Here is a 72,089-nt window from a genome sequence, read left to right on the forward strand (position 1 = left end):
AAAGGGGCAGTCATCTTTATTCATCATCTTCATCAACTTCATCATCTTCATCAGCTGTGTCAGCTTGTGAGAGTCCATAACAGCAGGGCTTGTTGACGGTTGACATTCCTTCACAGAAGAAGGGGTTGGAGCGGGTCACCGGCCCCTCACCTGATATACCCAGGGCTTCTCTCAGATGTTTATATGAAATTCTGCCTTAACTCCATGTGGTCTTAGGTCTGCAAGATTCTAGAGTATATGGGCTGGAAGAGGTTAATTGAAGAAGGCCTTCCATTGAGCATCTCGGGGAAGTTATCAGAGTTTGAGGAAGTTGTGCTGCATCTACTTTTGATTCACCCACATTCCGGCCAGAAGCCCTTCTCCTTCCCTCTATAAACAAGTCCCATCAATTCATTGGTTTCCCAGGGTAAAATCTGACAGAATTTGTACTTTAGTTTGTTGTTGGTACCATGTAATGAGAGAGCAGATGCTGTTTATGTCTCCCCAGTGAATAAATTCTTGAAACAGCAGGGATCGCTGAAGGCAATGGTCTTTTCCTATTATATCAGGGGATGCTATAAGAAAGGCAAATGGATAGTACTAATGACTGTCCCACTCAGACTGAGACATTCAAGAAGAGCATGAAACCTAACCAAGAGCATGGCTGTGGGCTTCTCACAGAAGAGCTGCATAAAGTAAGATATACCCCAGTATAGATATAGGGTCATCAAGAGAGTCACAAGTATCTTAGCAGTTACCATGTATTCTAGTTTGGTGACTCCCAACTTACTAAGAAACTTATTTTCCTTTTCTTTCTTTCTATTTTATTATTAGTGAGATTATAATTTGACTCCAGGGAGCCTTGAATGGGATCACAAATTCTGCTGAGAATCCTAGAAATTGCCAGTTGACAGCTGGGAGGGGAGAAGGGCCTTAAACAGCTGTTAGCTGTGCTGGAATTCTCATTTCTCAGCTCACAAGAGGCTTCTGCCAGGCTGCTGGGGAGAGTGGCTCCTTTGTGTGCCCGTGTCTCTGAAAAAGACTTTCTGTCCTACACCGATCTCGTAAGGGGCACAAAGGGCAATATCTGATGTGTATGCAAGAGTTGTGCTCATTTATCTACCACACTGCTGGTCACCTGTTGGGAGCATAGCAGATCCTTGAACCAGCAGATGGCCAGAGAAACCAGGAATGTAAAGCATACAGGACTGTCTTTCCAGTGGAAAAAGAGAAAAACATGTTCTTCCATCCAGAAAGTCGAGAATTGGAAATGACTGACTGTCCAGTGGTCTGTGTTATCTGTTGGGCCAGGCCATAACAAGCTCTTACAACTAAGACTGAAGGTGGCTAGTAATCTAAATGACCTTCATAGCCCATAAGCTCCCCAGGTTCCCACAATCAGGGTCAGAGGTAGTTAATAGCCCAAATGACCTCTATTCTATCTGTATAGTCGGTACTAAGACAGACCCGTAGGTCCTTAAGCTAGTATAACTAGCCTATCTCTAGAACCCACCTTCTTGGGAGAAATGCCATGTCCCCTAAGTTGAATTTCAATATAATTATGCTTTTGTATTACACCAGAAAACCTTGTTTAAAATTGAACTGGGCCAAATACATTGGGAATAAACTACCTGTTGTTAGACTATCTCGAAAAAGCCTGATCCAGGTTGACGAAGTCAATCTGCAGTGGGTTTTCATTCTTATCTCTTTGCAGGGTTTGCTTCTTTGTAGGACACCTGCAGGGACCCCCTCCATCACCATCCACTGCACTTTCCTGTCTATCCCTGAGCTTCTTTATGAGCATATGGGTGCCCGGAGAACAAAAGAACTCGGGCAGCTGCAGCCAAGCTCTGGGCTGCTTTTTAGATGGATTGCTGTGCTTAATGCTAAGTGCGTCTGTGAACTGGAGCCAGCATAGAAACGCTTTTTATTTCTTGTGCACTTTACAGTAGGAGCGTCACCTACCACCTTTGTTTGCAACCTGTTTGCGTTTCGTTCACCTTGCTGTAGGAAAACAGACCAGAGACCTTGTCAGAAATGGAAACATATTGATAAGTTTCCTCCCATTTTTTTCATGCTGACTTTGCATTTTGACTTAACTGCCTCAAATATAAATTGCATGCCTCAAAGTGACTCATATTGTCCCATAATTTATTGATTACACAATTGGCATATAGATTAATTGAACAAACCCGTGTTCCTAGGCAATTTCATCAACATAAAACTTACCTATGGTAAAAATTCATTCTTTAGTGTGTAGATGTCTATGACAAATAGACAATTAAAATATAGAAAATGTCTTTCTATACCAAATATAACATATATATATACAAATATATATATATAAAACAAATATTCTCCTATATTGCTTTATGTCTATTTTCTATTACCTGCGAGATTTAAAGCTGTTTTAAGTCCATATACAGTTGGCTTTTCCAGAAAGCCGACACAGAATATGCACCTTTTTAAGTTGCTAATTCCCCTTAACTTTCATTTGTTGCTTGGTCTGAGAAATACATCAGCAGTCTGTTTTTATCATTGTATAATATTTTTGTATGAGGTTATACCTACATTGTTTGCAAAGCCATCAGCTGAAGGACATTTTTCTGTTTTTTTCTTTTTTTGTTTATGGATAAAAACTTCTTTATGCATATTTGTGAAAATGAGGTATATTCATTTGTCTGTTGCAAACATCTAGGAGTTGGATTGGTGGGCCACATTGGTGAGATGTCTTTATCTCCGTTAGCAGTGCTAAGGTGGGAATTCAATTTTTCCTTCTTGCACACACAATCTGAGGTTATAGCAACCCCAGATCCTTGAGTAGTGGGTATGGCTGACTCTGGGGTTCCTTTTGTTACCTACATTTTTGTTGTTGTCTGTGGTATTTTTCTGCTGTTCTAACAGATGTGTAACTTCCAAGGTTGGAAGTGTTTTGATCCCCCATGGTTGATGTGCCAGAAGCTTGGTCCCCAATGTGGCAATATAAAGGGAATCCCAAGAGAGAAGAGCCCTGGAAGGTACAAGGTCTCCGGCCATAGCCTCACAGGAGATTCAGCTAACATACAGTGAGTTATTTCACAAGAGAACAAGTTGGCATAAAAAGAACAAAGCTGGAGGCTCCTTGCTCTGGGGCTTCACACTCTCCTGTTCTCACACAGTGTTGTCATGAATGATATCCTCTGCCACACAGTGACACAGCAAGGGAGGGGCTTCCACAAATGGGTGGCCTCATGTGGATTATCATCTTGACCATTCAGTCTTAAAACCTGTAAGCTAAATAAAACCTTACTTTCTTTAGTAAATGCACATATTCAAGTATATTGCTCTAACAACAGAAATTGGATTGACAGATTAGTAAGAATTAACCCACAGGTTAATATGCCTGTGGGTAGTAATTCATTGACTCTGGCTCACTTCCAATTGCTTGTATCTCTTTACTCATACTCCCTTCCATTAGACCCTGAGGTCAGAAGCCATCATGCTGCAATGGTGGAACCAAACAAAAGTGACTATATGTTGTTATGTTTAGGTTTTCATAGGATCTGCGGTTTAGCATTCGCCAGCAATCTCCATCCTCTGCCCTTGCCAAGCAGATGTTCTAGAAACCCATGGTGTCTGCAGTAAGGGGAAATGTGAATGTCTTACAGAACATGCAAGAAGTACTTCACCTTTTACAATGCAGCAGGTGTACAATGTAGAAGGGGAAAGTGTGAGGGACCCCCCCAGACATGGATGCTCAGTGGATTCCCAGCATGAAGTAGAAACCTGGACCAAGAAGCTGGAGAATGCACTCAATGGGAAGAGAGGAAGCCAAAGTAATGGCTTGGATAACAATTGGACACATTGGCTAACAAAAAGATCTAGGCTTATACATGTAGAGAGATGGTGAGAAGAAGGACAAAGGCTGTACATGGAGGGGAAAGTTCTTTGGCTATAAATATGTCAGAGCCTTAGTAAGAGTTTGAACTCAGGCTTAGTCAGTCAAGTGTTTGCTATATAAGCATGATGTTATATAAGTTTCAGCCTTCAGAAAGCATCTTTAAAAAAACCTGGGTGTTCCGGTACATATATATGATGCAAGTGATCCTGCTGCTGGGGATATAGAGACAGGCAGCCCTGGGGATCCCTAGCCAGTCAACATAGCCTACTGGGTGAGCTCCAGGCCAAAGAGAGACTCTGACACAAAATATAAGTGGTCAGAGATTGAGGAAAGAGAGAAGAAATTGTCCTCTAGCCTCCATACATATGAGTACACATGTATGTATGTACTCACATGTTTGCACACACAAGAGAGCATGGATTCTATTCTTAGTATTCCTGGGGACCATGAAGAGGTCAAAAGCTTTGAGTGAAATGGTAATGCATTTAAAAACCAAATCCTAACAATAATGAGAAAGTATTGGTTACAGAAACACTTCAGAAAGGGACTCTCATGCAGAAGGGTTAGCAGTGTGTTGCTTAGAAGGCTTTGGAACATCTTTCTGCAAACCTTAAGCTTCAAGAGGATGGATACTGAGAGTCTGTCATTGTAGTTCAGCATACTGAGTACCTTTGATAACAGACAGGTGACTTCATTGTTACTGTCCCAACCTGGCTATGCATGATAAAATACTCCATTAAGAATATTCAACATCACCAAACAAATGTAGGCTATTTGACACCCTTCAAAAGTATATTTTATAACTCAGCACGACTTGGAGAGAAATAAATAAATGCACAAATATTTCCTTTCTGGCAGTAACTTCAAGAACTGCATACACTGCTCTCTTAGGAGTTTAGTGAATGTGCATGAGTCCCCTGGTAACTTAGTCTGGCAGAATTTTATGGTATTCAAATACTAAAGCCCAGAGGACTTGTTCCCTCCAGGGAAAGGCTCCCTGATATGAACTTTCCCAAGGTGACCTGTCTATGTAACCCATAATGTGAGATGTCACATTATCTGTGACAAGTGAGGTCAGTATCATTTAGCTATTTGGATTGTTGATAATTATAAAAGCAAAGCTTCTTCAAGTAGTTACTTAGATATGGGGAAAAAATGGAACTTTCCATTTCTGTTTCTCTGTCTCCATGAAACTTTGAATAAATGAATGAAAAAACTCTTGACTATTAATTATTTAACAAAAGAGATGAGCAAACTGCCCTATGAAAGCACACCTAGCAGACTAGTTGGCCCATTGGAGAACTAAGAGAAATGCTACTTTGTACCAAATGTGTGCTTAATGCATATGTGTGCCAGAACATGCTTGTGCACATGTATATAGTTTCAAACTGGAATGAAAATGCTACACTATATTGTGCCCCTTCCTTTTCTGAAACAGTGCCTCACTTTATAGCCCAGGCTAGCCTGGAACTCGAGGTGATCCTCCTGCCTTTTCCTCTCAAGGACTTGGACTGCAGATGTGAGCCAAGAAGCCCAGCCCAAACAGTGTATTTTTAAAAAGGAAAATATTTATAGAAGAAGGAAATGAGCTAATTATCATTCTCTGGCTTATTATGAATTAGGAGTTAAAGATAAAAGACTCAGTACTCCAAGGGAAAAATATTTATTAGAATTAAATTGTTTTCTCCTCAATAATTGAGAAAATATAAATGTTCTGTTTTTCTCATTGGATACAGCATGAGTTTAGAATGCTTAAAAAGTAGAACTAGCCACTTTGGGTTGTCAAGGAACCAAAACAAAGAAAAGAGTTCACAGTGTCCTTGAATTAAACATGGCTAATGGATAAAGTTTGTTGTTTCCATTTTAAGCCTAAAGGATCTCCCTCTTGCACCATGGTCCTAGTTTTAGTTTTCTTTGGGCTGGGATTTAAGTCATGGTCTCCTCCCTCTTATATGAAGGTCTACTCAAAAGAATACTCAGATTGATGTTTGTGAGTGGTCGTCCTAACTATGTGAAGGGCTCTTTGCTGTACTCTCTACTGTAGAAGAGATAGAGAGTGGGCGACATATATGCAACTCTTTCTGCTTTCCACAGCCAGCTTTAATCACAACATGAATTAAGGATAAAAAGTCTCTTCCAGCAATAGACACCAAAAGCTTCCTCATGTTCCCATGTGAGAATGAGCCTACAATGAACACAGAAGTGGCAGCATCCAAGACACTCTTAGTTCTTAGGGAATAGTCTTGGCGCCCCATATGCTTTAACCTACCAAACAGCAGCAACACCACTGAAATGCTTCTGTAAGCCGTGACTGAAAGGTCAGCAGTGGTGGAGGGCATCTCCTATTTCACATTGTGCACCTGAAGAAAGATGACATTATTTCTTGGTTGTTCTATGCTTCTGGCACAGACTCAGGCCATTCAACCCTGTCCTGGTCTCCATGGAATCCCACACCTGCAATTTGGGTGCTGTGTTTTGGGTTCATTGTTCCTTTCAAAATGAGGATCTGGCTTTCTCTAGTCAGGGATCATCATATGATTTTAGAGTACAAATTTCTCATTTCTGTAACTGACTTCCTCCTTTCTCCTGCTAGAATGCCTTTTTTTTCTCTAGTTCACATTGTTATATTTCTGTCTACTTAATTAGAACCTGTAGTACCATTAGGAAGGGTCCCTCATCTGTCCTCCTCCCCATTCTCCTCCTCCTCTCCTTCCCCTTTTCATACTCCCTCCTCTATCGCCCTCCCCTCAAGTGATTGTAAACACATTTACACAGGAAATACTTTTAATTCAAGATTCCTCGTGGAACTTCACATACACTTAACTCAACGCACCTGTAATCTGTCATGTCAAATCCTTTCTGACTGCACACAGAAGGAGGCTGAGTTGAGATGGTCAGTAAGTTCCTTAGACCATGTTTTACGCATTTTCAAAGAAATTGGTTAAAGGTGTTTCTCTTTGTCTTTTCTCCTGTATCCACTCTCATACACACTAATGCTAAAAATTAGCATTTGTGTATGAAAGAAACAGTGTAATTTTTGCTTTCACATCACTTAATCTTATCTTTCAGATCCATTCTTTTTCCTTGCAAATTCACAATTTTGTTTTTATTTATAGCTTAACAAATATCACCATCTGCACTAGCCATCCTTTAGTTGATGGGCATTCCAATTCCTCACTAATGTGGGCAATTCAACAACAAGCACAGATGTAAAGGTATCTCTATGACTTTGCGAGGTTTAAATGAGGCCAAACATGTCAACTAATGCTATTCCCACTATACAATGTTATATATTACTAGCAAGTTGGTAGCTGTCAGCAACTGAAGGATGAATATTTTGAATGATTCTTAGATATTCTACAAGGTAAACTTTGTGCTTTTATCCCCCTCATGTGCTTAACTCAACTTATATTGCAGTAATTTAGATAATGATATAAGGGAAAAAAAACTTTCTTGCTGTTACAGAGTCAAGCAGTGTAAGGTAAAACTTGAATGCGATCCCTATAGCTTACAATGGTATGTGGTTTGGATCTTAATTTTTACCAATGGACAAATATGTTCAAGGTTAAATCCCTGGTTAGGCACTGCTAGGAGGTGGGGTGTTCTGGACATTCACTCAGACTGTGAGAGTTTCTTGATTTGTTTAACCGAGGGAGGAAGACCCACCATAAATACAGGTAGTATCATTCCTTGTGCTGAGGTCCTGCACTAGAGATCCAGAATTCACTTCTCTTTGCTTCCTGACTGTGGATGCAATGTGAGCACCTGCCTCATGCTCCTGCTGTCATGCTCTCCCCTTCATGACAAACTGTGCCCTCAATCTGTGCACCGGAATAAGCCCTTCCTTCCTTATCCTTAATGGGCTTTTGTCAGTAAGTTCTCACACTGATGGGGCAGTAACCAAGACTGTCCTATATCCTTCAGAGCACACAGTCCCTAGGCTTCACTGATTTCAGCACCCAGATTTTTTCCAGTCTACTTGTATAGAGTCCACTGATTGAAGGTATACATGATATAAAGGAGATGTCACGAAGGGTTAGAAGTAGGCAATTTCAGTAGAATTGTTGGCTAAATGTATGTTACATACATTTCCACAGTGGGAAAAAGGAGCAAGAATCTGAACTGTTCGTGAAACAAAAATGTTTTTGAGGGTTCTGAATGGAACTGCAGATGAGATTATCCAGTCTGCTGCTATTTATACCTAGGAACAATTGTGTTCACAATTCAGTCTTTCTGAACGAACGACTGCTGACTTCCATAAATGAGACAGCTACTGTGCACTGGTCCATGAGACAGTGGATACAGAGAAGGCAGACAGTGTTAGAACAATTGAGACAATTAAAGAGAGCTTAAAGACACACGTTCAAAAGAAAAAGGAAGCAACACACATGTTCCCAAAAGTAGTGGGAATCTCTGATTAGTATCCATGCCTACCATATAATTTCTAGAAAATACCCTATAATCAAAGTCAACAGAGAATTCAGAACTTGGAATAATCAAAGACAGAGACAGCCAAGACAATAAGAAAGAAATGGCAGGGTCTAGAGAGATGGCTCAGCAGTTATGTGTGCATACTACTCTTCCAGAGAACCTGAGTTTGGTTACCAGCACCCAAGTTGTGTGACTCAAAGTCATGTCTAACTCCAGCTATGAACATCTTCTGTATTCTGTGAGCATTGAGCTCACATGAGCTAGCTTTCTCTCCAGATACTGTTTATGTGTATGCATGTGTATCTCAGAAGACTAAGGGAGGGTGACAACTGAGAGGTCATGCTGGTGCTGGGATTTAAATCTGTGTCCTCTGAAAGACAACCAGTGCTTTCAACTCTGAGCAATTTCTTCAGCAACTTGATGCTTTTTCTGGTTGAAGTAACAATCTCAGTCACCAACTTCTGCCACTCTTATGACACTTTAGGCACTGTTCAAAGGGTTTTATCTTTAACATCTAGTGTTCGTAACAGCCAGAAGAGAAAAATATTTTGATGAAAAATGTATTTTATTATTTGTTGATGAAAAATAAAGACATGAAAAGGTTAAGAGACTTAAGTCACACAACTATCAAAAGATAGCTGTCATATTAGCATACCTCAAATGCATTCTGGATATGCTTCGCTTACCCCCCCCCCCCTTAACCCTTCCCCTATAGATAGCTGTAGGTACAGAGTAGGTAAACTAGAAGGACATCAGGGCACACTATTTCCCTGTGTGAGGTCAGCCATCATGAAGTTAAAGGAGAAGTTATGGTTTGTAGTAAAGATAAGACAGTCTTGAATTCAGTGGTAAATTAAACACAACTGAAAGACTCACTTTCCATATAACATTCAATTTTGGGTTTGTCCTGTGTAAAAAATGTAGAAAAGGAAAAATAAAGAAAGAAAGAAAACAAGCAAGCAAACAAAACAATGAAAGTCCTAAAAATCAGTCCATCACATGCTGATGTTGGATTTCCCTCTACATGCTGTGAATATGTTTTATTATCATTGGTTAATAAAGAAGATGCTTCAGCCTATAGCAGGGCATAACATAGGTTAGAAGAGATATAGAGAGTAGGCAGAGTCAGGGAGACACCATGTAGCCACTGGAGGAGAAAGATACCTGCGTGCTGGTACTGGAAAACCACAAGCCTTGTGGTAAAATATAAAATAATAGAAATGGGTTAATTTAAAATATAAGAGCTAGCTAGCAATATGCCTAAATGATTGGCCAAGCAGTTTTAATTAATACAGTTTCTGTGTGATTATTTTGAGCCTGGGTTGCTGGGAATAAACAAGAGACCTCTGCCAACAATACATGCCATAAATACCACTCCTGGCTATTGATGACTATTTACTGAATTGGCTGTATCTAAGCTGATCTGTCAGAGACATTTTGCACATCAACATGTGTCTAAGTGCTACTCAAAAAGCTAAGAACATGACCAGCCCTGGTGTTTGTCCACAGAAGGTTAAATGAGTAAAGTGTGCTGTGTGCACAATGCAAACTTCTTCATTCACAAAGAAGAACCCAGTTAAGCTTTCAGGAAAATGGAGGTGACTGGAGATAACCAGACTAAATGAATTAAGACAAAACTGCATATTTTCTTTCATTTATGCTTCCTAAATTTCATATAAATACATGAAATCATGCCTGTATTTATGACATGAAATCAGAATCAATCTGGTGTGGGACAATTCTGTAATCTGTCAATTATGTTTTAAATAAACACTGATTGGCCAATAGCCAGACAGGAAGTATAGGCGGGACAACTAGACAGGAAGTAGAGGCAGGAAATGAGAACAGGAGAATTCTGGGAAGAGGGAAGCTCCCTCTGCAGTCCTGCCCAGACCACAGAAGAAGCAAGATGTGACCTTCCCCACTAAAAAAGATACAGAGCCATGTGGCTAACATAGATAAGAATAACTGGTTAATATAAGTTATAAAAGCTAATACAAAGCCTGAGCTAACAGGCCAATTGGTTTTATAACTTATGTAGACCTTCTGTGTGATTTTCTTTGGAGCTTACCAGCTGTGGGAACTGGGCAAGACAGAAACCCCAACAAGCAGGCCCTCATGCTACATCAATCTGTCTTGTGGAGTAAAGGGGAATAATGAAAAGGGGGAGGGTCAAGGGGGGAAGGGAAGCATGTCCAGAATGCATTTGAGGCATGCTAATATGACAATGTTCTTATGTAACTCATTACCACAGAAATTCAATGTACGCACAAAAAAATTGAAAGCATAAAAATAGTATTTTACAAATTCAGAAAGAAAAGGGTTTAAAAGTAAAAAGCTAACTACTTTATACTTTACAATCACGATCTTTCCCATCACTTTTATTCTTAGAAAGATGCTTACCTTTTATCTTAATTTAGACCCGCTTTCATTGATGAATTTTGACTGTCATGGCTGAAACCCAAGGAGCCTACTCTATTTCTGAACTGAGCCTCCTTTGTTGGTATGTGCCTTAATGGTGGCACCTTGCTTTCTGACTCCTCCACAAATAGACAAGACTTGTCTCTGCTCCTTTCTTTTCTCATTACTATAACAAAATACCTGCAAGCTATGTCAGGGAGTGTCCTAGTTTTCTGCCCAGTTGCTGTGATAAAATACCTTCACAAAATCAACTTGTCCTGCTTTGAATTGGAAATGTCCCCTACAGGACAGGGCATTTCAAGATTTGATCCCCAGAGAGTTGTGTTGTTTGGGAGGTTTGGTGTGGAGCATATTAGTAGGAGCAGGCTGTGAGATTAAAAGCCTCCTACTGCTGTCTGTTTTCTCTCTCTGCTTCATGCTTATGATTGAGGATGTGAGCTCTCAGCTTCCTGTTCTCACTGCCATATCTGTCTGCTGCCATCCCTCCCAACAATGATGGACTTTTATCTATTTTGAACCATAAGTCCAAATAAACCCTTCTTTCTACAAGATGCCTTTGGGTAGGTAACTAATAAACAGCTTGAAGGGAAAAGGGGTTTATTTGGTTTACATTTCCAAATTACAATCCATCATTTTGGAAAAATTAACTGAAGCAACTCATTATGTCCACAGCCAAGAAAGAGGAGAAAATAAATGTATGTATGCCTACTTCCCAGCTCTGTCATTATATACACCAAATTAGGAAATGATGCTACCCACTTTCTGGTCTCCCCTGACCTGACTGTAAGTCTCCACATATTAATATAGTCAAGAAGTAGATATGGATGATGTGGGATTCTCCTCTGTATGCTGTGAATATGTTTCATTACCATTAGTTAATAAAGAATCTGCTTTGGCCTATGGCAGCATAGAATATAGCAAGGTGGGAAATCCAAGCAGATAGAGAGTTAGAAATATGCCATGGAACTGCCCAAGAAGCAAGAGGTAACAAACCATGAGTCTCGTGGTAAAATATAAAATAATACAAATGGGTTAATTTAAGATGTAAGAGTTAGTTAATAAGAACCCTGAGCTAATAGACCAAATAATGTTGTAACTCATATAGTTTTGTGTGAATATTCAGGTCTGGGTGGCTGAGAAATCAAAGTAGAATCTCAATTTACAAATATTTACATGTGAACCTTGTCTAGACAATTTTTATTGATACCCTATCACCAGGAAGGATTTACTTTGGCCTGTAAACGTCCAGGTAACATGACTTGCCATGGTGGCCAAAGTATGACTGGTCACATCCATGATAATTAGGAATCAGAGAGGAGACAGAAAGTTGGACTCAGGGATAAAACTTAAAGGGCCTAGCAACTCTCTTTCCCCTGTAAGAATCCACCTCCTAATTGTTCCAAAACTTTCCCTTTAGCACTACCTCCTGGGAATCAAATGTCAAACACATGAGCCTGTGGGCAACAATTTACAAATGACCACAGAGATTTTCACCATTTGTGCATTTCACAATAACCCAAGTCTCATACCCCAATGGCCCAGAAGATGTTGAATCAGGACAGCAACTCATATTGAGCCTGCATATGGGACTGGTTTACAACATAATTTTTTAGTCTCATTCTGCACAGTTCCCAGATCAACAGTTCTTAGAAAAGCAGACATGGTAGCTACATCTCTATCTCTTAATAGAGCCATGACATAGAGCTGGCTCTTTCGCATTCCTGGGGGTTGTGGGTTTTTTTCAAGCACCACAGAAAATGTGTGCATGGCTCTTTATTTATTCATGTTTGGGTTTAGAAACCAACAGCAATTCTGACTTCATTAATATCTGTAAATATAGAGCCAAGAGGTAAGTGTGTTATAATAATGATAACAGAGAAAAACTGTTAATTAGCATTTTGGCAACTCATAAAGTGATGTTAGAAGAATAATATTTGTGTAATTCTAGTGAAAAAATAAAAGAAATAGCAAAAGAAAAATTATGAATTAAAAAAAATATATAATATGTATATGTAGCTCAGATTAGCCAGGCATTCATGCCCCTCATGTTCTAACCTTCCAAGTGTTGGATTTATAGTCATGTATCACCATACCCCAAGGAAGAGACCCGGTCACTCTTCCTCATCAACTTAGCCCATAAAATCCAAATTCAACAGAACTACCATATACTGAATGCCCATGCATGCTTCGGCATTGCCAGAGCATAAATTTCATTTTTATTCAAAAAATTTCATCACCACACTCCACTGAAAAGTAAAATCATTCTTACACTCTGTGTATCACCAAAGGTTACTCTATGCAACTTATCTTTAGTAATAGAATTATGAGATCCATCTAGCCACTGGTGCATGATTTGGTTCAATATCTCGCCCTGATTATTAATTAATAATTATTACACAGCACGTTATCACCAAACTACTGATTTTGAAGTCATGGTATCTGTACAAAGTTAAGTATTTGACGTATATCACATCTTAGTTAACTATGTTATATTAGAAATAACACTAACAAAGTCCCAAAAGTAGGACAATTTCTCTGAGATCCTCCTACTATGATAGTTTTTATTGATGTCAACTTGACAGAATCTAGAATCACCTAGGAGACAGATGTCTGGGCATGTCTGTGAGGGAGTTTCTTGATTGTATCAACTGTGGATGAATCACCCTAAATGTGGGCAGCATCATTTCATGGACTTGGGTCTTGGATTAAATGGAAGAAGTGAACTGAGTACCAGCCCTTATCTCAGGTAGGTTCCTGATGGTAGTTAAAAAATGACTAGCCACCTCATACTACTGCTGCTGTGACTTCATAATGATGCTGGATTGTCAAAGTAAGTCCTTCCTTCCTTCCTTAAGCTGCTGTGGTCCTGTCCCCCCACAAACACACATTTGCTAGTATGTCTGAACACTCAGTCCCTAGTTGCTCCAGTTGCAGGTGGCATGCATGGGAAGGTTGTGGAACCTTGATGACATGGAGCCTGGCTTGATTAAGTATGTCACTGTGGGTGCACTTGGAGAGATTATATCCTTGCCCTACTTTCGATTGCTCTACCTGCCTTCTGTGTATGGTTGAGAAATGATCTCCATGCTTCCTGCTCTCCTTTCTTGAAGCCATGCCTTCCCTACTCCATGGACTCTAACAGGCTAGAAACATAATCCAGATTAAACTTGTTTCTTCAAGTTACTTCTGGTCATTATATCCCATCACAGCAACAGAAAAGCAACTGATACATCTGCTGCTGTCAGACACTAATCACAGCCATGAGGAAATCAATGAGGAAATCACCACACCTAACAAACAGCATAGTGATCAAAGAGGAAATCCAGCTGCGGCTCTACTGTGCTCTGCTGCCTCAAACAATCTCCATTATGTTCCCGGACCTCCATTCTAAGATCTAAAACTGGGTATCAATTTGTTCCCACTACATAGACTTGTGCGAATCAAGTGAGGTAAGGTACTGCTTGCTCAGAGGGATGACTGAGAACTGGTTGTTGTTTCAGTCAATGTTGCTTTTTTTTTTTTTTGTCTATCTTGCTGTCTGACTATGCTTCCCACCACCTGCCTGCTTCTCAGATGCTTGCTGACTACAAATCCTGTAATGGAGGCACCTGCCACCTCTGCATCACGCACATTGACTTTTGTTCCATTTAGTGAATGATGAGGAAGACAAAGCTAGTATGTAGCATCACCAGTGCCCTGCATGATGCCCCAGGAAGCTCTGAGGTGGCAATGGTCTTAAGACACAAGAAAGCCAAGACATCATATCCCTGAAATAGCATCTGTCATGGATGGGAGAGGCAAGCAGGGATGATGAGCTATATCACTGAGGACAAGTCCTGTTGCAGCTCACCATCAGCAAACAGGGGAATGTATTAGCTGTGAATGAAATTTAAAGATCCACAACAGAGCAGCTGCTCTACCTGTCAATAATCCACTTTTCCTCAAACTTGTCTCTCTGGTTATTAACCTGTCTATGTCAGTTTGATGGAGCCACAGGGCTCCCAGATAAACAGTGATTTAGGGTAAGTCAATAGAGGTTATTACTGGATAAAGTTTGCACAAGAATCGATGGGTTTAGCCCATTATCCCCTAGACAACTAGGCATCACCGATACCTTGAGGGTCTGAGTAGAGCAAAGTATGCGTGAAGGAAGTGTGTTCATTTTTCTCCACTTCAGTGGTATTCTTCCCCTTTATTCTGCTTCACTTTCTGAGCTGTGACATCATTCCCTGCTTCCCCTGCCTTCATATTGAGACAGATACTCTTGGTTCCTGATTCTCAGGCCATCAGACTTGGACTGAATTAAACTAACAGCTTTACTAGGTCTCCACTTGGCAAATAGTGATTCATAAGATGCCTCAATAATCATAAACCTCTATTCAATCTCTAATGGTAAGACAGATATAGAGGGACAATGAGTAATAGACTGGTAGATGACAAAAACTATATATATAATAGATTATTGTGAATGATAAATAATTGACAAATACTAGATGTATGTTGGAAGATGGATGATTGATAAAGACAAATAATAGATGATAGGTGACTGACAGATTAATAGACTATTGGCAAGTGATTGAGTGGTTAGATGGATAGATGAATGAACAGACCAATAATAAATATGAGAGACAGAGAGAGAGAAAAAGAGAGAGGGGGAAATAGGGGGATAGTTTTTTTCTGCTATTGTTTCTCTTATCACACTGACAAACACAAAATCTAAGCTTTGCGTATGGGAACCCAAAGTAAGACCCAAAGCAGTCACCTCACCACTGTGGGAGGAAGAGCAGACGTGGGCATCTAATTTACCTCCACTTCAAAGACGGCTGCCATTTGGACTCTTAGGTAGTGGGAAGCATCCTCTGCTGGTCTCCATTCCTAAAGAACACCATCAGCCCTAAGTCTTAATACTCACATAAACCCTTAGTACCAATCTGCCTGTGGTCCTCAAGATTGCTGCTTCTCTCTCCCTTTCATTTGCCTTTGGCATATGGCCAGGAAGTTTCTTGCTTTCTTATCTGATTTTTGATGTTTCCAAAGAAGTTTGGTCTGAATATCCAATTCTGACATTTTTGGAAAGGGAAACACTAACAAATATTATGAAGATGCTGGAGAAATAGCTCATTGGGTAAAAAAGAACTTGACCCACAAACTTACTATCTGAATTTGGATCCCTAGAACCTAGGTAAAAAGTCAGTTGAAGCACACCGCTGTACCCCAACATTCTTATTGAGAGATAAGAAGAGGAGACAAAAGGACAACCCCAGAAGCTCATGGGTCAGCTAGCTGGGAATAAACAGAGCATCTGAAACAAGAGAGGCCCTGCCTCAAAATAAAAGCAAAGAGCAAGAACAGACTTGACTCCTAAAATCCTCTGTATTCCACATACATGCAAAATGCTGCATGCACACACCCTCACTCAAATGAATATCATACGTACAAACTACACACACACACACACACACACACACACACACACATAAATTAAAAGTTGCTCAGTCTTCAGGAACAATAAAATTGGAATTAAAAACTCTGCATATCATACTATCCCCTCCTTTGCAAAGCAGATCTCCATCAGCTCAATGACAGCAGCTGTACCCTCTTGATCCAGGCTCAGGAAAATGAATTGCTCTGGCATCTGCTTAGACAGGCAGAGAAGAGTGAGCAGATGATGAAAGACAGAATGTCAGGACCACGGAAATCCAAGTGCAGGTTAATAACTGGATACATCTTTGTAGAGATGACTGTGAAGATTTGTGTCACATTTGTGTTTTTCAGCAGCAGATTTTTGGAAATAAGTATTGCCTGTGCTTGAAACTGTATAAGTTTAACTCCAAATAGACACCTTATATAGCTGTATTAAAAACTTAATAGGAAACAGTAAAAGTCAAATTGCAATTATATTACTGGTTTTAAATGATGATTTAAGATAGCAGTGGCTGGTTTAAAATGATGCTTTTTGTGTGTTATCAAGGTTAGCGTTCGTCAAGGACAGCCTCACTCGATAGTCACCATCTGAAAAATGTGTGCAAGGTTCTGTTCCCATCTCTGTTCTGTCTGTCTGTGTTTATCCCCACTCTGCCCATGCTGCAGAATTTACAGCCAGTTCTACACTACCAACTAAAAAACAGAACCACTGCCGGGCGGTGGTGGCGCACGCCTTTAATCCCAGCACTTGGGAGGCAGAGGCAGGCGGATCTCTGTGAGTTCGAGACCAGCCTGGTCTACAAGAGCTAGTTCCAGGACAGGCTCCAAAACCACAGAGAAACCCTGTCTCGAAAAACCAAAAAAAAAAAAAAAAAAAAAAAAACAGAACCACTCATCAATATACGAATAAATAAAATAAAATATAGGTAGAAATATTCTTAAATTCTTAAATTATATTCAAAATGTAGAAATGGTAGAAATCAAGGTTAAACTAACCATGGTGGTACAAGCTTTGAATCTCAGCACTCAAGAGGCTGAGTCAAGAGGATCAGGAGTTTGAGGCCAGCATGAGCTATAGCTATACCCTGTTCCAAGAGATGGAGGATGTTAAGAAGAAATTATTTTTCTATTGATAATCTTTTAGACTGAAAAACTTCACTTTCTGCTCAAGAATTTAATGTGAATTGCTGAAAACTTGATATATTTTAAAACCATAAAATTGGACAGTGAGATGTTTCAGTGGCTGGAGGTTTTAGTGGTTGGAGGCACTTGCTGCCAACCCTGATATCCTGAGTTCAATGTCTGGAATCCTCATGATGGCACGAAAGAGACAATTCCTATGTTATCCACTGCCATGTGTCATACACATGCTATGGAACACACACACACACACACACACACACACACACTGAATTCTGTATAGAAGTTTGGTTTTTTTTTTTGTTTTTTTTTTTTTAAGTTCAGTAGATGCTGCTGACCTCTGTGAGTTCTTTTATCTCAAGCTGTTGCTTTCCAGGCAACACTCCTGATTGCTAAGACCACAGTGTTCTAATTCTGACCTCATTTAATATCTCCTGTGGTTGGTCCAACAGAAACTGTGCATTCTTTCCAAATAGAGGAAACAAACACCTGACTTTGACTTGGCCTTATTTGTCCTCTCTCATTCTCCCATGCAGCATCTCTCCTTGAGAGAACATGGGTTTTGTTTCCAAAGGACTATTCCAGATCTTTTCCACCAAATACTCTCATCTTGCCACACATTGTGTCTGTGGAGAACTCATGTCCCTTCCAGACTGGTATCTGAGTAACTTTCTGAGGGCTCTCCTGACTCATGTGCCCTGACATGTAGATAATACATGTCAAAAAAACAGAAGGGGAAATACCCATATATTTTCCAAGGAACATTTGCCAATTCTCCAGTCTGCTCTCATGTGATGAAGGGTGAAAACAGCAGTTAAGCATGTGACAATGAACTCTCCTAGAGCCCTAAGCCTTTTGCCCAGCTTGATCTTCAGAACAAGTAGATATTTATCTGCTCCTATTATGCTTCTCTTAGTAACTTTTCCTGAAAGTAATGCAATCGAAATCTTCATTTAACAACCAAATAAGGTGAGATGAATGATCTCATGTTATCCTCAAGAAAAAATGACACGGAAAAAGAAAAGATTAGAGCTAGGGAGATGATTTAGTATGAAAGAAACCTTACATACCAATGCAAGCATAGAATTTAAGGTTAGATTCCCAGTCACCTGCATAAAATCTGAGGGTGGTCATTTGTACCTATAACTAGCCTATCACTGAGGGATCTGAAATAGGTGGGTCCCTGGAGCTTGCTAATCACTCAGTATAGAAAAACAGCAGGTTCTAGGTTCAGTGAGAGACCCTGCCTCACAGGTATAAAGTGAAGAGTGATAGAGAAGACCACATTCTGTCCTTCTCTGGCCTCTACATATATGTACATGGGGATGTGCACCCAGATACATAGGTGCATATACTATGCACTTATTTGTGCATGCATACACACACACACACAAATGTGAGATTATATCTAATAACATTCAATTATTAATAACATACAACTTCTCCCCTACAAAATAATTTCCAGTAAGATCAAGACCATATATCCAAGCATGCATGAATAAAGAGCTGTTGAGAGCTAGCATGACTATTGCACTAGGCAGGCACTAACATCATACTGTCATATTGACTACTTACAATTTGTTTCTCTGCAAGGGTTTACTCAGTCTGTATTTTGATAGCATTTTTCAGTGGTTGTTTAAAATACAATCTTTCCTTGGCGTATTTGAGTATGGAAAGTTGCCTTCTATCAATCTCTAATAAGAATTCCCCACCAATCTCCTGCTTCCTTCGTCTCTGACGTTTATTACTAATGTCAAGTAGCCTGGCACAGCCTTTTTTTCACAGAACTAATTCTAACGTAGAAAAACTCCCTCCGATTGAAATCTTGAGCTTGTCTGACCTATCCACTGATTGTTCTCTCCTACAGCCCCTGAGCCTGCAACAGCACAGCCCCATCTGAGAGACTCCCCTGCATTTCCATGAATTCTATTTAAGAGAAAGTGGCAGGACAAAGCCCTCAGAAAATGAGGCTCAGGATTGCCATCAGTTTCTGAGACTAAAGGCCACGTTTATTAGTCTCTGTCTCTAGACTAAAAGGAAGAAATGTGATGAGCCTTAATACAAAAACAGCCACCTGGATGAATTGAATAAGGTTAATAGGACAGAAGTCAGGAAGATGAAATAAGAAAGTAAGGAACACATCATAGCACAGCCAGGAAAGTAAGGAAGGCATCATAGCATGAGGCAGGGGAGGGCAACATAATATCAGAAAGAGGAAATGGTAGGGCAGCCTTTCCAGCTCTTGACGCCATGAGGACTCAGCTAACTCCTGAGAGACCAGCTCTAGCAGAGTCCTTAGCAGTGATCGAAGGCCAAGAAAGTGAAAGGAGTGTGAGAAACTATGGCTGAGTCACAGATACACAGGCAGATGAATTTTCTAGGGGAAATTTAGCATTTGCCCCATTTCCCTCACAAATGCAAGGTTATTTGTAAGGCTATTATGTATAGAAAGGTGAGTGTCCATCACGAGAGAATCAAAAACAAACCTGTTTCCTGAACTCAAGTCATCAAACTGTGGAGGAGATGAAGAAATGATAATACTGTAATTTGTGCTTCTGTGTGTGTGTGTGTGTGTGTGTGTGTGTGTGTGTGTGTATGGTGTCTGTGTATGCACTTGTGTATACTAGTGTATGTATTGGTATATATTTATGCATAGGTCTATGTGTGTATGTAGTGTATGTGTGTGCACAGGTGTATGTATGTATATGTGCTATATTGTTGTGTGCTCAGGTGTATATCTGTGTGCGTGGGGGTAAATGTGTGTCAAATGTCTGCCTCTGTTGCTCTCTATGCTATTTTTGAGGCAGCATCTCTCACTGATCCTTGCGTCATGTCATTTCATCTGGACTGGCTAGCCAGAAGGCTGGACCTATCTCTGCCTTCCCAGTGCGTAGGCTCCAACTGTGCACCTCCTCACCCGGGCTTTATATGTGTGGTAGGGATCTTGAGCCTCAGGTCCTCCCTGATCCACCTCCCCAGCTGTGTCTCCAGTTCTACAGCTATTAGATTATTGTTCTGTGGACATGTGGACACACTGGCTTCAGATGATAATTAACTTTTTTACATACCATGTTGTTAATTTTGTTACCATGAAAAAAAACCTATGATATGAAGAATTTAAAGAGAAAAGATTCATGCTTTCAGAGGGCTCAGTCTATCCAAATGGGAGTGGTGGGTGTAGAGATTAGGCACCATAGACAGGAAGCAGAGAGTAATACAGGATCTCAGGGCCAGACATAACCTCGAGAGGCCCTTCCTTCCCCAGTGACCTACTTCCTCCCAAGAGCTACTACTTCTCAGAGTTTCCACAGCCAAAACTACTCTTGAGTTTCTAAACATGGGATTCTGTGTGGTATTATGTTTTACATTCTAGAAATATACATTCTAGAAATATCTGGAACCCAAGATACTCTCTACTGCTCACAGTGATCTTTCCCACTAGTCCCATTAGAGTATCATCATTCCCTAGGATTTATGATGCTTCAGTCAAAAGTCACAAAGTTTTATAGAAAAATGTTAAACCCAGTAAAGATAATGGTCAGTGATCTCACAGATTTGAGATTGATATGTATCACACACCTTTGGTTGGTTTATGGGCAGATATAGTTCATGTTTTCAACCTATTGCTTACCTCACTTCATTTGTCTCTGAGGTAGGAGATTCCTGGGACAGGGAGAGATGTAAGAAAATCTATCCTTTTTTGTTTGCTTGTTTGTTTGTTTGTTTGTTTGGACCCAGAACCATTTATCTTCCTTGCTCTTCCAGAACATTCAGGCCTCACTGAGTCACCCCCAGAAAAGGCCTTCCTGTGTTATCTACTCATGGTGTCAGAGAAGCACTTTGAGTGCTGCCTTTAGAACCTGGCATCATTTTGTGTGTGTGTGTGTGTGTGTGTGTGTGTGTGTGTGAGAGAGAGAGAGAGAGAGAGAGAGAGAGAGAGAGAGAGAGAGACTTTACTGATGAAATTACAAGCCAAAGAAGTAAACCAACCACGCTTGTGCATGTCTCAAATCTCAGTACTCAGGAGGCAGAGTAAAGAGGATCTTGAGTTTCAAGGGGTAAAAATGGCTTACATAGTAACACCTTGTCTTATTTGATTTGTTTTATTTTGTTTTCTTTTAATAAAAAAATAAAGTGAGGAATCATATCTACTCATGGGGTGAATAATTAATGACAGATAAACTGATAACTCACTGATATGAATATTATATTATGCTGTAGGAAAAATTAAGACAGTGACCCCCTGACCTGACCAAAACCCTTGGTGATGAAGCCTTCATGGGAAAATGATAGCCATGAAAGAAAGACAGAAATTTAATCAAAGGAATTTGAATACCGCATGGAATAGAACAGATGATGTACTCTAGTTCTGTCCTGAAAACCAGTCCTCAGAGTCTATTAGCTAGTTTCTAAGTCAAAATGGAATAGGAAAGAGAGATGTGTTTCCAATGGGAAACTTTGGATTGATGATTTATGTATCAAAGTGTTATGCCAACTGCTGTTGGAGTCAGACTTCTTCTTAGACACGAAGCTGGAGTCAAGAGGGCAGGAATGTGCTGCTCTGACCCCCCAGCCCCCCCAAGGGGCTTATTTGTAGTGCTGGCAGTGGTAACAGAAGAAACAATGACGGAGAACAAGTTAAGGATTAATCTAAGAATTTAGATGTTCTCACAAGCATTCTTGGAATATGCCCTCAGGAGTCACAAAAGTAGTTATAAATATTTCACAAAGTCTTGGACATTTGCAGCTGCTGCCAGCGGTAAACATCAATGAATAAATGGTGGTACTAACAATGTGGTCCCTATGATTAAACAGTCCTAAACATGAATTATAAAAGTGCTCTAAGAATTGTGAGAATACATATTCAGAAAACAAACATCTTATCAGCATTGTCATCTTCTTCATCATTATCAGCAGCAGCAACCACCAGCAACATTTCATCATCATTACCACCAGTCATCACTATAATCATCTGCCTTATAGAAAACACAATCATCTTGTCACCATTTTCAACATAACTACCAACATCAGAAATATCAATCACCATCATCATCACCATCACTATTAATCATCACTACCACCATCATCATTGCCACCATCACCACCAATCACTGCCACCATCATTAATCACCATCACTGTCACCACCATCATCACCATTACCACCATCATCCCAAAACTACCAGGCACAGAACACATTTCAAGTGAGAGGATGAGTATGATGATAACTAAACACTTTTATCTATAAATGAGAGAATAAAAGTGAAGTATGCATTTAGAGTGGTAAGTCAATATTGTCCTTGGTTCTCCTTTCCTTTGTGTCTGCTCATCCCCACCTAGAGCACTTACTTTAGCTGAATGCCCCCACACAGCAAAGGGCACGTGTGCTTGCAGATTGAAATTCTTTGTAGTTTTGCTCTGGATATGACCTCCACAAATTGATAAACTCTGAGTGCCGTCCAGAAGAATAAGCTCGATGTGGTTGCAAAGCATGCGACTTTCCCTTGAACAGACTTCAAAGGGAAGCCGCGTACACCTGCAGCATGCTAAATGATCCTGCTTGGTGTGGGCTGGTCCCCACATCAATTTCCACACAATGTCTGGCTTTTAGAATTCAGCCAGAAATGAGAAAATCAAAGGTGCTCTCTTCAAAGTGTGAGCTTGGTAGACCGTATCCTGATCATAATGGGGAAGAAATGCTCACCTGTAAAGCCCTCCAGAAAGAAACCATCCTTATCTAATTAAACAGAATGGCTGTAGTTAATGGGCTAAGGGTGCCTTCATCTGGGTAACCACTGCTGGTTAGAAGAAAAGTCCAGTTGTTCTGGAATCTTCTCACACTGTTACTAGAGACTAAGATGTAATATCTCTCTATCTGAGTTTAGTAAACCCATGACATTAGCAATACAGCTTAACTAAGTATAACAATTTTGTTATGTACCTAAATATCAGCTGTAACAGTTATAGCTTGCTAATAATGTCTCCAGAACAAAAACTAGCATTATACTATTAATTTAGCAACCTGTCAGTGAGACCATTTGAGTTTTTTAAGGCATTTTGAAACAGTCATGAGGTTATTCTACTTATTATGGAAACCATGAAAACATATGAAAAATAATGAAGTTCAGAGTCACCTCAACACCCCATCCAGAAGTTAAAATTATTTTTTTCTCTTCATGAGTTCTTTGCTGAATCTATCATTCTCACATAAAAATTATTAGGTTTTCACCAGCAGAGGCTGGAGCAAGTGATGCAGAAAGAAGAGAATTCAGAACTGAAAACTACAGAAATAGGGGTAGCATTGTGAAAATAGTTTAAAAAATCAGAAACACTTTAAAATGAATAAAACATTCCAAATAGCATTACCTAATTATCTTAATAAATATTTATTAAGTTCTACTACACAAGAAGGCAGCATACTGAGTTCATTTATAATCTAATTGAATGTCCTGTGACCCCTAATGGATTGTGCTCATTATTCTTGGCATTCGGATCAATACCCGAAGCTGTGTGACGAGGCCAACTTTCAGGGTCTAATAATGTAGGTATTGATTGTACTGGCCCTCTAGTTTTAAAAGGGTTAAGAGTGTAGCACTTGGAATAGTGATATTTATGCCAATTTCTCCTGAGCCATGGAATGTCTAAGACCCATAGAAATCTATCTGTTCCTTTTTCTTTTGAACCAAATGAAGCAAATATATTGGAACATTAATATTTTAGATAGAAGTATTTTAAGTCCCGTGATTATAACATTTCTAGTGTCTTAGTTAGATTTTCTATTGTTGTGATAAATTACCATGGCTAAAAACAACTTGGGGAGTAAAGGTGATTGTAGTTTACAACTTTCAGGTTATAATTCATACTGATGGAAGTCAGGGAGGGAACTCAAGGCAGGAACCTGGGGGACAGGAACTGAAGAAGAAGCCTTGGAGGAGCACTGAGTACCAGCTTGAACCTTGTAACTTGCTCAGCCTCCTTTCTTACAAAGCTCAGGACCACCAGATCACAGGCGGCAACATACACAGTAGACTGGGTCTTCCTGCATCCATTGTAAGCCAATATTATGGAGACATTTTCTCAACTGAGAGTTCCTCTTCCTAAATGACTCTAGAGTGCATAAAGTTGACATAAAACTAGTATCACAATATTGACTAATAAAATGAGAATAAATTAAGTCACCAAATGTGGTCATTTATGGCAAATCCCCAAATACCTCTACTGATGGCTTATTTCACTACCGTCAAATCTTACTAAATATTAAATGAGTCTCTTCTGTAAAGTGAATGATGAGATGAGGGGAAACTCTGGCTAGGTAAAGGGAAGCTGACTCCCTTACTCAGGGCAGACATTAAAAGCAAACAGATTGAAGAGCAAAGCGGAGTGATGACCTAGGAGAAGAGGTGAAGTCAGAACTGGTGCTCCTGTACCTAAGGTATAAGAGACAGACACAGGAATGAGAACAATCAAACAGACAAGGGAGCATCAGGAAGGTTAGTAAGGAAAGCAGTGATGGTGATAAGCAATGGGTTCATAAGTACGTTTAGACCTCATTGCAGGGTTCTCTGCCAGATGAGAGGGAAGAGTTCAAGGTTTGAGGAGAGGATAGGCTGGGCAGGAACTAGGGAAGTGTGTCACTAGAACAAGAAACACATGGTAATGCACACTTGACCATACTCCATGTGGTGTTGGACCACAGAGGAGCTAGGGAAAGAAATAGGAACCATAGCTCAGTGCCCATGCTTGAGAGCTGAGAATACTGCTGTAGGGCAATGCCAACTTTCATTCTCCCCTGTTATTCTCCACTCTATCTCCAACAGCTTATCTGGGACTTGGGAAATAAAAAAGGCTCAGAAGCTAGGATTACCTTTGTAACATGAGATTTGAAGTTTCATTAATATCTGATAGCATGTTTCCACCCCTCTCAAATCAATCATAAATTCAGTAATAGATATTCTCACTTCTTCATCACTTCTAGAATTATTCCAATACCTAGAGTGTAGATAAGGACAAAAATGATAGGAAACAGAGACAAGGGACCTAAATAATTTTTGAGAGGTCAGTCTGGTATAATATTAAGATGCCAGAAAACACAGAATATAGTCTACTTGATAGTGACTCCCTGGAAACTGTGTGGACATGATTTGGAGAATCAAGTGGGTCCTCTCTGGGAAAGATGGATGCTGTCCATGGTCCTGCCTGAAGAATGGTTGAGAGATCCAAACAAGAGGGCCAATCACAAGTTGCCATCCTTGTCTTTGCACTGATGAAACAGGGACAACATTGAGACTCACATAACCCATTGCTCTCTGCTGAAAAATAACATGCTTATTTTCCTTTAGTTAGATGACTTCAGTACTGGCCAAAATTAATCTTGAATAGTCCTAGCAAATCGGGGTGTTGGTAGACAATGATATAAAAACATTTAGAGGGCTGAAAGATGAAAAAGCACTTTTCAGAGGATCCATATTCAGTTTAGAGCACCCATAGGTGTCAGGCAGCTCACAAGCAATTGTAACTCTAGCTCTGGGAATCCAATGCCTCCTTCTGTCCTCCCTGGGTACTTCATGTACAGTCATCTCTCCTGACATAGACATACACAAGCTTATAATTAAAAATGAACAAAACCTTTAAAATAATATAATAGAGCAACATGTGGAAGCCATACACAGCAGATTAGACCACATGTTCTAGACCCATGTAAAGCAACATTTCAATACCACCACCTCCAACAGCAAGAAAGAGTCATAACTAACCCTAGCATGATTTTTCAGATACTGCATTCTTTTATTCTACTCCACACCACAGCTGTGAGGTACATAACAAAACATTAAGTATCTCCCTGAATCTATTATCTTTTTCTGCAATTTGTCAAATTTGACGAGCTTAATTGGTACATTCTCAATTATGTACACGAGCATCTGTCATCCTTTACCAAATTGCCCCGACAGTTAAAAAATTATGTAAGTATTAATTAAATAATGGATTAATTTGGGTGAAGTGCTTTTGCTAACTAATGATACGATAGTAATTAGGTTTCAAGTAAAACACAAAACAACAAAAGCCCCACAGAGCTTGTTGGAGGTGAACTGTTGGGAAACACACATGGTAGTTTGAGCTTATCTCTGAGAAAGACTATATGGATGCACCTCTTCCCAAAATCTTGTCAATTTATAATTTTACAAATTCAGGATGGATTCCTCCTGGCAGATCAGAAGCTGAGGTTATTTCCATGTGACCTGTATCCTTTCCCTTCACTTGATAAAATGTACATCTTGTGTAACTTAAGGGAGGAAAGATGTATGCTGGCCCATGGTTTCAGGTGATACAGTCTATCATGGTAGGGAAGGCCTGGGGACAGAGGTGTTTTGTGACTGTTCAGACCTGGGTGGATCGGGAAGCAGAGAAAAGGATGGAAGTGAGCTGAGAGTATACGCCTCAAACCCTCCACCATTAATCACTTTCTCCAGTCCGTTAGAACCTCCCATAACAGCAGCACCAGTTGGGGACAATATGTTCCAACGTGAGCCTGCAGGAGACATTTCACATTCAAACCACAACACTGTATTATTTAAATATGTGTTTATGTTTGAAAATAAGACATAAAATTAATAGTTCAAGGACTTTGAACTAAAATTAACATAGAGTCCTAAACATAACTAGATACAAACTCATTTCTAAATTAGTATCTAATACAATGACGCTTTTCACTTTAAAACAATATATATTCTCTCTCTCTCTCTCTCTCTCTCTCTCTCTCTGTCGTTCTTCTGTATGCAGAGGTATTGACGCATGTGTATACAGATCAGAAGTCATCACCAGGTTCCTTCCTCTATCACAGTTTTTGAAACAGGGTCTGTCATGGAACCTGGAGTTCACCAATTGGCTAGGATGGCTAGCTAGAAACCCCCAGTGATTTTTGTTTATCTCTCCAGCGCTGTGATTACATGCATCCACCTCCTTGCCCAGTTTTTCACGTCGGTATTGGGGATATAGATTCAGATCCTCTTGTTTATGAAGCAAGCTCTTTACCCACTACACCATGTCCCCAGCCCTTTAGTTCTCTGCCAAGGCTTTGGTTGGCTTTCCCTAAGTGGGATGATGTTCTTTGATCTTTACCCAAGAATATTCTCTTGCTCAATATGCCAATGCCCAATATGTGAACAAATCTCCATCACTGGCAATTACTGGGAGCTCAGAAACTAAAGCCCCTTAAATCAAAGTTATTTCTTTGAGAGTAAGTATCTGTATGAAGACTGGTTCTTACCTCAGTGTGCCATGTTTCTTATTATGAAAATCTTAATTAGGAACAGGTGGATGTTTCTATTCCATAGAACAACCCAAATGTTGCTAAAAATAACCCCTCACTCCGGGTTTGAATGTCAGGCAGGGCACAAGTTTTGCTTTCAAATGTCCTCAATTCATAACCTCAGAATAGAGACATTTTCTGAAATGTCATGAGGACACATTCAAAATACTTTAATCATATCTGTTCCACTTGGCCACTTGAGTTGATCTTCCAGTGTTCGATTCTAAGGTCACATTTTCATACCATGTGGCATGTTGGAGGAACTTTCCAAAAGAAGTCTAAAAATATTGATTCCAATTCCCCTCTCTCAGTTGGTGCTGGGCATCGATAATGTGCTGATAGAGGACCAGGGTCAGGACAAATTGAACGAACAGCACATGATTTTGATAAACTCATTGTCTAGAATGGCTGGAACTCACACTGAGATGAGGTCACAGGAAGTTGAGGAAATAGCTCCATGGATAAAATGCTTTCTGAGAAAGGATGAGGACCAGAGTCTGGGTTCCTAGCACTCATGTAAAAACTGTGCAGGAGTGATGACTACCGGCAATCTTAGCACTCAGGAGGCAGTACAGAGAAGCCCTGGAGCTAACCAGCTAGGCTATGAGCCATGACTGGTGAGCTCCAGATTCACTGAAAGACCCTGTCTGAGTAAAAACAGTAAAGACCCAATGTCACCTGCAAGCCTCCACATGAACGCACAGCATATGTATGAACGTATAAACGAAAACATGCATACACATATCACACATACATATGTGGGGTAATACAGTGATGTACTGTGGCAGAATTTGTCACAGTGCATTCTGTTATTCTATATGAAGAGCACAGTGATCTCAAAGAGGGCACTAGACAAGCTGATTCTGGAAGAAGGGAGAAAGAAGATTTCTTTGAACAAACAATAACCAGCTGGGCCACCATGCAGCCAAAGGCATGCAGAGGAGGAAAAAAGACACAGCTCTTAATCTTAGAGAAAGCACAGACCCCTGACAACAGAGCTCTTATGAGCCTGGAAACAAAAGAAAAGGCCCAAGGATGCTGTCAGTGGGTTGTTCAGGTCTGTGAATATATCCTGGTGTCATCTCAAGTGGGTACTGAAAGGTTCAAAAGCAAAGAAACTTCTAGTATAGTTCGTAGTCGGAGTGTCAGTGTGATTGTAAGATGGGAGACTCACTGTCCTAAAGGACAATCGCCAGTACCTGGATCTGGGACCTTCAGGAGTGAGCTCAGGCGGCCTATCTTTCCATATGATCCCAGTAGCAGTCACACTATAGGCCATCAGACTGCTCTCACTAGCCTCAATCCATATATCAGAGATTTACTTCTGAGAAAATGGTCTCTGAGTGGACAAGGCTTGGCTAATAACCGCCAGTTTCTCTATTGGGGGTATGCATTTCCTTCTCAGCACCAACCCAAGAAAGCTACATCTACAGCTACAAGCAGACACACAGAAGACTCAGTCTGTTTGGGCTCAGCTGTCCCAAGTTTACAGCTTCCAGTCTGGGTGCACCGGCTCCTTTTTTTGTCATGTTTCCCCACTGCTCTTGCTTCCTGGGGTCTCTCTGAGCCAAGTGATGATCTTTGTCTTCCTGTTGTAACAAGAGCTGGTTAATTGTCCTCTTCTTTTCTCATTTGCTGTGTCTTTGTTTATTTCCACAAAGGTCAGGCATGGATTGTGAGTGCCAAGTGTATCCTGATCCGGAATACAGTGAGTCAGGTGGGAGATGACAGAAACTAAAACTAAAACTTAAAAAGTAACTCAAATTCAGCGCCAACTGTGGATCTCTATCCCACTGCTCACCCCACAACTACAGTCTCCTTTGTTTCTTGTAATTGCTGACAATGATGATGATTGTCTAATAAAGTTGGATGTGTTATCCACATTTAAAAAGAAATTCATTGATTTTTTCTTTGTATATTTGGTTTAGGGGATTTTTTTTGGTTTTCAATAATATTTTTATGTATTCTTTGGAATTTTCATGCATATATACAATGTATCTTCCTCATATCTATCCTTCATGCCTCCACTCCAATTCCCCCTGGTTTGCCTCAACAAGCATCCCTAAAGCACGTCTTATTAATATGCATCCCACTGAGTCAACTAGTGCTATCTATAAGTGCATGGACATCCTACCAATAACATGATTACCTGAAGAAAGTGATGTTACCTTCCCCAGTATCCATCAACTACCAAAGACTCTTCAGCAAGACAAGTGTGTCTTGGAATCCCCTTCCTCATCCATGCTGAAATTCTAACTGATCTGAACTTGTACAGATCATAAAGCAATATGTTATACACATTTTAAAACAGATCGAATTGAAAGTCATGATGATAAACAACTAATTCACATCATGAATTTTATATCCTACCAATAACTTTTATGATCCTACTTGTAGGTGTGTACTGAAGGAAATGAAACCAATCTGTCAAAGGGATTGCTGCTCCCTTGTCTTCACAGACTTGTTAGTCACAACAGACGAGGTGTAGAACCAATCCCAGAGTGCATCCATGACTGACTAGATAGAAAAGCTTGTAAAATATAGGTATTGTGATATTTGTAGCATTAACAAGTTTCCTGTCACTATCAACAATGGGCATGAAGTGTTAAGGCATTTGTGGTGGTTAGTATCAACTGTCAAGATGCGTAGGGAGCAAGTCTCTGGGCGCAACATGAGGAATCAGCTAAATTTAAGTTAGCCTTGGCGTGACCATGCCAATTGATATGGAAAACCTATCTTAACTGTGGGAAGAATCCCAGCCAGTATAAAACGGAGAGACAAGCTGAGGAGCAGCATGCATTAGCTCATTGCTCTGCTCTTGACAGTGTTTGCTGTGTGACCAGCTCTCTGTTTGTGAAGGGCTGCATGGTGAACTTGGAATGTTGTGAGTCATTGAACTCTAGATTTTAAATAGGTAAAATGGATTGGAGTTGTTTCTGAACAAACAATCCAGTCTGGAAAATAAGTCAGCCCTGGCTAGTATAACTAGTTACCATATGGAAAGTGCTTGGAAGAGTGCCTATCCAATGATGAATGCTGGCATAGAACAAAATGTTAAAAACACCAGAAGAAATAAATGTACTAACGCAGCATACACAATCATACACAGCATATACACACATACATGCAGCATGCCCACAAAATGAACACATATACACACAAACATATACAAGCAAAGAACATACAGAAAGGTCCACAATGCATAGTCATAGACAACACACACAACATAAATACATTCAAACAACACCTATAACACACACACTGATATATGCACACAACATCATGTACTCATAGCACATATACACTTACAAGACAAATATACAACACACATGGATTCTTATACACACAACACATACGCACAACACACACACTTCGCATGCACACATGTATACTACACAAACATCCACAAACAGCTGAGGGCTGTAGCATTGACAAGATTAATGTCACAGATATATAACCTAACCTTTTCATCTGGAAACCTCAGGACACCAAGAATGTTCTCCCAGATTCCAGATCTCCAGTTTCCAGATGCAGGGATCTACACTATGCAGGACAGTTCTTTGGGCTCTTTACTTTCTGTCTCCTTCTTACAGGGCAAATAACAAGCTTTAAGAAGTAATTAAGTATAGAAATATACTTTCTTGCTTCACTTACTACATGTATTTGTACATGGACTGGTACACCTTAACAGCCATTTAAGTTGTAAGAAAATATGAAGTAGAAACAGTTGTTGACTTGATTGCTTACTCGATTCTTTTTAAGTAGGCAATGATCTCTGATGGATGCTATTGAGGTGACATTGTTTAACTCTAATTTTATGGGTTTAAATTGCTTCATTCCAACGTGTGGGTGAAGAGCAATTTAAATATGAATTTCAAGTAACTACTCACCACAAAACAGTTCGGACTGAGCTTGCAGATTGTAGCCTGTGTCAAAAATGATGCTCCAGTCATTTTGCTCTCCCGGCAACAATCCTGTGAATTCTGAAGATTGAAGACATAATGCATAATGATGAAGACCCACGGAAATAGAGAGAATCAATATGAAACCTCATGTTTTTTAATGCAGACTTTATCACACGAAGAAGCTGTTTTGATGAAAGGGATTGAAATTGCTTCAGCCTTGAATTGTCAAACTGAGGAAGATTTTCATTTCTCTCTCTGTGCGCTTTCAAAATTAGGAGCTTGTATTAATTACTTATGGATTGCCTTAATTAGATCTCAGATGTGATGTTCTGATGTGTTTTTTACAAATACTGCTGTGAAAAGTCTTTGTGAGGTCTACTTTAATCTTGTAAATTACTGGAAACCATGATGTCATAATAAACACTTTCCCAGTTGTTGTGGCTTGAAATCTAGCCATGGGAATAACCAGAAATAATATAATTAAATTTTAAGACTGATGGATTAATATTAAAGGCTCATTCTCTGTTTAATTTTTGTCCCATGAAAGTGATAACACCTTCACAGGTAGAGCTGATGACTGAAGAAGTTACCTAACGAGTGAAAACTCATGCCGCCAAACAAACACTAAGCTCCTACTCTGAGCTCTGTTGAGTCATATCTCATGATCGATATTCTTGGCTGTCAACTTGACTACATCTGGAATTAACAAAGACCCAAATGTCTGGGTACACCTGTGAGGGGTTTTTCTTAATTAAGTCATCTGAAGTGGGAAGACCCATCTTTAATGCAGATCTTTTGAGGTGGGAAACGCCACCTTTAATCTGGGTCACACCAGCTGGTGGTGGCCTAAATAAAGGACATGGTAGAAGGAAGCTTTTGTTCTTTGCTTGCTGTTCTCACTCTCTCAGTCAAGGCCCTTCCTTCACCTGCATTATATCCTGCTAATTCCAGACTCTGGCATACACTGAAGATCACTAAGACATTCAGGCTTTTGGACTGAATGACTGTTGGATTTACATTGGTAGATGAGAGCCATACTTGGAGTAGCTGGACCCCAGCCTGTAAACCTGTTCTATAAACTTGTGTACCTGTGTGTGTGAGTGTGTGTGTGTGTAGAGATTCATTCTATAACTTTGTTCCTCTAGAATCCTATCTAATAAACATCTCTTCATTTGATAGCAAAATCTCAATCTTATTCTCATCATGCCATACACTTCATCTGTCAGAGATATTTCTGTATTGTATCTTCAATATTTTATAGGGTCCTATCCATTTGGCTTTGGTTACAGTGATAAAGTACCATGACCTAAAGCAATTTGGGAAGGAAAGAGTTTATTTGGCTTACTTGCATGTCCCAATCACAGTCTGTCATGAAGCAAAGTCAGGGTGGGAGCTCAAGGCAATTACCTGGTGGTAGGAATTAAAGCAGAAGTCATGGGAAAATGCTGCTTACTGGCTTGCTCACCATGGCTGTTCAACCTGCTTTCTTATATAACACAGGACCACCATCCCAGGGGGTGGAACCACCCATAGTGAACCATGCCATCCCACATCAATCATTAACCAAAAAATAAATGCTACAGACTTGACTACAGGTCAATCTTATTGAAGCATTTTTTTTTCAACTGAGGTTCCTTCTTTCCAGATGAAACTAGCTTGTGTCAACCTAACAAAAACCAACCAGCAGAGCTCCTGTCATCGTTTATTTTTATGTTACTCAAAGGGAAAGAAAGGAAGAAGGAGTAGGCTTAAAGGAAGGAGACCAGCAGGGCAGCTAGACACTGCTGTGTGCATAACATGAATAAAAGCAAAACCAAGGAATGTTGAACCCTCAGCCCCAAGTTGACTTAAATTCAAATCTAGGAGATAGAGAGATGATGTAGCCATTAAGAGTGCATACTGCTTTTACAGAGAACCCAAGTTCAGTACCTAGCACCTACACGGTGCAGCTCACAACAGCCTACAACTTCAGCTCCAGGGCATCCTATGCCCTTACATTCTTGCTTGGGTTCCTCCTCAATATAGACTGTGATTTTGAAGTATAAGTTAAACCAAGGAAACCCTTTAGTCCCCTCAGTTGCTTTCAGCCATGTTTGTCATAGCAACAGCAGTTTCAGTTGACTCCTTGGGCTTTTATTTGCTGTCTCATCCGCTGGTCCCAGCTGTCTTAGCACAACCAAGTTGTGGCTACTATAACAGAAAAATGTAATTTTAATCACTTAAAAAAAATCAAATGCCTTTGTCAGTGAAATTCTTTTTTGTTTGTTTGGTTTTTGTTTGTTTTTCGAGACAGGGTTTCTCTGTACCTTTGGAGCCTGTCCTGGCACTAGCTCTTGTAGACCAGGTTGGCCTCAAACTCACAGAGATCCGCCTGCCTCTGTCTCCCCAGTGCTGGGATTAAAGGCGTGAGCCACCACCACCCGTCAGTGAAAGTCTTTAAGCAACTCACTCTGTATAAAATACACAAAGTCATCACAGTAGAGACATCATTACTAGTTATAGTTACCCCCTCCTATCCATGGAGGCCAGCCTGTGCATATCAGCTTTGGCAGTAAGCTCCTTCTGAGCCTAAGGGATGCACAACTGGACTACTTAGAAGAAAAATCCCTAGACCACAGGAGAAAATTGATTTTTAACGTAAAATATTTCAAGGACTATGGTGAAGCTCTGTTATAGAGAGCATGTACAAACATGCTTAAGGTAGGAGTCCCATCTTCAGTACTTCAAGCAAACAAAATAAAATATCACATAGAATACCAGTTCACTGACATTCGGTGTACAACTTAGGGGTGAGCTGAATTGAACTGCAGATTGAATATGTGCCATTTTCATAGGTTAACACTCTCATAAACTGAGATCGAAGTCATGCAAATATCCATGCCCCCAACTATGCTTTAAATTTGCTGAACAAATTTTACATGGCAAGATGGTGTTACACTCAGAAGAAAAATTAACCAAGGCATTTGGTATTTTACCCCAAATGCTTGCACCATGAACTGACTGGCACACACACATATATCTGTGCAAAATTATGCTCTTTAGAAGTCAGGCTTTCCTTACCTATAGTAAATCTGAAGCCCTGAGCTGTTGAGCTTTTGTTGTGTAGTAGATTTTCCTGAGAAGTTGTAACCTACACATGTCAATGCACCCCATAAAGGAAGCTCACAATAGACCAAAATAACAATTGCACAAAAGTCCAATGCATATTTGTTCATCTCTATTCTTAATCTTATCAGTGAGCTCCTCTTTTAAACTTTGTGTCCCATTTCCTTTAATGTCTGAATTTATATAAAGGAGAAGGCTCTAATATTTTTGCATTGCAAGATTTCCCTTCTCCAAATCCCTTTGCAGATGCTATAGAATATTCTACTCCCATTGTCCAGTGTGTTTTCACCATGAATGCATGTGCCTGCTTAAGCATAAATCTATCATGGACAGTCAAGTTTAATACATGTTGACTATGTTGCACAAGTACAGAGTCAACCTCTTTGGCCAGTTAAAAAAATAAAGATTGCAAAACTCATTGGTGTTCTGCTCATCTCAAGCAGAAACTCCCCAAGAGGACAAAAAGAGTACATCAGAGAAGATTCATGAATCTCCTTATAATCATATGTACATTTCCAAGCATCTTACAATGAGATTTGACCCCGATTTAATGACATTCAAGGTTATTGATCTCTCACTAGTCCTTCCCCCATATTCAGTTTAACGTGTAGTTTCCATCCCATTTCTTTAATATTATTTTCTTGGATTGGTTGCTTTGGGAAAGAAGACACAAGATTCGTGACTTCGTGCATAAGACTAGAAACATATATTTGAGTGGAAGAGAGGCAAAGACAAACCACTTAGGAAGTTCTGCCTCGCAGGAACAAGGTAGTCTGGAAATGAAAACACCATCCTCTACACGGAGGGACAGAGGACTCAACTGGTCTGTGAGAAAAGTAGAAAGGAGTGAGCACCAGATTCAGATAGAGTGTTGGAGGAATCTTAATGAAAAACTTTGTCTTCCCCATCTATTAAAACACTTGGGGTGATTTCAAATCTGAATGAAGCATTACACTTCCCCACAAAGCATTTGCCAATATTTCCATCAGAATTCATTGATACCATCATGTTATTCACTTTGAAAATAGTTTTATCAGCAACATATGTCACTTAGTACACAAGTCAGCATATTTATTTCTCTAAATGCTTCATGTGTGTTGTTGTTTGTTTACTCACGACTGGAAGGTTCTTGGAAAACACATTACATTTTACTCCAATTCAGATAATAAATGCCAGAACATGACCATGCTTTGCAAAGGACCAAATGCACAGTTGTTTAAATAACTATGGACGAGCAAACACATCCACTGTTGCCCACAGTTAACTAACTGTGCCAGATTCTCTTCTCCAGTTGGAAACAAATAACTTCAAAAGAAAAAGACACTGTTGCAGGAGAAACAAAAGATGTGTTCTCTACTATCTTCCCAGCTGCAGTAGAGCAAGAAACCATAGGAGCACATGGCTGCCTCAGTGACTTGAGGAGTTCCAGACATTTGTTCCAGGAAGCAAAAAACGATCTGGGTGGACACATGAAAGATTGAACAAATATTCAGCACAGATGAGAAAGATAAGGCAGTCAAATTCTGGCCTACATAAATACATATTGATTATGCCTTGAGGTAGGAATTTTTAATTTAATCTTACTTTATGTGTTTTCCTGTTTGCCTGCCTGCATGTATGTGTGTTCAATCAAGGATGTCATTGAGCTTCCAGTTGTCTTGCCTCCACTTGTCACATGCTGGGGTTATGAGTATGTTTCACCATGCCTGGAAGAGAGGAAGGAATCTTTCTAATTTTTATTTTATAAAACCAACAAAATAAAGTTCGGAGAGGACACAAACTGCTAAAATATAGACGGTTTATAAGAGGCAACGAGGACTCAAGCCCAGGCATTCTGTGTTTCGTCTTCTTTATCCTTCGCTGCTGAGGGAATTTGACCTTAAACTCCTCTTCATATGAGTAACCCTTAAATATTTGAAGACAAATTCCCCTTTCTTGTTCTTCAGAATGTCCTCAATTACTTACACTGCATTAACTTTTCAATAGGCTACATCAAAATTCTAAATTTTATTAAGATTTAGGCAAACTAATTCTCATAAGTGCTTTTTCATATTGACCCAGAAAACCCAGTAAGCTCCCACAGTGTACGCAGAAGACAGGACAGTGCTTTGATAAACAGAAGTGGAGTGTGAATAAGGCTGAATGGTGGGTGTTGACTTTGAGCCATTAAGTCAATCTATAAAACATCATTGCTTGTTGCTTGATTACTAAAATCATATGATATAAATTTGAACAACATCAAGGACAGAAGTGACAACTCCAATTTTGAATCAGTCTTTCTAAAATCTTTGGTAAATATGACAATTTTGTTTTAGCATATAGAGAAACTGAAGCAAGCATTACAGTCTGTTTATGAAATATTCCCACAAAAGCTCACAAGTGAAAGTTATGTTTCTATCAGGTGGATCCAACCACTTACGGGTAAGTGGCTTGTATGAGTTCTCTGGGGAAGCCAGTATCTAAATCCATTTGTGTAGCCATCTTCCCATAAATAACTAGGTTGTAAATGTGGTTAGTATTAATAAAGGGGGTTATCAATTCTCATTATCAGCTTAGGGGTTGGGTTAGAATCACCTAGGAGGCATATCTCTCATTGTGTGTTTGTGAGGGAGTTTTCAGAGAGGAGAGAAGGCTTACTCTTCTTCTGAATGTAGCTGATGTCATTGGGTTGGAGTCCGAGATCAAATATAAAAGTGGAAAGGAGAAACTCAAATGAACTCTGTCATTCCTCATTCTTTGCTTCCTGATCAATGTCATGGATCTAGTTATTCCGGCTCCTTTTCCTTCCCTGCTATGATGGACTGTTTAGTGTGAACTCTGAGCACACCCCTCTCCTCACTCCCCATCCCTTACCCTCATAAGGAAGTTGCTTTCTGTTAGGTATTTGGTCAGAGCACCAAGGAAAGAAGCTGATACAATAAGCTTCATTATCATAACACATATTCTTCTTTATCATTTTCTATGGTAAAATTTTCTGTAGATTTGTCAACCTTGAGCCATTTTGAATACATCAGAGGGTATATTGTTTTTTACTAATGTAATAAACAGTACATGTTCAACAATCCAAGAATTATCTTCTAATATTTTTTTCAAAAATATGACTCAAATTTTTAATATCATTATCTTTCTCAGTGTTTCGAGGACTTCAGTGAGCTGAATTGATTTTATTTTACTTGATTATAAATGAACAACTTTAAGTTATTTACAACTAAAAAACATTATTCCGAAATGATTTCAGAGAAATTATTTTTCTTCAGTTGTATTGCCCAATGTATAAATCTATGAATATCACAACTACTCCAAATTCTTTCATTTTTATGTTTGTAAAAAATGAATAATTTGCAAAGATCAGCTGACAAAATATTTTAAATCCTTAAGATTTAGTGATTTGAGAGCTAGAGAAAAGTTTCAGTTGTTAAGAGCACTTGCTCCTCTTTCAGAGGACTAAGCATGAGCAGGCACCCCCTCCGGATGCACACCCTAAAATGAAATGTAATACAATATTTTAAAATCAAATATTATATACTTTCACTGTGAAGTATTTACAATAATCAGACTCACAGAGTGAACGAAGGGACTGCTTCCTGTGGTGAATGGGATGGAGTTTCAGGTTGATAAGGTGCTAAAATATGTTCGGAAGTTGAGTGGTCCCTAATAGCTTCATCACCTTAGAATTGTATGTAATGTTATTGACTAGTACATTTTAGATCCAGGATATGGGGATGCAATTCAGCCAGCAGAGTGCTTGCCTGGTGTGAATAAAGCTGTGGACTCATGTGTAAAACCTGACATGGTAGTACACATCTGTAATCTCAGTACTTTGAAAGTGAAGGCAGGAGGATCAGAAGTTCAAGGTCATATTATTCTGCTACATAGTGAGGAAACTTGTCTCAATACAATAAGAATGAAAATAAGAGAAAGTAAATTTTATGCTATGCATGGTTTACCCCATTAAATAACTGAAAAAAAAAAGTCAAAAAGTAGGTTAAATAGAGACTATAGTAGATTTTACATTCATGGCCCTCTGTTCTTGGACAAAGACCACCTAGTTCTAAGTTCAGGGTTCAAGGTTAGAGCTATTACAATTCCAGAAGTAAATGAAGACTGCTTCAGTTACAAAGTAGGTTAAGACCAGGTAAGAGGTACCTCCTATAGCTAGCTCACAACCCAGGCACCTTTCCTAGAGCCAGAACAGGAATGACCTTGACTTTCAACAGCACAAATAGAAACAATATTCTAATTCTCAACATGTGTTCTTTTAGATGAAGATCTTTGACATTTATTTTGTCTTTTGTCCATAATTTAATTGAAATAAAATGTTTCCCAAAGTGATTTTGGAGTTAAACTTTATGGTTAAACTCTGAAATATCAGAAGTTTAAAAACCAGAAAAATCTCAGCTTCCCTTGGATAGAGTGGGTAAAGTTTAAGTAGTGGCCTTTCGAGTCATTGGCAGGAAGGAAGTGAGTTTGTCACACTGCACCAGTTTTGTGATATGACAGTCATGAAATGTTTATTAGAAGCACTACTTAATCTTTATGAGTCACCTCATCTACATAGCTTTCTGAAGTTTGTCACAGAGGGCTATGATATAAGAAGCCATTAGCCAAGGAACAGTGGCTCTAAAATGAGGCCTCCATGCTTTTGGCAGCTCTATCCTACTTCCGGTGCCCTCAATGTCTGAAAAGCTTCCAGTGCTAATATCCAATTCCTACAGAGGCCTTAAGCCAGATTTAACCTCTTGGGTTGCTAGAGGTATTCCCACATTCAAACACCTTTAACGGGTTCAATAAACCTAAAAGGCCTGAACTTTATGAAACATTGGATGGCTTTCATGGGGGTTGAAATCTGGATTCATGGCTAGGACCCCACTTTTAAAACCATGTATTCATTCTCAGATATGTGCCAGGGCATTTGCGATGCTTAGGTATCCATAGGTAGTACCAGTTCTGAAAAGGCAAGGGTTTTGATTGGGATGGCATTAAATCTGTAAATTGTTTTTGTTGAGATACTCTTTTAAGGAATATTAGTCTACCAATTTAAGAATACAGGATGGCTTTATGTTTTGTAGAGATTGTTCACCTCTTCAATAGCTTTTATGCTATAAGTAATAGGGAGCTTTTAGGATTAAGGAAATGTGGCATCATGAGTTTGTTAACATATGTTGATGGATAAATTAAAGCCATATAAATGTGCTAAATGTGGAATTCAGTAGTAAATTCCATCTAGTAATTAATAGAATTATCTTACTATTGAAAATTTAGATTAAGAGAAAAGATAGATAGGTAGATGGATGGATGGATGGATGGATGGATGGATGGATGGATGGATAGATAGATAGATAGATAGATAGATAGATAGATAGATAGATAGATAGATAGATAGACAGACAGACAGATAGGAGGAGGAAGAAAGGGAGAAATAAAGGAAAGAAAGAGAAGAAAGATGAAGAAGAAAGGAAGGAAAATGAGAAAAAAGATGTTGAAGAAAAGAAGGAGAGGATAAAGAATGAGGAAAGGAGAGGGGAAAAATAAAGTAGTAGCAATAGGAAAGGAGAAAAAAATCATCACTGAAGAAATAAAATGTCAGAGTTCCTATTTCTAGAATAGACAGAGGAAATGAAGAGTAGAGACCACACAATGATTTAAAAAAAGGACAAACTAGAAAATATATTTATAGATCATAGTAATGATTAACATGTACCACACAGGTATCACATAAAATAAACAGGGTAAAGATAATACAATGTGTTTGGGATCACTTTACTAGAAGAGCTACAGGAAGTGTGGGGGATTGATGATAGCTATCATCCTATCAAACAGGCATTGAAACATAATAAAGAGTAAATCAGCATCAGCTTTTCACATTCCATCAGATTGATCCCATTAGCAGACCAGCACAGGCAGGGCAGTAAAGTCACAAGATGGTGAGGAAGTTCCAATGACTGAGTGGAAACCTTCAACATCTAGAAGAGACTGGAGAAGATTCAGTGCAGACTCAGACTTATATATGTAACAGACAAGGGGTTTAAACCCTTGAAAAGTGCATAGATTATAAAGTCAGTGATCTTGACTTTATTAATGGAGTTACATAAAATTATTTTACTTTATTTTACTAGCACTGAGAGTACCATATTGCTCAGTCACTGACATCAACCAATTACCAAATCTTAATAGACAATGTTGAGATACAGTTAAGTGGTAAAGTGTTTGTCTAGGATGCATAAAGTCCTGGGTTCAAATCCCAGTATAGTTGATAAAACAAATGGTAATTAAACACTGATGGACAAAATCATCCGAAAGTATCCCAATTCCCTACTTCTGGGCCCAGCGTCTCTTCCGCTTCCCTACATCAATATTATATCTTAGTGAACAGTAATATCATCCATTGAGTGTCTCAAGTTGGAAATCTAGGTATAGTCTGAATTTATTTTCTCCATGTTTCTTCACTGTATCTTCAAATGGCAGGGATTTTTCATTAAGCAAATTATCTCTCTTGATTGCATCCCACTGATGCAACTTCAGCTTGAGGGATTACTGTTTCCTTGCTGACTTAAAGAGACTATCTCACAATGTAACTTCTTGATTCTGTCTCCCTCGGTTCCCTTGCTGATTTGCCCTTTCAGAAGCACAAGTCTGATTCATTCTTTGTGACTGAAGGCTGCTGGTGACTCACTTCCTCGTGCATAGAAGTTCATTATGGGTTGTACTTCCCGATAGAACTTATCCTAGATTGATTTCTGTGGCTATAATGAAATGTAGAGGTTAAAAAGCAACTAAGGGTAGAAAAAAGTTTATCTTTAACTTTCAGAGCCATCATTTTATTTAGTTCAACATTCTGGAGAGGCCAAGGCAAAAATGTCAAACAGTCATCGTCAAGAGAGAAATGAACGCATGCTTGCCTCCTTTCTTGTACTCAACCCAGGTTCTCCATCCTTACACAGTTTAGGATTGCCTGCCTAGGGAATGGTACTACTCAGAGTTGCATGACTCTTCCCATATCAATTAACTTAAGTAAAATAATCCCTCACAGACAAACCTACAAGTCAGCCCAATGCAGACAATTCTTCATTGTCTTCCTAGGTAGTGCTAACATATGTCAGGTTGACAACCAACAGTAATCATTACATAATTTCATTTTCAGCCCCAGCGATGTGTAGTTCCCTGAAGCTTGTATTTCCCTGAAATCACCACTATTCCCACCTCTGTTCCAAGGACACCTCCCACATTCTTCTTAGTGCCAGTAGCTGCCAATCTCCTGCTCTCCTTAAACCTTCTGTTGGGCTACCCAGTCTTCTGGAGGTTGTCTTAGGAATCTGGAAATCTAAAACCGGTGTCCTATCTTCTCCATAAGTTACACCATATCCATGTGTATTAGAGCATTGAAATGTCTGTTTATGAGTCTCCCTTCCCACCAGAATGTTTTAAATCTCCATTTTATTGTTTTCACCTGCAGGGTAGACCTTTGCAGCATTCAACTGTTCATGAGAGAATGAACTAGAATATTCTTCATATCCAGAATTATAGAAATCAGATCAGAAGGTTCATGGATGATCAGTTTTTACTAAAGACTCTCAAGAAGCAGAAATGAGTACAAAAAAGTGAGGCACCATATAAAGATGTGCTACTCACCTGTTCACGCCTAATGTGACCTGTGTCTTGGGACTGTGGCACCACAAGCATTTTGGGAGCTCATCATGACTTCAATACTGTTAATTAGTTTGGACTAAAATAATTTAAAGAAACAGGTATATGCCCAAGGGTGCAATTCCCTTGAGTAATTGAGATTATCTTCTTTTCTCCAAAACAAAATCAAGCCATTTTTGGGGGGGGTCATACATGGAGTGTTTCCTCACTATTTAGACTTTAAAGAAATTGCTGAGCATGAATCCTCAGATATGCTCCTCAGAACCACAGACTAGGTAACTTAATCTGAAAAAAAAAATATGAATTTGCATTAATCGTTGAGAGTCTAAAATGCAGTATATCATCAGCAACATGTACACATCCCTAGTGTAGCTATATAAGCTATCTATTTAATTTTAACCGTCGGCTTGATGCAACCTAAATTGTTGGAGAATGTGGACCTGCAGACCCTGAATTTCTTGTGAACAACTTGTTATGCTTGCAGCTGCTCTGAGAAAAACAACTTGTCTTTCCTGTGTTTGCAGCTGCTCTGAGCACGAGACCCTCAAGATTTCCTAATGGCAGAGGAGTGGTTTCTGGTGGGTTTAGCTGGGGCATGGCTATCAGTTAAGGATCCCTATATAATGCCCCCTATAAAGGGGGCATTCTTGTTTCAAAGATGACCCATGTCCCTGTCTCTCTGTCTGTGTGTGTCTTTATGTGTTTAAATCTCCAGATCCTTGCCTGGCACTTGCGTATGGTCCTGCAGTACAGGTGGGCAGTACAAGTGGAGGCTTCCAGCAAGATCAGGAACTAGGAACAGTTGAGAGATTGCCCTCAGAAATGGTGAGGGGGGATTGAAGATGGGCATGTGTATATGTGTATTCTCATCCCCAGACTCTTGATAGCAGTTCCAGGTGGTCCAGGCGCCACAACAGGAGGCACCGCTGAGATCAGGAACTAGAGGCTCTCTGAGGGATGCCCTCTGGAAGGCTGATGAGCAGAAAAGTAATAAAGATGAGGCAGGAGGGTGAATTGAAGGCCCTAGAAAGAATGGAAGAAGAGTAAGTTTTTAAAGAGACAGAGTATAGACAGTCAGAATAAAAAATAATAATAAGCCATATAAAAATAGAATGTGCATAGAGAATTTGGATAATGTATATTATTGTATTTTCTTTTGGTTTTTTGACTGGAGAGAGACATTTGATTCTGGGAAATACTAAGAAAGATATCTTGACTTTAAAACATGGGTCTAAGGATGTGTTGCTTTATAAAAGAGGTTCTGTTTTTGTTTCTACAGAAAATGAGGGCCTGTGGATTTCTTCTAGACTAATATGATTTGATTCATTCATCATCCCTGAAGGTCACCATGAAAAGCCCTCAAAAATTGCTTAATCCAACTAATTGCAGGAAGTAGTATAGAGAACAATACCCAAATTTCCAAAATTGTTTACTTGAGGTTGTGGGACCAAGGGGGACGCTGCGGTGGTGTCAGGAGCATCAGCAACAGCAGCAACAGTTGCTGGAGTCATGGCAAGTCGGAGCTGCTCAGCCCTCATCAGGCTGCCCATCCATGCATGGCATATGGAGAAGGTTGCAGCAGCTCCTGGCTCTGCATGCCCAAGAGTCTGTGGCATGAGTGGCTGGCAGGCTTTCCTGCAAGACCTAAGGAACCTGTGCAGTAGCTGCAGAAGGCCCCCAGAACCTGCCTGCAGCCCCACCTTGTTGTGGTGGCACACACTAGTAGGATTTGCTGAAGGAGGAAGAGGCAGAAGAATTTGGAGTTCAAAGACGACTGCCAAGCTATCCTAGATGAGACTTCGGGGTCACCATGGGTGGCTGCTATTGTCACCGCTGGGGCCTCCTTCATGGCTGCTGGAATTGCCATCAGCCAGTCGGCTACTGTGACTATATTGTAGCAGGCACCAGCATTTAATAGCGATAATTCATGCTGAATGTAGAAGGAGTATGTTCATTATGGCATTTTCCAACTTATTGCTATGATATTTGTGCTACACCCATGCCAGACCAGAACCTTGGTCTAATTATATAAAAAAGTCAGAGCTGCTGGGGGCTATGGACCCCCAGACCCTGAATTTCTTGTAAGCAACTTGTTGTGCTTGCAGTTGCTCTGAGCATGAGACCCTCAGGAGTTCCTGATGGCAAAGGAGTGGTTTCTGGTGAGTTTGGCTGGGGCATGGCTATCAGTTAAGGATCCCTATATAAGCTGCCCTGGAACACAATAAAGGGGGCATTCTTGTTTCAAGGATGACCCGTGTCCCCATGTCTCTGTCTGTGTGCATATGTGTTTAAATCTCGAGACCCCTTGCTCAAGGCTTGCATATAGTCATGTTGTGCTGGCGGACAGTACACTGAGAGAGGAGCTTCCACTGAGCAACTGCCTAGATTAGACTGGCCTGTGAACATATCTTGATCCTTAACTGATGTAGGTGGGACCACCACACTGTCAGCATCACCACTCCTTAGGCAGGTGGTCTTTAACTATAAAATGCCAGCTTAACATAAGCCCATCTGTGTATCAGCAAGCAACTTTCTCCACGGGTTCCGCCACACTACTTGACTGTGAAGTAAGTTTCTTGATCAGAGGTAATGCTGTGTGGAATAGCAAGCAAGTCTGTCTTCAAGTTTCTGCCTTGACTTCTAACAGTTAAAGATTGCAGCTAAATAATCTCTCCTACGTTACTTTTGGTCAGAGTGCTTTATATAAAAAGCAGAAATGACTCTGGAACACAGGTCAATATTTGAATATACCTTGCAGCCCCAGTACTGCAACAGCTTATAAAAAATAGATATAGATTTGCAGCACTGTTCTCAGCATCTGACATCTCAGCAATGTGCAGCCAAACTTGCCGTAGCTAACTACAATCTGCATTCAACATTCTTTCTAATTGCCAGGGGCCTCAGACGCACCAGGGGCCTCAGACGCACCCGTCATCTCTAAAAATCTATATTGCCATGACATTTGACTACCAAGAAGTTGCAGTTCTGACACTGTTGATTTTTATGATAGGTTTTGTTTTCTTTAACTACTGGAGATTAAGTCAGGGCCTTATTCATCCTAGACAAGTGATAATCCCCTCATCTCCATCACCACCCATGTTGTTTTTATTTTTAAGAGCAAAGTAAACTGATACTAGGAGACATTGACTGCCAGACTGCCCCAGGGAGCTCACAACCAAGAGCAGGGAGAGACTAGTCCACGTGACTTCTCAAAGCAGACACAGGAGCTAGAAGAGGAGACAGATGAAAGGTCATGAAAGAACAGAGAGCCTACTCAGGGACCCACAGTGACAGACCCTGTCTCATAACAATAACAAAAATACCCAAGGCGAATGATGTCTGAGGAATAACACCCGAGGTTGACTTCTAGTCTTCTCATGCTCTCACATACAGGCATGCACCCCAAATACACACTAATACCAAAAGGAAAAAATAAAATACAGTGAGATCCATATTCCTTAGCTTACACATCACTATATAGATATGTCTTCTCTTCCACAGACAGACAGGGCACAGGCATTAAGAACCCTCAGTGCAACTGTGCCTCCTACTGCTTTTTCTTTGTGGTAACTCAAAAATCACACCTAGAGTAATCCACTATCCACCCATCCATAAGATACCTGAACCACAGTGCACAGAACTGACTTCATTTTAATACAACTGAATCTCCATGGGGAAAAACAAAACAAAAACAAAAAATCTCCTCTCTTCCTCAGAGGCTAAGCAAATGTTAGTCATTCTTTTTGCAATTGTGGTGTTTTGGTTTGTTTCCCTCCCCCCTTAAAAAAACCTGATATTTGTCTGAAGATTAGAACCATTCTGTGGTGAGGCTTGCAAGATCATTTGCAAGATGCCTAGCATGACCCCAATCTGATTGCTAACATCTGAAACACCTTTCATGGAAGGGCCATGAGCAATTCTTTCTTTCTGACTATTCTGTATTCTTTTTCCCTCTCTGCCTGAACTTTAGAAAAGAGACACACACAATTCTGTTCCCCTTACAACATGTTCATAAATTATGGCTTATTAATTGATGCCATTTTTAAATTGCTTATCTTCTGTTGCTTTATTTTACTCTCTTAGATCTTGGGTTGCTATGAACAATGTGAATCATATGTTTATATTTTCACTCCTGGATATACAATCCCCTGTTAATGCTGTGTATTTTCTCTTGACAGAGAGGAATCAGTATAGGCTGAGAATTCTAGTCTATCAATAATAATAAGCTTAATTTTACGATGCACTATAATTTTTTCCTCAACAATTAGCTCATAGTTTTTTGTTCTGCATCACGTAGTGCAGGAGGCATACCGCAACACATACGCAGCGCTGTGACATTTCTGGGTGCCCGTTTGTTCAGAGGACCATCAGTTCTCTTTCGGCTATGCCAAGATCACTGGCAAAGTTCCCAGTCAGGAACATCTTGCACATGATCAATAAAAAAGGTCTCAGGCTGAAGAGACTGTTGAGCAGTTAAAGGCATTTGCTGCCTTGCAGAAGATCAGAGTTCAGTTGTGAGAACCCAGGTCAGGCAGCTCACCACGGCCTGTAACTCAGCTCCAGGGCCCCTTTGGCCTTTCCAGGAACCTGCCCTTGTGCAGCACACACTCACACAGATACATACATACATACACATAAATAAAAATGAAAAGTAAATCCTTAAATATTAAAATAATTAAAACTTTTTGTAAGTCATTTGAATTGGAGGCTTTTATTTTTATAACATTATCAAGTCAACTTATATAATTTAATGGGGTTTTTCCTAATGTCAGAATTTGTTAACTTATTTTATGATAGGGATGGAAAATGAATATATCTGCTGTGTAGTTTAATGAGTAATGTGAGCAGATATGTTGGAGAACATATGCTTCCAGTAACAATAAACAATTTGATTAAATTTACCCCAGTGATTGTTGACAGCAGCCAGTTTCCCTTGTTAACAAGTTCTGGTCTCTCACTGGTCATTGCACTTTTTGTGAATATTGTAATTTTTATGAGAGTAAGCTCTGCAACAGAAAACTTCATAGAGTTATTGAACAACTTTTTTAAAGCAAATACTTTTCTAATCCATCATCAGATGTATGATATATTATAGTGGTATTTTATAGTGGTATATTATTTGTGCTTAAATAAATAAAGCTTGCCCAAAAATCAGAGGGCAAAGCAGTCACACTAATTCAGTTATACAGGTCAGGGAGTGGTGGTACATAACCTTAATCCAAAAACTCAGGAGACAGAGACAGACGGATCTCTGTGAGTTCAAGATTGATCCAGAAACAGATCCAGGTGGTGGTTGCTCACACCTTTAATCCCAATGTTTAGGAGTCACACACTTTTAATCCCAGAACTAAGGATGTGGAGACAGCAGCAATATGACTGGGCAGAGAGAGGAATATAAAGGTGAAGAATCAGGAACTCAGTGGAGTGTGGTGTCTGAGGATTCTCAGAGACAGGATCTTGCCCTTTCGGGTCTGAAGATTTGGTAGAGATAGATGGTATAGTGGTTGGCTGTTTTGCTTTTCTGATCTTCAGGTTGAACCCTAAATCTGTCTCTGGGTTTTTATTACTTGTGCAAATATATGTATTTATATATATCAGCCATTAATGACAACTAATGAATAAACAAGTAGGATGAGCAAATGAGAGCAAGGACTCTGAGACTAGCCAAAAGATACAGGAATATTATGTTCCTTAGGATTGAATATTCTAGACCAACCAGTTGTCTCTCTGTGATAATCACAGCCAACATGCTAGAACCAGTATCTACCACCAATGCCATGTATTCCATTAATTAAATTCATCTACAATTTTTTTTTTGTGGTACTGGAAGTTGAACCAAGTATTCGTGTGTACTAGGCAAGTTCTCTGCACCTGAGATGTATCCCTCAGACTATCTTGCCTGTTTTATTTTGAAATTGGCTCTTCTTAAGATGGCTGGCCATAAACTCGGTGTATAACCCAGACTGGCCTTAAATCTGTGATCCTCCTGAATCACCTTCCCATGTACCTGGGATTATTAACCTATGCCCGCAGGCGCTCCTTCTACAAACTGTTTAAAACCTACATTAACTATCCAGTGACTCCATCCCTTCCTATCTACAAGTCATGTTTATGAATAAACTTTTCTCCGGTTTTCTAACCAGATCAGGTAAATCTGTCTACTGAGGATAAGATTCATAATTCTGGGAGAAGAAAACTGAAATTCCAAAAGCTGTTCTATACTGATTCATAAAAATAAAATAACCATTTTTATTCTCCTTTCCCATGATGAGCTGTGGAAAGCAAGGGTGGTCCAAGGCTTTCTCAAAGGCCCTGGTGAAAGGGCCAAAGCAATTCTAGCCCTATATTCTTGCCCAGGACAAAAATGGAAAGTCTGGTGTAGGGATAAGGGCTTGAAGGAGCTAAGGTTTTTCTTTGTGGGAATCTGACACCCTCATCCCCACAAGAGACTACCATGGTGTGTTCAGTCTGCAATGCACTTGAGATATCCTCTGTTCCCTTTGTGCAACATTGCTTGATTAGCTTCCAGCTGACTTGGCCCCATTGTCTGATGGTTTTCTGCTGACTTTATCCTGTTTCACCCTCATAAACTGTACATAAGATGATGTATTTCTTTTTTTTAAATTATTTTTATTCTTTTTTAATTAAAATTTCCACCTGCTCCCCGTTTCCCATTTCCCTCCCCCTCCTCCCAAATATTGCCCCTCCCCCCACTCCCCTTTCCCTATCCCCACTCCTCTTCTCCTCCCCCCACTCCATTCCCCCTCCCTCTCGATACTGAAGAGCAGTACAAATTCCCTGCCCTGCGGGAAGACCAAGGTCCTCCCACTTCTATCTAGGTCCAGGAAGGTGATCGTCCAAACAGGCTAAGCTCCCACAAAGCCAGTTCATGTATTAGGATCGAAACCTAGTGCCATTGTCCTTGGCTTCTCATCAGCCTTCATTGTCCGCCATGTTCAGAGAGTCCAGTTTCAACCCATGCTTATTCAGTCCCAGTCCCGCTGGCCTTGGTGGGCTCCCAATAAATCAGTTCCAATGTCAGAGTGGGTGGGTGCACCCCTCGTGGTCCTGACATCCTTGCTCATGTTCTCCCTCCTTCTGCTCCTCATTTGGACCTTAAGAGCTCAGACCGTTGCTCCAAATTGAGTCTCTGTCTCTATCTCGATCCATCGCCAGATGAAGGTTCTAAGGTGATATGTAAGATATTCATCAGTATAGGATAGGATCATTTCAGGTTCCCTCTCCTCAGTTGCCCAAGGTACCAGCTGGGGACATCTCCCTGGATACCTGCAAGCCCCTCTAGAGTCAAGAACCTGGAAACAACCTACATGCCCTTCAATGGAGGAATGCATGAAGAAAGTGTGGAATATATACATATTAGAGTACTACTCAGCGGTAAAAAACAATGACTTCTCGAATTTTGCGTGCAAATGGATGGAAATAGAAAATACTATCCTGAGTGAGGTATCCCAGACCCAAAGAGAGGAACATGGGATGTACTCACTCATAATTGGTTTCTAGCCATAAATAAAGGACATTGAGCATATAATTTGTGATCCTAGAGAAGCTAAATAAGAAAGTGAACCCAAAGAAAATCGTATAGTCATCCGCCTGGATAGGGGAAGTAGACAAGATAGCTGAGCAAAAACTGGGAACTTGCGAGTGAGGTGGCTTGGGGCTAAGGGGAAATGGGATGAGAAACGTGAGTAGGGGAGGATGGGAGGAGCTTGAGGGATTGGGATGGTTAGGATATAGGAAGGGTGGATATGGGAGCAGCGAAGTATATATCCTAACTAAGGGAGCCATCTTAGGGTTGGCAACAGACTTGACTCTAGATGATGTATTTCTTAATAAACTTGCTTGGCATAAGACAGAACTTGTGTAAGAACTGATCAAACTTTTTTGTTGCAGAATAATCCTTATGTACACTGTGAATATGTATTATTCTAACTGGTTAATAGCAAGCTGACAGACCGGTAGCCAGTCAGGAGGTATAGTCAAGGGAGCCAGACACAGAAGACTCTGGGAGGAGAAAGAGGGAACCAGCTGCCAAGAAATTAGGACATACAGAAAATGAGATAACAAGCCATGAGCCACGTGGTGAAGCATTGGTAAGAAATAAAGGGTTAATTTAAGTGTAAGAGTTAGCTAGTAATAAGCCTAAGCTATGAGTTGAGCATTTATAATTAATATAAGTCTCTGTATGGTAATTTGGAAGTGACTTCTGGGACAGGAAACTCAGCCTACATTTTTCTGCTTTCTTTACTTTATGATCTACTGGTTTTCCGAATCAAGAACCTGTCAATAAAGAATGGCCTGCTGATCCAGGTCAATGAGCAGTTATCTACCATCTGGGATTTACAAGGTACAACTGCTGATATTAGACTCTAATAATTAATTAGAGTGAGGAAAGATGGATGAATGGACTCTTCCTGCCTCTGAAAGAACAAGGCCATGAAACAAGAAGACCAAATTCATGAGCAGTTATTAATATTTTCATTATTGTAACAGCATGTTGAACTTTATAAACACAATAGAGAAACCTTGTGGAGGGTTTGATATGGTTCTAATGTGACTCTCTGCACGGTCATTAATTTACACTTTCCCAACCAAAACTGTTGTCTAATGATGTTTATCATCTCAATAACAGAAGGAAAAAAATCACTCAGGTGACTTTTTGTCGTCATTGTTGTTGCTCTTATTGTATGCAAACATTATTTATTTACCCATTTTTCATAAGTGGGTAGGTAGGTCTACATTAGTGAATGCCGTGCATAGAATAGGGTTGTCGTTTCCTATAAGATGGTGCTAAATCCCATGTCACCAGAGTTCTAGGATGTTATGGGATACCAGACATAGGTGCTGGGAACATGACTCAGGCCCTATGCAAGAACAGCAATTGTTTGCTCTTAACTGTTGAGCTATTTCCATTTTTCTGTTAATTTATCTTTTTTAAAAAGAATGATAATAAATACATTTATCTCACTATTATCCATGGGATCTACCTCTGTAGATAAAAACATAGTATAAAATATTCAGTAAAAAAGGGTGGATTTCGCTCACTGATAAGTGCTTACCTAGGAAATTCAAGGCCCTGGGTTCAGCCTTCAGATCCCAAAACAATAATAAAAACAAAAACAAAATTGCTTGAGACCTGAACATGTAAGGACTTCCTGTCTCACCACTACTCTCTAAACACTGTAATATAATATCCATTACTCATTCCATTATTTTTAAATATTTTTAAAATTATCAAAGGCATATGTGGGATGTATATCATATATTCAAAAATATTCTACCATCTCATAGAATGGACACAAGCATCTGCAATTTTGGCATCTGTGGAAGTTTTGAGAATCAGTTCAGGGTCAGCACTGTGGGTCAAGTTCTCTTAGAATTTGAAGATACTTTGTCCTTTTCTCAACTATAAACACTGAGGGCAATGGTGCAACAACATTCCCAGAAAATAACCAATATGTAAACAACAAGATGTGGCTATGTCTTAACAAAACTTTATTTGCAAAAACAATCAGCAAGTCAGAGTCTGTCTGTGAGCTACAGATAGACAACCTCATCTTATAATTGATATACAGATATAAAATAACTAATGGAAATTATCTTTTTCTGCCAGAAACTGTGAGTGTATTCAAGTAGATAATAGATGGTTAGCACTTACAAAAATCCAAATGATGTACACAATTCAACCCAAGGCAATTATACTAATATTAGTTTACAATTTTAACCTTACTTTTCATATGCAAATTGAATTTAAAACCACAATACAGTTTTGCTTCCTTTAGAAGTCTCAGGTAACATAGAGTTTTGTGTTCCATGAATTCAACATGTTTGAAAGATGTCACCCTGATCTTGCTGGAGACAAACCTCCTTGCTTGTCCAGGACAAGTATCCAGGATAGTCCTTGCCTACTGGGTGCAGCTCCAGAATAAAAGCATATCATGAACATGATGAACAGATCTTCAACCACTAAGTTACATCCCCAGCCATGATTGTGTTTTCATATTAGAATCAGAAGCAAGCATAGAAAGAATAAGCCTGACATTCAGAAAAAAAGGATTATGACGTCATGGTTTGAATGAGAAATGACCCACACACACACCCACACCCTGGCTCAGGGATTTGAACACTTGGTTCTCAGTTTGTGATGCTGTTTGGGGAGGTTCTGGAACCTTCATCAGAAGCTTTGATGGAGGAAGTATGTCACTGAGGGAAGGCAAACTTCCTGTTTGCTCTCTACCTGGCGCTTGTGGTTCAAGAAGTGAACTCTTAGCTTCCCCCACCATCCCTGCCACTTGCTGCCAGGCCTCCCTGCCATGGTGGACTCTTAACCTCTGGAATCACAAGCAAAAATAAACTCTTTCTTCTGTGTGCTGCCTCGATCATAATGTTTTCCACAGCAACATAAAAGTGGCGAGTCTGGCTGGAAAGGCAGGGCATAAGCAAACAAGGTACAAGGTCCTGAGGTCACAGATGCAGCTAACTCCAGGCTAAATCTTGTGGGCTCAGCCACCTTTAGGGGTAGTACTAACAGCATTTTTATTGTTATTGTTTCTTTATTTTCGATTATCACACAAAGTATTAGGTTTCGTTGTGGCAGTTTTCAAACAAAAGCTGCATTTTTGATTTCCTTTACTCCTCTTCCCCATTCCTCTGACCCCTATTGGCCTTTGCCTTCTTTCTCTTTTTATGTGATACATGGCCCCCTTCACTTTCCTCTGCATCCCTTACCATGGCCTTCCAACGACTTTCATTGTCTGTACTCACATCTGCTCCACTTACAAGCATGCATATAAACTGTTTTAAGGGTCTAATTTGCTACCTTTGAGAACAGTGTTGGGATTAATATCGGGTTAGAGAGGTGAGAGAGATGGTCGAAAATCAAGTTAGTTATCAGATGTTTAAATTCCATGGAAAAATAGGAAAAATCTGAATCAAGGAGAATAAAGATATTGGCCACATCAGCATAGAAATGTTAGGAAATGTGGAAAATTGGGGCCACAGACAGTATAGAGAACTTTGCAAGGAGAGCCTAGACTTTAAAGTTTTGTTGCAGCATGGTTGAGATTCCTCAGCAGAGAAGTGATAATAACGAGAGACTCTTATTTGGTGTCATAATCAGCAATGGCTTGGGATGAGACAGTTTTCTTGAAAAGCAGCCAAATGTTTTTTCTGAGTGGCATGGAAATGAACCATCTTGGGCTGGGATTTGGAAAGTGTCAGGGGAAAGGCAAGACATTTTTAATTTTTGACATAGCGTGGAGTGGAAAGAGATCTGTCAAAGCCAACTCTGGGTTTCTGAGTGAAGGTAATTGGAAAGATGGTAATGTTCTTCGAAGAGACAAGGAAATTGCAGAGTGAATCTAATTTGGAACACAAGAGGCAGATTCACCTAAAGAGATGTCTGAAGGATGTTCCTTCTATTAACTTTCGATCTCGTGTAAATGGGCAAGAGGCCCTTTTCCATAATGGAGAAGTAGCCTTGGAAAGATGCTCTGACTGTCCAAACAGCTCCCAACCTACTTCTAGGGGCATACGATATGAAAGGAGACTCAGTAGCAGCAGGCTGCTCTTTAGATCTGGACATACAGACAGAACAGAGAAACCCCCAGCTTAGATCCTATTAGTGTGTTAGGGCTCAGTGAGGTAACTTCCAATATCAGTTACAGGAGATGGGAGCAGGTGGGGGTGCTGCTCAGTTCTGCCCCAGTGTGAACTTACCTCAGCTTTGACTTCCACAGCAAACAACCCATATTATATTGCTTATTATTGGAGAAATAAATGCTTTTATAAATGTCTGAGTTGTTTTCATCATGGATCAGAATTCATAGATTTTATAGCCATTAACAAAGGAATAATTGATGATGAGTAATTTTATTCATATTGTTTTTGCTTTTTGTGTGTGTGCTTAAAACTGAACCAAGAGCTTCATACACATTAAACACATTTCCTACCACTAAGGTACCCCTCAACCTCCATATTTATTTTATAAATGAAAAATTACATAATAGTGCAAAGTCTCACAAACCCTTTAAGACATACCAATGGATGCCATCTAAGATGTGAAGCCAGAACCAAGTGTTTAGATTACTGTGGGATTTTAAAAATAGCCATGAGTAAATTCTGTAAATGTCTATTCTGGGTTGTCCAATCTTTTGACATTGTGACATAAAATTGTCATCTATTAATTTTATACTGGATAACTGGGTAATTGAGGTGCAAGATAATCACAAGACAAATTTCATTATGTTTTAAGTCTGTTTAATTTTGTGTTGGGCTTTATTCGGAGCTGTCTTGGAGAAGAGCAGTGCTGGAACTCATAGCAGGAACACTTTCACTAAACCATCTCTAAGCAAAAAGGAGTTGAGGTAACATTGCTTAGCAAGCAAAGCCTTTGTTGCCAAGTTTGACCTCAGTTATATACCTGGAACCTACATGTGGAAAGAGAACCAACTCCTGTAAATTGTCCTATGACCTCCATACACATGCTATGGCATGTGTGTGCATGCACATACATGAACATGTAAGTGTACACACACACACAAATGAACTTAATTTAAAAAATAAGTGGAAAGTGAATGAGCCTAAGAGCTAGTGTTCAGACATCCTGCTTGACATACAGAACAACTGAACTGTATTCAAGGACTTTGGTAATGATTTAATGATGAGCCCATCATTTAAAGAAGCAAGCTGTGATTTTTCACCAAGAACTTTCCCCCAACTGTTTTAATTATTTGAGTAACCTTTGATGAATAAGAATAAGAAATCAACTCACCATATTCTCAAGAATCTTACTATCTTTACAGTCTGACTTTTGAACATATTTTTGTCAATAATAAATTTCCTTAATGATCTTTTTTTAAAAAAAATCTTTCATAGACAGTAACAGGAGGTCTTTTACAAAGTAAGAAACAATGAAGAGAATTATGAGTGAAAGATTATTCCAAGTGAAATTATCTCTACACAAAGAAAAGGAGCTGCATACTCCCACTAATGTGTAGCCTCCAAAGTATTCCAAACACACCAAGGCAAAGGATCTAACAGTGAACTTGGGGAATGGCTGAGCACTCACAGTAACAAATACATGGGATAAGCATGTTTAATGCACATCACAAAGAATATAGAAAATAAAATCAAAATGAAGTGTGAGTTGCTAAATGAGATTTTGACACAAAAACATAAAAAGGAAGAAGAAAATAAAAAAGAGAAAGGAAGGAAGGGAGGGCGGGGAAGAAGAGAAAGAAAGACAAACTTCAAACAGAAGTTCACATTACAGAATGTAGTAAGTCACTGGGCACATAGCTCAGGAGCAGAGCACCTTCCCTGGCATTTATGAGGCCCTCAGTTCAAGTCCCACTTGTTAAATAAAATGGTGTTAACTCCAAGGAGGTGAGTCTGTTAATTTTCTTCACCATGGTGATCATTTCAATGTCTATATATGTCCATCCCATAATAAATATTTTATATTTACATAATTTTAGAAAATTTGATTTTCTTTTATGGTAAAGCCCTTTTTATTTTTGTTGTAAAAGTATATGTTTGTAAGAAGAGAATAAATGCCTTTCCTCAGTTCAGAGGTAGAAACTAAGAGCTCTAAAGAAATGGAGCCTGATGGAGCAAGCTAGTAATCCTAGCTACATGGGAGGCAGCTGAGGAAGGATGAACTCAAGTTCAAGGCTAATCCGGGCTACAAAGTGAGTTCATGGTCAGCTTGGGTACCATTGTGTACTTCTGACTCAAAATAAATTTAATCAGAAAGGGTGGAGACATAGGCTAGTGGCAGAGTGCTTGTCTAGCTATGTAATTCTGGCTTCAATCATGACAAAATTAATAATAATATTAGAACGTAAGTGTGGAGATTCTGGACTCACATTAACCTCTTACTTTGGCTCTATCATCTGCCCAGTTTCTTGACAGGCACATATTCTGTGTAGAAGACATTTGTCCTGACTTCTGCCCCAATTAACAAGTGACCAAGCTGTGTACCTGCCCACCATATACTTGTTCCTTGACAGGTAAGCCCTTAACACTACTTTTCATGGTTCTGTTCATCCTTGAAGAATAAACACAAGATAATTTTCTAGTTGATGATATTTTTATTATGTGAATAAATATTTTCTAAAGATGCTTACTCAAACTAGCTTTAAAAGTATGTTGGCTTAATGTTCTTCTACAAAGCCTTCCCGTAGCTGAGGGACTCTCCTCCTCCCATGTGGTCCTGGTGTCAGTAATGTCTGCCTGTTGCTGAGCATCCATATGTTTTCTTTCTCTTTAACTTGGACAGAATCTATGCTGGCATATTTTCTCTTGATGATTCTCACGTTAGTAGGGACAGAAGGACAATATCTCTGAAAATATGAAACAAACGAAAATGATACGAACAAACTCACAGAAGTAATGAGGCATGTCAGCTAACAGCAATGCAAGGTCAAAAGGACTGTTACACTGATCTGCTAAGATAGTGGAGTAAAAACCTGTGCAGTACTTTGTAAGAAAGGGAATCATTAAAAGGAGATAAAGGTGCTGAGGGAGATGGCTTTGTTAATAAAGTATTTGCTTTGCAAATATGAATATCGGAGTTAGATTCCTAGCACTAATGAGAAAAACTGGTTGTAGTCTGTGAACCCACTGCTGGGAAGGCACTAGCCAATCAGTGAGCTCCTGGTTCAGGGAGAGACCTTGCCTCAAAAATAATTAAGATGGAGAGTGACAGAAGAAGACATCTGATGTCAATCACTGGCCAGCATGTGCACAAAGCACACAGCACACACATATGAAAAGGGGAAGGTTGGGAGTAAAGAGGTAATGTTTAAAGAGAGATGTTTGCTAGAAACAAAGGAGGTTTATTGTATGAGTGCAAGAACTGGGGAGAGGAAAAATGTGGATGCCTTTGAAAAGAAGCACAGGGAAGGCAGACCTTAAGTTTCCATTTAAAAAAAACTAAATATGCAAATGGATATCTGACGGATTTATATCCAGATTAATTAAGAGCACAGAATGGTGGTTAAAGTAGGAAGAGTCTGCTTTTCTTCTGAGATGAGGAAGTGAGAGACGAAAACAGGAACGAGAACAATACATAGCACAAGTTAATGGGCAATCAAAACAGGGAAAATATACCGTGCAGGTTAATAGTTCAAGACAGTTAAGAATAAGCTCCTATTTGTCCTTTGTTTCTTTGATCCATCTGAACCAGATGTTCTGATCACATGTGGGTGGGAGTTGTGGGCAGGAAATATATATATATATAGTCTAATTGGCTGTAGATGGGAGGGATGAATGCAAGAAATATATCAGAATATATACTTACCCCTTACTGGACCTGATGGGAAATACAGTGGTCTTATGGGTGTGCCTTTATAAGCCTCAGCACAATGTGACTTATTGCCATTTCCTGGGAACCCCAAAATGGTCCTGCCCAGAGCCAATCATCCTGGCCAGTATTTAATTAAAGTTTGCTTTAAATTTGGCTCAAAATTTTTGGAATTTGCCTTTCTCTCACAATTCTCAGGTTTAACGGAAAACAGGAAATTAATGTCACTGCTGAGTATGAAATAGAGAAAGAAAAACTTTCAAAGAAATGGTTCTTTCTTTGCTGGTAGCAGTAGAAAGAGACATCATAGAAGAAGGGGATGAACCTTTGGAAGGAGGGAAAAGATACAGACATGATGGAGATTCTGGAGAACTACAGTAGGAAGAGGAGGTCTCCTGAGTTAGGTGTAGGCAGTTCATCAGCTATTCTCCTGTTGCTATCATGAAATATCATGACCAAAAGCAGCTTACAGAAAAACAGTTTATTTTAGCTTACATTTCTAGGAGAGTCCATAATGGCAGGAAGAAGCAGGATCAGGAAGTTGGCTGTTCATATTTCATCCACAAACAGGAAACAAAGAGAAAAAAATCGGAAGGAAGTAGGGAATGGCTATAAATCCTTACAGCTCACCCCTAGTGGCATGCTTTCTCCAGCAAGGCAATACCTTTAGTGATTCCACAGTCTACCTCCAAACAGCACCACCAAGTGCAAACCAGTGTTTCGATAGATACCATACCCTAACAGTTAACTGTTGTGGGTATTTTGTGTTCTGAAAAATAAAGCTTGCCAGGAGTTCAGAGAGCAAAGCTAGCCACTAGTTAACCATAGAAGCCAGGCAATGGGGGCACACACCTTTAATCCCAACATTTATAAGAAAGAAGCAGAAAGATCAGGAGTTCAAGGCCACCCTGGGCTATATGAGATTGAACTAGGCTAAAAGAGAAACAGAGCCAGGTGGTGGAAGTTCACACTTTTAATCCCAGCACTTGGGAAGATCATGCCTTTGTTCCCAGCACTAGAGAGGAAGAGACAGGAATATAAAGTGGGTCATTCCGTCTGAGGATTCATAAAGACAAGATCTCATCCATTTGGTCTTAGAATCCATAGAGGTAAGAACTCTCTGGTGGCTGGCTGCTCTGTTCCTCTGATCATTCAGCATTTAGCCTCGATACCTGACACCTGGTTTTTATTGATTAAGACTAGTTCGATTCATGCTTCAGTTACCCTACAATAATGGAGAATTCTGAGGGAGAAAAGGGCATAAAGAGTTGACATAGTGAGAGAGAAGGTTTGGGAAACCTGAAGGGGTGGGAAAGATTGCATAGAATAATCAAGAACCTGGCTAAGGACTTCCTGACAACCAGAGGAAGCTGACAGTATCAGAATAGAGGAGGGCAGATCCAAGCAGGTATTCCAACAAGGCTGGCACTGAGGATGAGCATGGCAGCCAGCACAAGAATGCCACTCACCACAGCGTGGGCTTCTCCAATGTGATGGCTAGTTTTAATTGTCAACTCGACACCCTCTAGAATCACATGGGAATGGAATCTCAATGAAGGACTATCTAGATGTGGGCACATCCATGTGAATGCTGAGAACTGAACTCCAGTCCCCTGGAAGAGCAGCAAGAGCTCTTAACCATCTAGCCCCTAAGTATGTACATTATTTTAATTTATAGTTTTCTTGCTGCTAATGGGACTGAAGATCTTTGCAACCACACAATACATGTTTAAATTTCCTTTTCTATGCATCTACCATTTATATCTTATCCTTATTTCTACTTTTTTGTTTTTTTTAACTTGTTTGAACTAATTGTATCTTTGATTACAAAATATTTATTCTTCCCATTCACAGTAAACTTATTGTCCTAGTCTGGAGGATATATATATATATATATATATATATATATATATATATTACATTTGTTTCCCTTTTATGCACAATATATCATCATCATTATTATTGTGTTTCACTATATTTTATCTTATTTAGTGAGCATATGCTTGCTTCAAATACATTCAATTTCATAGATTTCTATATATTTCAAGTGGATTGTTGCAGCACATTTATTTGCTGATTCCTTATTTTATTTAACTCTATGAATGCTTTTTAAAAACATTAGATTTGCAACTTAATTTTTATGTTTTGCCTATTGTTTGGACAGACATAATTAACCAAATATCATGTTTAATTTTTCCTTCTGCACAAATCTACCGTTCCATCTCTAGAATACAACACATTTTCTTATACAAATGGGTTTGGACTTCAATCTGAAGGTATATTTTTGCTACTCTACTGATGGAGGTGGGTCATCTTTCTATCTGTTGTTTTATTGGTTAAGTAATAAAGAAACTGCCTTGGCCCCTTTAATAGGACAGAAAATTAGGTAGGCGGAGTAGACAAAACAGAATGCTGGGAGAAAGAAGCCGAGTGAGGAGTCGCCATGATTCTCCCACTCCAGACAGATGTAGGTTAAGATCCTCCCTGGTAAGCCAGCTCGTGGTGCTACACAGAATATTAGAAATGGGTTAGATCAATATGTAAGAGATAGCCAATAAGAGGCTGAAACTAATGGGCCAGGCAGTGTTTAAAAGAATACAGTTTCCGTGTAATTATTTTGGTTCATAAGCTAGCCATGTGGGTGGCCGGGTGGCGGAACACAGCCCCGCCGCTCCTAGTACAACAGAGTGGCACCCAACGTGCTAATGAACTCCACGTAAAACCTGAGAGAGCTTAAAAAGGAGAGAGAGAGAATTTAAGACAGCTTTTGCTGTTTGTAGGTTGCGTGCCACAAAAAAATTGTCCTGACTCAGCAGCAAAAAAAAACTGGCTATTTTAAAATGCCGGCTTTCTGGGCTGTGCCGCCATTGCGATCTCTGTCTGGCTCCTGCAGGAGACAGAGTCTTTAAATGGAGCATTTGGAGTAAAGTGCTACGTCTTGCTTGATGACAATGTGGACTGCTGTGTGTCTGGAACTATGTGTGGCTCAGCGGCACCAAATGGCTCTGAGACAGGAGGGCTCAGCTCCGCCATGCTGAACTGTGCTGGTCTCAGACAGGAACTACCGTAATTACTATAATAACAGCTCAGTTACGGTTTAAACTGAGCTGGACACAGGTGGTACCGTATTACCCCTACATGGTACAACTTAAGTTTTTAAAAACTGCTTAACATTTTAAAAAATGCTCCTGGATAGTAAAAAAATTACAGATTCACAATAAAACTGATTCAGACACTGTTAAATAAATGTACGTAGACTTGAGAGAGAGAGAAATATATATATATAAAATAAATTTAATGTCTTAAAAAAAGGGTAAAGTCTTTAAAGAGACAAAGTACAGATAGTTATAAATTAAAAAAAATAAAAAAATAAGCCACATAAAAATAAAAAATTCACAGAGAGTCTGGATTCTTTGTATTATTGTGTTTTCTTTAAAATTTTTGACTGTAAAGGAGCTAAGTACAGAAAGACATTTCATTATATGGGCTGCCAAGCTAAACCAAAATGGATATAAGGGTATTATGATTTCAAAATATGGGTCTAAGGATATGATGCTTTAGAGAGGGTCTTCTTTTGTTTTCACAGAGGATGAGACTCTGTGGATTGCGTCTATCCCGATATGGTATGATAGACCACGCCCTCCTAAAAGGTTGCTGTAAACACCTTAAAAAAATTACTTCACTCAACTGCCGACTGACACACAGGTTACACCATAAAAGATCTAAATACAGCGCCCCCATTCAGCAGAAAGCAGTTTAAAAAAAAAACTGCGCCCATGTTCCCAAATATTGTTTATAAATGTTCTTTTACATTTAAAGGGGGAAATGATATAGATATGAATAATTTGCATTGGTATGGATTTTAAGGTTAATTTTGTTATATGTATATGTATTTCTGCTCTTAAGGTATTGTGATTATGTAGTTCATTTAAAAATGTAATGTAAATATAGGTTGTTAATGGATAATCATCAATAATAGTAAAGCTTGTAGTCATGTTAGTTAGATTTTCTAGATATGCATAGATATATTTCAGATAGGCATTCTTCATATCTTTCAAAGGCTACAGAATATGGCATTTAGGTGTTTTAATAATTTAGGACTTTTTATGAAAATGAGACACATCTGCTCCTGACAGCACCAATCTACTTCAAGAGGAAGATGGGCATCGAAGAGGCTCCTTATGGAGTTTGATAGACATTTGGGCAAGAAACTGCTCTTGCCTGGACTGATGCATAAACTACACAAAGAACCCGCAGAAAGAGGACTGCTGAAGTTGCCTAAAGGTGAGATGGTCTTTCGGGGTTCCTGACTCATAAAAGAGTCTGCAAGACATTCTGCAGGACACAGCAAAAAGTGACTGAACTGTCTTTAAAATTTCCTGCTTGATGAAAATGTCTGCTGAAAACTATGGGCCTGAAGGCTGAAGATGGATGCCCCAACAGTACAAAAGAACTTTGGGTGACTGTCCAGGCAGCAAGATGTCTCTGTCATTTCTAGAGTTTTCTTATTTCTTGTTTACTTAGGTAATATTATATCCTTCTGGAGTCTTTGATGGAGTTAAAAAATAAATAGATAGTTATAGTTTTCCTTAGTTATGATAAAAAATAAAGTAGATATAAATATTGTAACTGTAATTCTTGCTTGATAACTGTTTTGTTATATGTAATTTTACTATGTTAAAGTTAAAGTCTTTCTTTTTTGTTTAAACAGAAAAAGGGGAAATGATGGAGGTGGGTCATCTTTCTATCTGTTGTTTCATTGGTTAAGTAATAAAGAAACTGCCTTGGCCCCTTTAATAGGACAGAAAATTAGGTAGGCGGAGTAGACAAAACAGAATGCTGGGAGAAAGAAGCCGAGTGAGGAGTCGCCATGATTCTCCCACTCCAGACAGATGCAGGTTAAGATCCTCCCTGGTAAGCCAGCTCGTGGTGCTACACAGAATATTAGAAATGGGTTAGATCAATATGTAAGAGATAGCCAATAAGAGGCTGAAACTAATGGGCCAGGCAGTGTTTAAAAGAATACAGTTTCTGTGTAATTATTTTGGTTCATAAGCTAGCCATGTGGGTGGCTGGGTGCCGGGGATGCAGCCCCGCCGCTCATATTACAACACTCTACAGTGATTATTTTTTAGCGATCGTTGTCAGTTTGGTTAGGGATGTCATATAATATCATCTTCCCCAGAAATTATCTTTGCTGTTATTGGCCATGTCCCAAGAAAGGGAAAAGGGTAAATGAGGAAGGATCCTGGAGCAATCCCACTTTCCTGGCCTTGTGGATACCTAGCAACCAATTGTTCTGAACAACATCAGAAATGTGACCGGACATAAAACTTTTGGTGATGACTAATCTCAGTTGTCAACTTGATGAGGTCTGGAATCCCCTCTCAGATGGGCCTCTAGTCGTGTCTGAAGGGGAATATCTTGTGAGAAGAACCATTCTGTGTGGGGCAGCATTCCCTGAGTTTGGATCCTGGACCACATAAGAAGAAGAGTGGGAGCTGAGTGCAAGCATGTGTTATAATTCTCTTCCTGACTTTGGACATAATGTGACCAGATGCCTAAAAGTTCCCACAGGCATGACTTGAACGCCATGGTAGACTATGTCCCCAGATTCTGAGACAAAATAAATTCTAGCATCCTTAAATTCCTTCTGCCAGGAGATTTTATCACAACAACAAGGAAAATAAACAAGGCAGCTTGCATAGGACATTTTTGTTAATACTTTCCTTTCCTTAATTCTCCAGATATATTGAATTTCTTCTTTATAAAAATTCAATCTTCTATTTTTCCATTGCTTATTTTACAAAGCCATGAATTTATTTTTAAAAAATTATTTATGTGTTCAGATAAGGGCATTTACATGCCGGGGTACCTATGTAGGAGTCTGTGGTTCTTTCCTTTTCTCATATGGGCAGAAGGACTGAACTCAGGTCATCAAGCTAGGTAGTGCCTCAGGGCCATTAATTTAGGCCCCAAAGTCCAATTTTGAAAGATTTCAAGATTTTATAACATCATGTTGAGAAGTAGAATGTTGCAGAATTAATATAAAAATAGAATTTTAAAATATACGGAGAGACAGTCATCATCCAAGAATATGTAAATTATAGCAAACAATACAACAGAAGCATCTATGAGTTCCAATTAGCTAAACATCTAACAAATGTATGTAATAAATTGTCTGATTTAAAATAGTCTTCAAACCTTGCACAAATATTTCTGATGAGCAACCAAGCAAGCTAGAGTGATTGATAGATGCATATAAATAATTTATGACAATTCAACTACATTTACAATTCAGATGACTGTAAAGTTTTTCACAAGAAGATGACAGAAGATGAAGGAAGAAGTTTCAGAAAGAGCCACTTAAAATAACCTTCTGTTTTAGCCTCAAACACAATTTCAGTGTGGCTAAGTACATATTTTCAAGTCATCTCCCGTTTTTACATCTGTTATTTTGATATAATAGGGTCTCAAACATGAGGTTTTGAGAAGTGAGTTTAATATTGTGTCTTATTTTAGATCTGAACACAATGAAACATCAGATTAGTTATGATTTGGCAAAGAAGAAAGAGATGTGGTCAGAAAGGAATGACCTTTGAACTATTTCCTTTTGTTCTTGCTTTTGTTCATATTTCATGTCATTTTTTTATTTCTAACTTCTTCAGTTATGAAAATGGATGGGTGTCTATTGTTTATTTTAGCAACCAAATTGAACTTTGTAGTAGCTAAAAAATTACCTTCATGAGAGTGCTTTAGGATTTTTACTAACACAGCGCTGTACTTGTATATTTTCATTCCACAAACCAAAGCAAAACCAAGGAGCTCCAACTCAGCCTTCCTCAGCTGGCTGCCCTGTGCCCATGTCAACTGAAGCCTCCAGCTTCTTTTGTTCTTTTTGCTGCTCCTTATTGGTCAATGTGTCCCTGCTTTGCAAGTTTCAGAAGTAATGCATGGAAGCTAAGAAAAGCCACTGGAACAGGACCCTGAGACTGCTACATTTGCCTAACATAAGCTATTCCAGAGGCCAAGAGAATCTCATTTATCATAATAACGTGCCCTCCATCATCATGAACAACTGAGTTGACTCTAGTTTAATCCTGTCTTTCAAACAGACAGGTCATTTCAAGCCTAAACTAATGGAAGTAAGAGAAAGGGATATTGCTGTAATGGAATAGCTAAATTGGCAGAGAATAGAACATGGGTTAAATTAGGATGCAGTTGATGTTAAGAACTAAATTTTCCCTGACACCAGAAGCATAGCATGAAGAAAAGCACTTAAATCACACATGCCATCAAAACATTGACAAGTGTTCAACCACACTTTAGAGTTTATCTTACCAATACTTAATAACTGTTAGAGAAGAATATTTCAAGCAAACTGAGCCAATCGAAAGGTTACATGGGATACAATTTATCGGCAATTAACAGCAGTCAATTTATAATTGTAGAATCACTCTCTACCTAAATGACATTGAACCAGGGTCTAAGAAACAAGGAGATAACTTGGTCAAAAGGGTTTGGGCAAACAATAACTACAGTAAAAAAATCTTGCAGATAAGGGACTGGAGAGATGGCTCAGCAGTTGAGAGCACTGGCTGCTCTTACAGAGGAACTGGCTTGTGTTCCCAGCACCTTCATAAGGGTCCACGGCCCTCTACAACTCCAATTCCAGATGATCTAATGTACTCTTCTGACCTCTGTGTGCACCACACATGCACCTGCTTCACACACTACATGCATGCAAAACACACATACACATAAAATAAATAAATAGAAAATAGTCTTTAAATAGGAGAACTTTGTTAAGAATATAAGGAACAAAATTAAAGCCAGTGTCTCTGGAGGGCGCCAAATGAGAATCAAAACAGGTGGAGTAAAGGAGCTAAGCAGACACTGAATGAGTGGAAGTGATTGGGGATTAGTAAAATTTAACCCCTACTTTTACCCAACAGCCGGGTGATGTCCAATGATTCACAGGTAATATTTGTGCAATAGCCCATACCCCAGGCTGATATGTATACTGCTTCGCCTCAGATGACAGTAAGAGGTGTGTGTACTGTGGGAGGAGGGAGGCAGTGGGTATTAAATGGATTCAAGGTCAGTTTCAAAGCTGCACAGAATAAGAATCAGCATGGATTGTTGAAGGTTTGGACAGAGGAATGGGAACTTGCGCTGAGGTCCATTCAACTGGACCCGCCAACTTGGTGGCGAGAAAGCATTAGCAGTTAGAGAGGCAGAAAAGAAGCAGGGTCTGTGGGCAAAGATTAGGAATTCTTCTCTGGGCATGGTGACTTATCACTGCACAGTCTGTGCATGGAGTAGTGATGTAAATAAGTTGTGTTAGCCATAGGTACAGGATCATGAGTGGGGGAGGTGTCCTTGGCTGGACAACATATTAGGAAATATATGCACCTAAAAGTATAACACTGAGGTTAAATAAAATCATCTTGGGAGACAGTGTTGGTAGCAAAGGGAAGCAAATAAAACTCATGACAGGCCTGAGGAACCCCAGGAGAGAGGTTCAACAGAAGAAGGGGCTCAACACAGGAATGTAAGAAGGAACTAATAGTATTATGTAGTATCCAGAGTTAAGGTATATGTGTTTATAACATAAAGGCAGATATATAACTACTTTTTTTTTTACATTATTTGAGATCATTAGTGATTTGTAAGGGATTGCTGGGTAGCGCAAAATCTTACTGAGAGCTGACCAAATGATGTATGTGTATGTGTGTGTACATGCAAGTATGTGTGGACTTGAGTAAACTGTACTTGGAGGTTTGGTGTCTTCTTCGATTATTATTGGCTAGCCTGGCTGGCCAACAGGCTCTAGGGATCCTGCTGACCCTGTCCTGGGGATGCACACAAATGTCACACATATCATCACATGTATATGCTGGTCTTCATGCTTGTTTTCAAGCACTTCGCTGACAGGCATCTCACAGCCCCTAATGCCCTCATTATAAATACGAATGTGTGGAGAGACCCTCATATTACCTCCAGGTGTCTGCTGTAATTTGAATCTGCAGTGTCCTCCAGGGACTCATGTTTTGAATGTGAGATCTCCAACCTCCAGGGCAATTTTGAAGACTATGGACTGGGTTATAACCATCCCTAATTTTTGCCATAGTCTCTGCTGCCTGTATGCCTTCGTGTGACCAGCTACTGCCTTACCTTTCTGCTGTTACAAACAGGTGTTCTGTCATGCCTTTGCAGATTGCAACGGACTGAGATTCTCTGGAAGCAACTTGAAGAAATCTTTCTTTTCTTCCTTAGACTGCTTCTATTGGGCACTCAGTCTCCATATTGGGAAAGTAAAAGAGATTCAAATTGAAATAGTGTCAGAGTGATATTAAGCCCTGAGCAGGTTGCCATCTGGAACTGCTGGTTCCCCAAATACTGAGAGTCACCTCCATCTCTGGGTGGTCTTGCAGTGAGACACTTGAGGCTATGGACTCTATCATTTCCCTGTTCTGGGGTCTGAATGCCAAAGGAAGATGTGGGAGCATGTGAGGGAAACCCCACATGTCAGTTTCTTTTATCACATCGGTGTCAGAACATCCAACAAGAAACAGCTGGAAGGAGGGAGTGTTTTAGCTTCCAACTGGAGGGGGCAGAGTCCGTCATGGCCGGAGGCACGACAGCAGGAGCAGGAGGCCACTATCACGCTGCAGCAAGCACACAGGAAGTGTTTCAGTGCTCTAAAGCCAGAAGCTCTGCTCCCATTGACCCGCTTTCTCTAGTAGGCTCCATCTCTGAAGGTTCCACAATGTTCTCAAACAATGCCACCATCTTGGGACCTTCTGTGCAAATGCATGAGCCTGTGGGGGACATTTCACATTCAAACCATGCTGTGGACACACTGGTATTTCTACAAAACTAAGGAAACTTTAACTTTATGATTTAAAAGGAATAAAAGGGGGAGGGGCACAGAAGAACCATACACCATCCTTTCACGCCTCGTTCTCCCAGCAGGCAAAGGTGCTTATCAGCCCTACCCCTTTTCAAATAGAGAAGTTCTATTTAAATCTGTGTGGGTTCAGTCTTTAGTCAAAATACGCATCAGTCTCCTCCGCAATCGTCATTGTGTTACATTAAATCAATTAACTTTGTTATATCAGTTTTAAGGTAAGATGGTTTGATTCAGAACAATTTCATTTCTGGGAAACTAAAAAAGAAAGGAAGTTGCCACTGCAGCACCTGTGTCTTCTGTCAAGCATATTTTAATGGTGTGAAAATCTGAAGGATTTCTGGAGAGCAAAGCGTGCCAAAACTAACAGAAGACACCGCGGCCTTCATCGTGGCCTGTGCCAATGGTTCACCAGGAAGAATAACTGCTCTGCCAAATGAGTGACAAGAACTAGCAGGTGGGCTCTTTTTCTCTGTGAGTTAATAACAAAAAGGCAGGAAAGCAGATTAGTGCAAGCAAGAGTATACACTGGCAAGTGTTGCAGACTTCTCTGGTAAACAGGGAGCACACAGAGCTGTGGAGACCACCAACTCTAAGGGGGCTAAGGGTGATCCCAATTGGTGATCCTCTCCTTCATTTTTTTCTATTGGTTTAAAGGTACCTTGAACCCCTTCCACAGCAGTGACTGGGTCTCTGTCTCTGTCTACAAGAAATGGTGAAAATCCTGATTGGCTATGGTGAGAGTGGACACCCAGCCTCCTCTTCATTGTGGTGTAACAGACACAATGGCCCTTCTAATGTGAGAGGAAACTGGCTCATCTCATAGCAAAAGATACTGCTGAAGACAAGGAAAAAGAAACATTTCTTCTTTTTCTGTTGCTGGGTGGGGATAGTCATAAAATTCATCAACCCAGGTTTCTCATGTTCTCTCTTCTACCATCCTTGGCAGCCCAGCAAACTTGCTCCAATGCTGGCAGGCATCTTCTGTGAAAGGAGTTTGCTCTTGAAATAAATGCCAAGGGCCATTTTACTCTACACGGTCCTAGGATAATCCAGGAATAACATGTTTGAGACACTTTATATAAACCATTAATCCACTAATTTATTATAAGGATTAATCCAGTTTTGGGGGTGGAGCCCCAAACATCTTCTAAAATTTTCACTTCTAAATATCGTAAAAATGGGAATCCAATTTCTAACACAGGAAACGTTAGGGGTACATTCATACCATAGTAGGCCCCTCACTTGTTTCCCAGGGCTTTGTATTTGATGTGAATTATACCACCGACATATACTGATTTCTAGGGAGACTTAGGCACTCCATAGGCACATGAGTCAGTTCTCATGTTGTTACAGCCATGTGTTTGTATTTGTGTGTGTATCTCATATTAGTCCTATGTCTCGAGAAAGCCCTAAAACTTGATTAATTAAAAAAAAAGAAGAGCATATATTCATATGTTCCAGGGATTAGGGTGTGCCCACCTTTGAGAAGCCATCTTCCTATAGCAGGTTATAGGATAGAATATAGGAGCAGAAGGGCCCTGATTGGGACACTGGAATAAATTTGTTGTGTGGCTGCTAACTCTGAATTGAAGCCTAGCATCCAGGATGGAGGACAGAAGCTCACTCAGAGCTCAGGGTACTAGTGACACCTGAAGGGCTGGAAACTAATGAAATTTACAAGATTCATGAGGCTCCCCCTTGAGGTCATAGCAGCAGCATGCAACTGTTGAGAGAGGAGACTTTCCCGTGGACCCACTTAAGAATTGCAGGGAACCCCATTCCTACAGCTTCCATGAGGCATCACCCAGTCTGGAGTGGGCAGAGGTACATGAGTCACCCGTGAGCTGTAAATAAGTGCCATCGACTCACAGGGTGGCCAAGTCAGCTATGGGTGCAACTGTTTCTTTGATCAGTCATCCATTTATCTGGACTGAACAGGTGTCTGTCAGTGCATGTCTCCCCAGAAAACATCACTCAGCATACTGAAACAGAATGAGAGGTAGATGTGAATGACCTATGTGTCCCCATTCTTCCCAGATGTTCCGCTGCACACCAGAGGAATCAAGGCCCATAGGGTTTTTTCAAAGTCCAACATCTAGACGCAGCAGGAGTGAAGAAACACAGGTCCTGAGCCCTCTCCCCCCGTTGGTAGTCATTCCTTTTCCTGCCTGACACTTGACACTGAACCTGCCTTGTGTCCACTGTGTGCTGGAGAAGAGCAAAAAGAGTTTTTTTGCTCTATAAAATTCTAGGCTATTGCAGGCATGTTTATTATTTCCACAGCAAAAAAAATATAGTACTGTCAAGTAAGTATCAGATCTCTTTCATCCGAATAGGCAAAGACTAAAGGCTGGGAAATATCAAATGCAGAAAAGTGAAAGTCAAGGCTTAAGGCTGGAAGGGAGGAAAACACCACTTTCTGCCCAGTAACCACGCTGAGGGCCAATCACAGCTCTGCTTCACTAGAGGAAAGAATTCTGAAACCCAGCATCAAATTGGTTATTTGCAAAGTGCTTAGATATTTGGAGAGCAAAGGAATTTACAGGAGAATAAGCGTGAGCCTCCACTCGGGATATGCTCTGCTGATTTGCGTTTCCATTTACAGAGATGAAAATTCTAAATTGGGCTCCAGCTGCATTTGAAGTTTCATCTTCAAATTAAACTGCTCTGGTGCCTCATGGAATTGTAGTTAATATATGGTGATTTGGGGGGGTGGGTAAGCTGGACTCCGTGGCACACTGGAGCAGAGCTAATGAAATAAAGTGATTATGGCATACATTAAGTGAATTAAGTTGAGTAACGCCACCATGTTAGATGAAGGCCTTCCTTGGGTTCTACTGAGGCTGAGCATGTGCCCACCATGCTTTGGAATAACTATGGATAGAAAGACCTTCAATAAAGAGAGGATTTGCTGAATTTGGGGAAAGCCAACGAATTCACTCAAGAATTTCATTACCGAAGAACTAAGTTACTTTAATGAAAAGTAGAGCCTAAGATGTCCTTAACAGGGTGTGTTCTGGGTAATTTAGTCTTTTCCCCATGTGAGGAGCTGGAGCGCTGGCCAGAAGACTAGTTAAGGGCGCCAGATACCAAGTCTGCTGCCCTGACTTGGATCCTAAGGATCTATGGATAGGAGAGAACTTATTCTCTTAAGCTGTGTGTTTTTGCCTCCACACAAGTACCATGTGTGAATAGACCACACAAAATGAAAATTTAAAAAACTGTGATTTTTACACAAAGAGTTAGACTAATGGAAAATAAGTTGCACAAACCTAGGAATCATTTGTCAATAAAAGGGATAGTCTTTGCTATTGGCTCACTAGAGGCCTCCTGTGGGACTCAGTCATTTACCTGTCACCCATTGACATTAGCATTATGCATGTGCGGTTCTGAAACACTGAATTAGATTATTGGAGACTAAAGTTCTATGACCAAGTTTACAGGAGAAGCGGTGTCCTCTATATGCTCTTCAGCTTCCTCCCATACAGCAACTTTCTGAGTTCATCAACTTTAGCAAATTGCTTTCCTAAGTAAAGAGCATTGGCTAACTGTGAAGACTGCTGTAAGGTTAGAGGGCTCAAAGCTATGTCTTGGGGTGAGTAAATACCTTGTAACTGCTTCTTGGTGTCCTTAACAGAGAGGACAACAGGTGTGGACCTCAATTAGAAAAAAAAAAAAGCAAGTCATCCTCATGACTTATAGAAAGCACTTGGCCACCAGGCATCACAGTCTGAATTTTTCCCACCCCTCTAAATTTTTAGGATAAAGAGATGGAGCTTTGGGAACACAGTGCCATCATGATGATGACATCCACCAGGTGGAAACAGTACCCACACTAAAGAGACCTGACGAAGCCTCCTCACACCCCTTCCAGCAAGCATATAGCCATCCCAAGGACTAGAAACGGGACCCTTACCAGGCACCTTAAGCCTGAACACCTCAATCTCCAAAACTATAAGAAACATAAACTATCTGACCTATGGTACTCTGTTATAGCAACTTAACAAGGCTAAGGATCAGAAACAGGTACAAATGGGCAGATACCTTCAGTATTCTAATAATGTTTACCCTCTACCCATCAGAATCTTAATCTCCTAATATCTACATTCTGTCTTCCCAGTCTGGGGCAGCCAAAGAAGTTTTTTCTTCTGCACCAGCCAACTGTACTGTAAGTTACCTTTTACTTCAATTAACAGATACACACACACACACACACATACTCACACACACACACACACAAAATCAGTCCTTAATATTTTATTTTTCTGCAATTATAAAAAAGACAAATTAAATAACACAAAGTTCTCAGTCTTGTTCTGAGTCAGAGAGTCCTGTAGCCCATGCTAATCTTGAGCAGGTTAATTCTGTGTCAACTTGACACAAGCTAGAGTCTTCTGAGGAAACCACAACTGAGAAAATGCCTCCGTAAGATGGTACCGTAGACGAGTCTGCAGAGTACGGCCTTGATTAAGATTGATATGGGAGGGCCCATTCCACAGGAGCTGATGCCAGCTCTGGGTAGGTGGCCCTGCACACCATAAGGAAGTAGGCTGAGCAATTCATGCGATGAAAGTCAGCCAGCAGCACTCCTCCATAGTCTCTGCATCAGTTCCTG

Source organism: Chionomys nivalis, chromosome 13, assembly GCF_950005125.1.
Source record: "Chionomys nivalis chromosome 13, mChiNiv1.1, whole genome shotgun sequence".
Classification (NCBI taxonomy): domain Eukaryota; kingdom Metazoa; phylum Chordata; class Mammalia; order Rodentia; family Cricetidae; genus Chionomys; species Chionomys nivalis.